This window comes from Rutidosis leptorrhynchoides, chromosome 6 (genome assembly GCF_046630445.1).
Source record: "Rutidosis leptorrhynchoides isolate AG116_Rl617_1_P2 chromosome 6, CSIRO_AGI_Rlap_v1, whole genome shotgun sequence".
NCBI lineage: Eukaryota > Viridiplantae > Streptophyta > Magnoliopsida > Asterales > Asteraceae > Rutidosis > Rutidosis leptorrhynchoides.
In genome coordinates this window covers 159,026,804-159,098,892 of record NC_092338.1, presented here as the reverse complement: position 1 = coordinate 159,098,892, position 72,089 = coordinate 159,026,804, and the positions used below count along the sequence as shown (strand labels likewise).

At 34.3% G+C, this 72,089-nt stretch overlaps 1 protein-coding gene and 1 non-coding gene across 6 annotated transcripts; both read left to right on the top strand.

Moving 5' to 3' along the window:
- Window positions 1-9,769: 9,769 nt before the first annotated feature.
- Window positions 9,770-9,876, top strand: LOC139856349 (small nucleolar RNA R71). Its single transcript, XR_011761836.1, has one exon. It is a non-coding gene; the product is annotated as a small nucleolar RNA R71 (small nucleolar RNA).
- A 30,548-nt stretch (window positions 9,877-40,424) lies between these two features.
- Window positions 40,425-49,417, top strand: LOC139852688 (uncharacterized). Of its 5 annotated transcripts, none has more exons than XM_071842016.1 (10): window positions 40,425-40,660; window positions 42,545-42,781; window positions 43,883-44,014; window positions 45,153-45,356; window positions 45,451-45,632; window positions 45,766-45,868; window positions 45,953-46,045; window positions 46,750-46,995; window positions 47,717-47,980; window positions 48,728-49,417. In XM_071842016.1, exons 1-10 carry the CDS (start codon window positions 40,532-40,534, stop codon window positions 49,235-49,237), a joined length of 2,100 nt encoding a protein of 699 aa, XP_071698117.1. In that variant the 5' UTR covers window positions 40,425-40,531; the 3' UTR covers window positions 49,238-49,417. The 5 variants fall into 5 exon arrangements, with proteins under 5 accessions (XP_071698117.1, XP_071698118.1, XP_071698115.1 ...); XM_071842017.1 differs by having other exon boundaries at window positions 40,426-40,660; window positions 45,303-45,356; window positions 48,683-49,417; XM_071842014.1 differs by having other exon boundaries at window positions 40,426-40,660; window positions 48,686-49,417.
- The last annotated feature ends 22,672 nt before the right edge of the window (window positions 49,418-72,089 follow it).

Below are 72,089 nucleotides of genomic sequence, written 5' to 3'. Positions count from 1 at the left end.
AGATGTTGTTCTAGTCACTACTAAACTAGAAGAACGGGTGTTTAGTACTTCGAGGTTAACGGAACGCACTTGATTCGGTGCACATATTATTATAACTCAGGGGTACACACTCTTGTTAAGGCTAGTTACCAGGTGCCCACTGCTTGGAATGCTTTTCATACACTTGCGAGTGTATTATGTTTTTAAATATGAAATCTTGTGGTCCATAGTTATTACGCTGCTAGCATTAAACCTATATATCTCACCAACTTTATGTTGACTTTTTAAAGCATGTTATTCTCAGGTACGAATTAAGTCTTCCGCTGTGCATTTGCTCACTTTAAAGATATTACTTGGAGTCGATCACCGCAATGGAACCAAATGTCGATGACTTCGTCCAGGGGGATAAGGACAGGTTACTACAGATTAGTTGTATTGTATGTTTCATTACCTTCAAAACGGCATATCATATGTGTGAATTGCATTCCCGAATCTTAAAATGCGTTTTGTAAACTTGAAACGATGGTTTTGAACATTTAATGACCACTTGACGAGATTTCGGCTATTGTAAATGATGTTTTTGCTTGATGAAAAGTGTTTAGTTGTTTTCCTTGTCAAAATACCTTTCTGATGATATAAGATACATGCTTTGGTGTTTGCGGGTCATAAATGGTGATTGGTTGAAGTTAGGTTCGTGCATAAAACTTAAAAACTGCCAGAATTCTCTGCACAGGTAATGGCGCGGCGCGCCATATACCCGCGCGGCGCGCCAAAGTGGTCTGTCCAACTTTGTCGATTTTTGAATAATGTTTGCTATGCTACGCACCTTCGATTCACATGTAACTTGTTCTAACATGCTCATATATGATTAAAAACCTCAGAAAAATAGTTCGGGACCCGACCCGAACGTGTTGACTTTTCGTTGACTTTGACCGACCGAAGTTTGACTTTTTGTCAAACTTAACCAAATGATTGTGCAATCTTCCTAACTTGTTTCTATACTTGTATCTTGCATGAACCTTGACAAATTGATTCACGTGCTATATTTAATCGAGTCGTAACGAGCCATAGGACTAATTGAACACATTTCACCCGACCTTGTGTCGTAACCGGTTAATTGACACAACTTATTTGTTTAGGTCAAGGCTAAGCAACTATCATGCACACATTTACTTTGTGAAGTACTTTTATACTCGTGCACTCGAGGTGAGATCATAGTCCCATCTTTCAAACAACTTTTATGCTTTAAACTATGGGATGAGAAACATATACGTATCATACTTTTATACATTGAACACAAGTACGAAAACGAACATTCCACGTACGGGTTTGAACAAAAAGCCTCAATTCAATTATCATTAGTTACACTTGCAGGGTGTAAACGTGAACTTATATTATGTGATCACATGGGCTTGACGAGCCTCATTCGGACGGTTCGCTACCGTTAGCAGATGAACTATATTTTCGGGTCTAGTGTATGTTCTAACACTACGCAAAGGGTGCAAAACAGTTAAGTTTGATAATTGGGTGCCCGGGATACAAACAACAACTTTGGAATGCAAATGATTTTGATAATCATCTTATACTAAATCTTGTGGTTCAAATACAACGTTTACTAAAACACCTATGATTTCACCAACGTTTTTTGTTGACAGTTTTCTATATGTTTCTCAGGTTCATACTTGACTATTTGATACATGCTTCCGCGTACACTCATACTTGCTTGGAGTCAAGCATGCATGCATACACTCTGATTTCTTGCTTGGGGTCAAGCATACATACATACATATGCTAGTGATAGCACCTTTGGATTCAAACATATTGTTTACATACTTACGCTATTTATAGCAACCGCGAGTTTAAACTAATTATGTCGCAAGTTACCTCATTTATAATTTATACTTTTGCAAACTTAAAATTGTTGTCGAACGGTTTTGCAAACTAAACTTTGCAAGCATGATACGTTTCAAAAGAATGCGACATAATTTTGGTCAAATGAGTCTCATATAGGGACTACGACCACGTTTCGGGACCTCAGTTAGCGACACCGTCAATGACGATTTTGGTCGGGTCGCCACATAGTACTCATCAGCTCAACACACCATTCCTTATATACAGGTCTACGAATGGTGAATAGACGTTCCCAATCGGGAAAAGAAGAACTGGCATACCTTTGGATCAAATGGAGTCTAACTCGGTTAGCTAGTTGGACCCTTTCCAAAGGATCCCAATCGATTACTCTTGGCACCTCTACATTTTTCGGTAGCAGTTTGAATTTGTTACTTTGATATGATGGGTAATCTCTCCAGCTTCTTTCGAATCTCAGATTAGGATGCAACGTGTGTTCAGGAATTGTTGGGTATTCTACCGGTGGATGCATCGGAAATACTGTAAAGGCATCAACAAATTGTAGCGGATCATAATAAGGTACGTGTTGATCAGGCTGTTGTTGTGGTTCCTGTTGTGGTTCTTGTTCATGTTCATGTTCATATTGCATTTTAGGTTCAGGTTCTGGTTGTGGTTGTCTAGATGATGATGTTGCACCATCAGTATCTGTAAATCTCTGCAAAACACATTAAACACAAAATTTGTGCATCCAAATATGCATTAGTGTTAGCAAAATAACAAATTGAAATAATTACAATAACATGTTAAATCAAAATTAAACTTATACACATTTTCACAATTTTTACAATTCTACACTTTTTCAAATAAGCCTTTATGAAAATGTATACAAAGTTCATAAGCATTTAACTCAAATAACATGTCAAAATAGTCATTACTAACAATTAAACAAGTCTCAAATGGCAATTATATCAAATTAATCAAGTTCATGAATTTTATACCTAAAAAGTCCACTTTAATTCTCAAAAATCATGTTTAGGATCAAAGTTTGGATCATTTAGCTACCTAAACATGTTAAACTACTTAATTTAGCAATAATTCATGACAAAAATCGGCCATAACCTGTTTATATCAAAAAGCCCCAAATTGCTCAAGAACACAAACCCTAGATTTCTAAAAATTTTGAAGTTTTTGGCTTCAAATCATGTTAAATAGTATCAATCTAGGTTATACATGCATAAAATACTAACAATTTAACTCTAATTACACTAGAAACTAACAAAATCAAATTAGGAAAAATATAGGTCAAGAACACTAAAAATTAAATTTAAAGAGGTTTAGGGATGTAATTGTTACCTTTCTTGATAAACTTCTGAACAATTTCATGTTTAGAGCGGATTGTAGCAAGAAATTTGGTGAATTTTGGTGAAAAAATGATGAAATTTGAGAGGTTTTGGGGTGTTTTCGCGTATGTGTGTGTGTGGAGTGTGAAGACAGACCAGTCGACTGCTTTTGATCCTGGCCTGAATTTTCTATCCATGCGATCGCATGGATATTCAAGGCAAACCCCATGCGATCGCATGGGGTCCGGGTACAGTAACTTTTGCTCCTTTTTTTATTTTTATTTTTATAAAAACCTTATAACTTCTAAAACATAAATTAATAAAATTTTAAAAATTTATTTCTTTTTAGGAGTGAGGGTGTTTCGGATCGTTGTCCTAGTCCGTCCCTCGACAAAATTTTAAAATTTGTCAATTTAAAGCGCGGCTTTAAAAGTAAAGATTTTTGAATTTTTTTTTAATGTTTTTGGCATACTTTAATTCAACAAGATTAAAAATAATGATAATAAAAATTCTCGTCCCTCCCTTGGATAGAGTAATTTCGGTTCAACGACCTAGTTTTTCAACTCACGACGAATTTTAAAAATCAAATTTTTAACTTAGCGAAATAAAGTACATTTTTGTTTTTAAATTCACACCAAACTTAAATTTAAATTGCATAAAATTAAAAATTCATATTATGAAAATTATAAATTCACACCAAACTTTTATTATATTTTTATTTTTATACATACAAACTTATATTAAAAATATTAATTTTTCAAATATTTACAAACTTAAATATATTGATTTTAAAAAGTTCACAATATTAATTTAATATTTATATATTAATTTTAAAAACAAAGTAAAAATAAAATTAAAAATCTTTTTGGTCTTTTATCCCACTTTAATCAATCAAATATTATCAAAAATATACGCCCCTCTTTTTGGTAAAGTAATTTCGGTTCCATAACCAAGTTTAACTCATGACAAATTTTTGAAATATTTTGGGTTGAATTGTTAAAGATATTTATACCTTAAGAATAAACGGTAAATTTCGCAGTGATGTAATAAATTTTTGTATGATATCAATAATTTCGATCGCAAAACCTAATTTTATTGAATACCAATTTAATACTTTATAGCGAACGATTTAGCATTTATTATCAAAAGGTTCAAAGCAATAAAAATAAAAATAAAAACTGTACATACTTACCTGTGATATGGAATTCTCAGTGACCTGTTTTAGCCCACTCATAAGATAGTCGGACTAATTGGTTTTCCATAGCTACATAGGCGTAACCTCGAGCATTCAACGTTTTTTTGTCGAAACATATGAACGGTCCATCTATGCATAAAGTAACGAATTCGGTATTGGAATATGTCTAATTCGTCGAGCATTTTCCTTCGTGTGACCATTTTTCGCATTTGTGACATCTTTCAAGGTGTCGTGCTTTTCTTTTCGCTGCGGATTTCGATTTTTCTTTTCCAAAATGTAACTTATTATTTTCGTTCCTGGATTCTTTTCTTACTCCGTTCAATTTACCTCTGATTAATGATACTAATTCACTTGGAAGGGTGTCATTATTACGTTTAGTGATCAAAGCGTGTAGCATTAGACCATGGTTTAGTTCACAGGAAGTCTTCATCTCGTAAAACCTAAAAATAAAAATAAAAATTCAGAATGGGGGGAGAAGACTAGTTCTTTAGGGTCTGCTAGGGAAAGACCATTCGGATTCCATTCTCGGAAACTACACGAAAACAGAACATCTAACTCTAACATAAATACTTATTATCCTTTAAAGACTTGATTCTCCCCACACTTAGTTAGCTGTGGTGTTGAAATTGTGATTAAATTCGTTGTCAACTTCCATCGGACTATCTATGTAATGTTTAACTCTGTAACCATTAACTTTAAATTCAATCCCATTTGAATTTATTAATTCTATTGTTCCGTACGGGAAAACTCGTTTGACTATGAATGGTCCAGACCATCTTGATTTCAATTTTCCAGGAAATAGCCTGAATCGTGAATTGAAAAGAAGAACTCTGTCTCCTTCTTTAAATTCTTTTGAACTTTTGATTCTTTTATCATGCCATTTCTTCGTTCTTTCCTTATATATTAACGAATTTTCGTATGCTTCATGTCTCAATTCTTCTAATTCATTTAGTTGACTTAATCGTAGACGTCCGGCTTCATGTAAATCCAGATTACATGTCTTCAAAGCCCAAAATGCTTTGTGTTCAATTTCTACTGGAAGATGACATAATTTTCCGTAAATGAGTCTAAAAGGTGTGGTTCCAATTGGAGTTTTGTAGGCTGTTCTAAAAGCCCAGAGTGCATCCTCCAATTTCATTGACCATTCCTTCGGATTTGATCCTACGGTTTTCTCTAGAATACGTTTTAATGCTCGGTTGGTATTTTCAACTTGTCCACTTGTTTGTGGATGATATGCGGTGGAGATTTTATGAGTTACTCCATATCTTTTAAGAACTTTCTCAAGTTGATTGTTACAAAAATGAACACCCCGATCACTTATTAAAGCTTTTGGTGTTCCGAACCTAGCAAAAAGACGTTTTAAAAAGTTGACTACAACTCGTGCATCGTTAGTTGGGAGAGCATGTGCTTCCGCCCATTTAGATACATAATCAATGGCAACGAGAATGTAAAGATTATTATGTGATTTTGGAAATGGACCCATAAAGTCAATACCCCAAATGTCAAATACTTCACATACTTGAATGACATTTTGTGGCATTTCATCACGTTGACTTATTTTTCCAGCCCTTTGACAAGCATCACAGGATTTGCAAAGAAGGTGTGAGTCTTTGAAAATTGTAGGCCAATAGAATCCAGCATCATAAACTTTTCTTGCTGTGAGTTGAGGCCCATAATGCCCTCTTGTTGGTCCTGTGTGACAATGGTTTAAGATTTGACTAGCTTCATCTCCGAATACACATCGGCGTATTATTCCATCGGGATAACTTTTAAACAAATGTGGATCTTCCCAGAAATAGTGTTTTATATCACTAAAGAATTTCTTTCGTTTTTGGTACGATAATCCTTTTTCAAGGAATCCACATACTAAGTAGTTTGCATAGTCTGCAAACCATGGAATTTCATTATAATCTATCTTCAATAGATATTCATCAGGAAAGTTGTCTTGTAGGCCGATTCATTTAGAACTTCTAATTCGGGATTTTCAAGACGAGAAAGATGATCGGCGGCGAGATTTTCTGCTCCCTTTTTATCTCGGATTTCAATATCAAACTCTTGTAAGAGTAAGATCCAACGAATTAATCGTGGTTTGGCATCTTGTTTCGAAAATAGGTATCTAAGAGCAGAATGGTCGGTATAGACCACCGTTTTAGCTAGAACGAGATATGAACGAAATTTGTCAAAAGCAAGGACAATAGCAGGGAGTTCTTTTTCAGTAGTTGTATAGTTCATTTGTGCTCCTTTTAACGTCTTACTAGCATAATAAATAGGTTGAAATCGTTTTTCAATCCTTTGTCCTAAAACGGCTCCCATTGGAAAATCACTTGCATCGCACATAAGTTCGAATGGTAGATTCCAATTTGGTGTTATCATGATCGGCGTATTAGTGAGTTTTTCTTTAAAAATATTAAAAGATTTGATGCATTCATCTGAAAAGATGAATGGAGCATCCTTTTCTAGGAGTTTATTCATAGGAGTGGCAATTTTAGAAAAATCTTTTATGAAACGTCGGTAAAAACCGGCATGTCCTAGAAAACTCCTAACTCCTTTTAAATACCTTTTAACATTGGTGGGATGTAGAAGTTTAGCAATTACATCTACTTTAGCTCTATCCACTTCAATTCCTTCCTTTGAAATTTTATGACCAAGAACGATGCCTTCTTTAACCATGAAATGGCATTTCTCCCAATTAAGTACTAGATTTGATTGTTCGCATCTAATAAGCATTCGTTCAAGATTAATTAGACATGTTTCAAAAGTATCACCGAAGACTGAAAAGTCATCTATGAAAACTTCCATGCATTCTTCTATCATGTCGTGAAAAATCGCCATCATGCACCTTTGAAAGGTTGCAGGGGCGTTGAAAAGTCCAAATGGCATGCGTTTGTAAGCAAAAGTACCATAAGGGCACGTGAACGTGGTTTTCTCTTGGTCCTCGGGTGCTATTGGAATTTGAAAGTATCCGGAAAAACCATCAAGAAAACAATAGTAACTGTTTCCGACTAATCTTTCCAACATTTGATCAATGAAAGGTAAGGGAAAGTGATCTTTTCTGGTGGCGTCATTTAATTTTCTATAATCAATACAAACACGCCATCCTGTTACAGTCCTAGTAGGAATAAGCTCATTTTTTTAATTTGTGATGACAGTCATGCCACCCTTCTTAGGTACGCATTGAACTGGGCTTACTCATGGACTATCAGAGATTGGATAAATTAAACCTGCATCAAGCAGTTTAATAATTTCTTTCTTAACAACATCTTGCATATTAGGATTTAGTCTTCGTTGACGTTGCACATACGTTTTATGACCTTCTTCCATAAGGATTTTATGTGTGCAATACGAAGGACTTATTCCTTTAATATCATGAATTTTCCATGCAATAGCTGGTTTATGAGCTTTTAGCACAGAAATGAGTTGAGATTTTTCATTTTCAGTAAGAGAAGATGATATTATTACAGGTAATTCAGATTCAGCATGTAAATAAGCATATTCCAAATGGTTTGAAAGTGGCTTTAACTCTAATGTCGGTGGTTCTTCTATCGATGATTTATATCGATATCTGTCTTCTTCTTTTAGCATTTGAATTTCTTCTGTTGTTGGTTCATATCCATTAGCCATAAGTGTAGCTAACATTTCAGTTTCATCAATTGGTTCAGTTCCTTCTCCTAAAGAACATTCTCATGTTCCTTGTAATTCTGGAAATTCTTCTAACAATTCTGCATGTGAATCTATAGTTTGAATATAATAACATGTATCATCTGCAGATTGCGGTTGTTGCATGGCTCTATCAACAGAAAAGGTAACACTCTCGTCCTCTATACTTAGGGTCAGCTTCTTACCAAACACGTCTATTATTGCTTTGGCCGTGTTTAAGAATGGTCTTCCTATTATAAGAGGTACTCGAGAATCTTCTTCCATGTCCAGAATAACAAAATCGACTGGAAATACTAAAGTACCAACTTTAACTAGCATGTCCTCCATTATCCCTCTAGGATATTTTACTGATATATCTGCTAGTTGTATACTTATTCGTGTTGGTTTCAATTCTCCAAGGTCTAGTTTAGCGTATAGTGAATACGGCATTAGATTTATACTAGCACCTAAGTCTGCCAATGCTTCTATTGAACTAAGACTACCCAGAAAACATGGAATCGTGAAACTTCCTGGATCTGATAATTTTTCTGGTATCTTATTCAACATCACTGCAGAACAATTAGCATTCATAGTAACAGCCGAGAGTTCTTCCATTTTCTTTCTATTAGTGATTAGATCTTTCAGAAATTTAGCATATCTTGGCATTCCTGAAATCACATCAATGAAAGGAAGATTGACATTTATTTGTTTAAACATATCCAAGAATTTGGATTGCTCGGCTTCAAGTCTCTCTTTTCTCATTTTACTCGGGTAAGGAAGTGGTAGTTGGTATGGTTTAACATAAGGTTTAGCCTTAACTGTGTTATCTTCATTAACCTTTTCAACTACCGGTTCTTTTTCCTTATCTTGATCATACTGTGGTTCTTGTGGAGTAGAAATAGCTTCATCAGAAACTACAGGCATTTCAGGTGGTTTAAGTGTAATACCACTTCTTGTGGTAATGGCTTTAGCTGTTTCATTCCGGGGGTTAGCATTTGTATCACTAGGTAGACTTCCCGATTTTCTTTCACCTATTAACCTTGCTAGGTTGCTCACTTCTTGTTCCAGATTTTGAATAGAAGCTTGTTGATTTCTAAATGCTTGAGCATTTTGTTCATTGGTTTGTTTCTGAGATGTGAAAAATTGCGTTTGAGATTCAACTAGCTTCGACATCATGTCTTCTAAATTTGGCTTTTTATCATCGGTTTGTGGTGGTTTATTTTGAAAATTAGGTCTTTGCTGGTTATAAGTATTATTGGATACTTGTTGATTACTAGGACCTTGTTGGTTGTTGTATGGAACATTTCGGTTATAATTCTGGTTTTGATTGTAGATCGGTCTTGGCGGTTGATAATTATTCTGATAATTATTTCCAGGCCTTTGGTTTATGTATGAAACATTCTCTCTTTGTTCCATTGTTAGTTCAATACTAAGACAATCTTTTATCAAATGTGGTCCTCCACACTGCTCACAACTAATTCATATTGAGTGAATATCTGTAGTCATCTTTTCCATTCGTCTCTCGACAGCATCTATCTTTGCGGAAATGGAATCTAAGTCATGGCTAGAATCGGCTCTAGCTACTTTAGATGATTTAACAATATCTTTTTCTTGGTGCCACTCATGTGAGTGGAAAGCAGTGTTATCAATAATTTTGTAAGCATCAGTTGTGGTTTTCTTCATAATGGAACCACCAGCTGCTATATCTATGTCTTTTCGTGTAGTGATGTCGCATCCTTGGTAGAATATTTGTACTATTTGACAAGTGTCTAAACCATGTTGCGGACATCCTCTCAATAACTTTCCAAATCTTGTCCATGCTTCATATAGAGTTTCATTTGGTTTTTGTGTGAACGTAACAATTTCTCCTTGAAGTCTCACGGCTTTAGATACTGGAAAAAATTGTTTAAGAAAATTTTCAACTAAAACATCCCATGTATCAATCGCCCCTTCAGGTAACGATTCTAACCAATCTTTGGCTTCTCCCTTTAAAGTCCAGGGAAATAACATGAGATATATCTGTTCATCCTCAACTTCTCTTATTTTAAATAGAGTACATATCCTATTAAAGGTACGAAGATGTTTATTTGGATCTTCCTTCGGGCACCACTAAATTGGAATTGATTAGTCACCATGTGTAGGATTTGTCCTTTGATTTCATAATCTGGCGCATTAATGTCTGGTTGAGTAATTGCGTGACCTTGGCCAGTGCGTTTAGCTCTCATTCGGTCTTTCATACTTAGAGGTTCCAGATTCTCCATAATTGAATTTGTTGAATCTGAATCACTAAAGGATTCTGATTTAATGGTTGGTTCTTCAACAATCTCTGTTCGAATGATTGGTGGTTCCGAAGGAAAGATTAGTGGTTCAGGATCTCTGAATTGTCCCTGAATATCCTCCGGGTTCTCAATTGTGAGGTCGGGTTCAAAAAATGGATTATCAGAAATTTGAATTGGAGTACTTGGTCGACTTGATGACGATTCTAAAGAAAAATCAACGGCGACAATATTTGGTAGATGTCTTGATCGAGTTACAGGTGGTGAACATACAAAAGGTAGTGAACGTTTTGCTCGGTGCATTCACTGAATATCCCATTAGTTATAAAAGATAAAAATTATATAAGTTATCAAATTAATAGACTTTTCTGCTTTTGCCCACGTTTTGAATAGCCAAAAGATGCAGCAGGGAGCCAGAACCCTTTAAATCGGAAGCTCACAACTTAGCCACTAACAAATCCAACTATTACTACGAAACAGAAAATTTGGATGTCTATCAATTCAACCACTTAAAATAATTTTTCGTCGAAATTTAAAGAAATTTTAGAGAAGAAATAGAAAAAATCTAAGTCCTAAAAACTAGAGTGGCGAAAAATAAGAAAGAAAAAGAGCGCGTCGGAAAACGTCGAAAAATAAAAATAAGAAAGTAGCCCGTCGAAACTTAAAAGTCTAAAAACTAAGAATTAAAAGTTGCGTCTAAAAATATTAAAGCTTAAAAGAAAAACTATATCCCAAATGGCAATAACTTAAAAAGGTACAAAAATATAAGAACGGCGTCGCAAAATTCTAAAGCACTTAAATCTTAGTCTAAAGAAAAAGCACTTAAGGGATTTTACGGCAAAGCCTAGAAATCTAGAAATAAAAATAACTACGGCAAAAACTATGACTTAAAACTAAATACGAGCAAAAAATACAAATATTACGCTAAAACAAATAAAAAGATACAAAATATAAAATAATCTTAAAGTTGCAAAAAGTACAATTTTTATAAAAATATTATTTTTATATTATTTATTTTATAAAACTATTAACTTTATAATTTATTAAAACTAATTAAACTTAATAATACAAATAATAAATAAACTAAACTAAATAATATAAAAAATATAACCCTAATTAGGGTTTAAAGTAATAATAATAAATAATACTCCGTAATTAATGTAAATTTAGGTCAAACTGTGGCGTGTCAGACAGGGCCATGCGATCGCGTGGTCCTCACGTTAAAAATCCATGCGGTCGCATGGATAAGGATTTCGGGCCAGGTGGGTTGGGCTGCTACAGTTCGGGCCTGTATACTTATTTATTTTATTTTTTTTCTTTCTGTTTTCTGTTTTAATATTTATATAAAATATATATATAAATTGAATAAAAACTATATTTTTACAAACTAAAAATAGAAATATAAATATTTTATAATTTATATATTTTATCAAACTCTTAAAAATATAAATATATTGTTATTTTTTTTTATGTTTTTGAAAATTTAATATTTAAAACGTATATTTTTTTATACAAAGAACTAAATAAATCTTTTTTTTTATATATAGCGTTTCGCTTCCGGCGTTTTAGTGTCCCCGGCAGCGGCGCCAAAAATACTTGATGTGTGCGAGGTGTACTAGGAAATAGTATTATTTTTTCAACGAAATACTATTAAATACGATACAATTTTACACAAGAGATTTATTTATTTATAGAATGGATATACCTAAACCTTGCTACAACACTTATAGGTAGTGTACCTAATCGTACAGTAGTGTAGTTTTTAGTAACTCCGGTTCGTTCCACAGGGAGACTTAAACTAGTTCAACGCTATATTAGTTTTAACTTATAATTGCAAAAATACAAAAATATAAATATGTAATATTATTATTATAAAAGGAGGGTTTTTACCTTTTAATGACCGGTTTGTCGATTTTAAAACTTTAGTCGCAGTTAAAACCTAATGTAAAATATTAAAAATAAATATAACTTAATTTAAAGCGTAAAGTAAATAACGAAAATAAAATTGCGATAATTAAAAAGTACGATAATTAAAAGTGCAATTAAATACAATGACAATAAATAAAAGTGCGATAATTAAAAGTGCAATTAAATATAAAAATAAAGGAATTATGCTTATTTAAACTTCCGTAATCATGATGTTTGACGTGTTGATTTTAGTTTATTCCCATGAGTTAATTGTCCTTTGTCCTGGATTATTTAATATGTCCGTCTGGTTTTTGTCCATAACAGTCCATCAGTCATAAATATAAAGTGCGAGTGTCCTCGTCATTTTATCCTTATATCCGAAGTCAAATATTCCAACTAATTGGGGACTTAAACTGTAACAAGGTTTTAATACTTTGTTTAATAATTACACCAGGATATCGACTGCGTGTAACCCAAGGTTTTAATACTTTGTTAACAATTACGCCAAGTGTCCTTGCACATAATGTCACCCCTGTTTTAATAATTCCATAGACTATTAATCCATTCCCGTGTCCGGTTAAATGAACGATTATTCGTACATATAAATATCCCGCCCATCGTGTCCGATCAAGTGTATATGGTTATTTATAGGTACGTCCAATTGTAAATCTTTATATTAAAATTAACAAACTATCATTTAGTTAAACAAATATAAAGCTCATTAATAGCCCATAGTCTAATTTCCACAAGTGTCGTTCTTTTGTCTAAACCCCAATTATGGTACAAAGCCCAATTACCCAATTTTAAATATTTTAGTCCAACATCATGATTACTTCATCTTAAATAAGCATAATAATAACTTAGCTACGAGACATTAAATTAAAAATAACATTAACCATAACTTACAGTGATTAAAAATAGCGTAGCGTTACACGGACAGAATTTCGACTTACACCCTTACAACATTCGCTATCATACCCTTATTATTAGAATTTAAAATTAAAATTAAAATTAAAATATAATATATATATTTACGTATGAAGGAAGAAGAGAAAAAGATGGATATAATCGATCACCAAACTGCGAATTTATAGGGATGTGGCCTGTCACCTACTGCCATGCGATCGCATGGATTTTTGCCTTCCAGGCCATGCGATCGCATGGCCCCTTTTTCCAGCTCACAAGAGTTTGGCTCCTAGCTTGCCGACGATTTTTATTATAATATATAATATATAAATAATTTATATAATTATTTAAATATTATATTTTATTCTTGTGCATAGTTGACTTGTAATTTTTAGTCCGTTGTGTCGAGCGTTGAGAGTTGACTTTGGTCCCGGTTCCGGATTTTTGAATGTCCTTGCTGAAATGTCCCGTTCTTATTGATTAAAAACGTTCCATATTAATTGATTTCGTTGCGAGATTTGACCTCTATATGAGACGTTTTTCAAAGACTACATTCATTTTTAAAACAAACCATAACCTTTATTTTATAAATGAAGGTTTAAAAAGCTTTACGTAGATTATCAAATAATGATAATCTAAAATATCCTGTTTACACACGACCATTACATAATGGTTTACAATACAAATATGTTACATCGAAATCAGTTTCTTGAATGCAGTTTTTACACAATATCATACAAACATGGACTCCAAATCTCGTCCTTATTTAAGTATGCGACAGCGGAAGCTCTTAATAATCACCTGAGAATAAACATGCTTAAAACGTCAACAAAAATGTTGGTGAGTTATAGGTTTAACCTATATATATCAAATCATAATAATAGACCACAAGATTTCATATTTCAATACACATCACATACATAGAGATAAAAATCATTCATATGGTGAACACCTGGTAACCGACATTAACAAGATGCATATATAAGAATATCCCCATCATTCCGGGACACCCTTCGGATATGATATAAATTTCGAAGTACTAAAGCATCCGGTACTTTGGATGGGGTTTGTTAGGCCCAATAGATCTATCTTTAGGATTCGCGTCAATTAGGGTGTCTGTTCCCTAATTCTTAGATTACCAGACTTAATAAAAAGGGGCATATTCGATTTCGATAATTCAACCATAGAATGTAGTTTCACATACTTGTGTCTATTTTGTAAATCATTTATAAAACCTGCATGTATTCTCATCCCAAAAATATTAGATTTTAAAAGTGGGACTATAACTCACTTTCACAGATTTTTACTTCGTCGGGAAGTAAGACTTGGCCACTGGTTGATTCACGAACCTATAACGATATATACATATATATCAAAGTATGTTCAAAATATATTTACAACACTTTTAATATATTTTGATGTTTTAAGTTTATTAAGTCAGCTGTCCTCGTTAGTAACCTACAACTAGTTGTCCACAGTTAGATGTACAGAAATAAATCGATAAATATTATCTTGAATCAATCCACGACCCAGTGTATACATATCTCAGTATTGATCACAACTCAAACTATATATATTTTGGAATCAACCTCAACCCTGTATAGCTAACTCCAACATTCACATATAGAGTGTCTATGGTTGTTCCGAAATATATATAGATGTGTCGACATGATAGGTCGAAACATTGTATACTTGTCTATGGTATCTCAAGATTACATAATATACAATACAAGTTGATTAAGTTATGGTTGGAATAGATTTGTTACTAATTTTCACGTAGCTAAAATGAGAAAAATTATCCAATCTTGTTTTACCCATAACTTCTTCATTTTAAATCCGTTTTGAGTGAATCAAATTGCTATGGTTTCATATTGAACTCTATTTTATGAATCTAAACAGAAAAAGTATAGGTTTATAGTCGGAAAAATAAGTTACAAGTCATTTTTGTAAAGGTAGTCATTTCAGTCGAAAGAACGACGTCTAGATGACCATTTTAGAAAACATACTTCCACTTTGAGTTTAACCATAATTTTTGGATATAGTTTCATGTTCATAATAAAAATCATTTTCTCAGAATAACAATTTTTAAATCAAAGTTTATCATAGTTTTTAATTAACTAACCCAAAACAGCCCGCGGTGTTACTACGACGGCGTAAATCCGGTTTTACGGTATTTTTCGTGTTTCCAGGTTTTAAATCATTAAGTTAGCATATCATATAGATATAGAAGATGTGTTTAGTTGATTTTAAAAGTCAAGTTAGAAGGATTAACTTTTGTTTGCGAATAAGTTTAGAATTAACTAAACTATGTTCTAGTGATTACAAGTTTAAACCTTCGAATAAGATAGCTTTATATGTATGAATCGAATGATGTTATGAACATCATTACTACCTTAAGTTCCTTGGATAAACCTACTGGAAAAGAGAAAAATGGATCTAGCTTCAGCGGATCCTTGGATGGCTCGAAGTTCTTGAAGCAGAATCATGACACGAAAACAAGTTCAAGTAAGATCATCACTTGAAATAAGATTGTTATAGTTATAGAAATTGAACCAAAGTTTGAATATGATTATTACCTTGTATTAGAATGATAACCTACTGTAAGAAACAAAGATTTCTTGAGGTTGGATGATCACCTTACAAGATTGGAAGTGAGCTAGCAAACTTGAAAGTATTCTTGATTTTATGTAACTAGAACTTGTAGAATTTATGAAGAACACTTAGAACTTGAAGATAGAACTTGAGAGAGATCAATTATATGAATAAAATTGAAGAATGAAAGTGTTTGTAGGTGTTTTTGGTCGTTGGTGTATGGATTAGATATAAAGGATATGTAATTTTGTTTTCATGTAAATAAGTCATGAATGATTACTCATATTTTTGTAATTTTATGAGATATTTCATGCTAGTTGCCAAATGATGGTTCCCATATGTGTTAGGTGACTCACATGGGCTGCTAAGAGCTGATCATTGGAGTGTATATACCAATAGTACATACATCTAAAAGCTGTGTATTGTACGAGTACGAATACGGGTGCATACGAGTAGAATTGTTGATGAAACTGAACGAGGATGTAATTGTAAGCATTTTTGTTAAGTAGAAGTATTTTGATAAGTGTATTGAAGTCTTTAAAAAGTGTATAAATACATATTAAAACACTACATGTATATACATTTTAACTGAGTCGTTAAGTCATCGTTAGTCATTACATGTAAGTGTTGTTTTGAAACCTTTAGGTTAACGATGTTGTTAAATGTTGTTAACCCAATGTTTATAATATCAAATGAGATTTTAAATTATTATATTATCATGATATTATCATGTATGAATATCTCTTAATATGATATATATATATATACATTAAATGTCTTTACAACGATAATCGTTACATATATGTCTCGTTTAAAAATCATTAAGTTAGTAGTCTTGTTTTTACATATGTAGTTCATTGTTAATATACTTAATGATATGTTTACTTATCATAGTATCATGTTAACTATATATATATCCATATATATGTCATCATATAGTTTTTACAAGTTTTAACGTTCGTGAATCACCGGTCAACTTGGGTGGTCAATTGTCTATATGAAACATATTTCAGTTAATCAAGTCTTAACAAGTTTGATTGCTTAACATGTTGGAAACATTTAATCATGTAAATATCAATCTCAATTAATATATATATAAACATGGAAAAGTTCGGGTCACTACAGTACCTACCCGTTAAATAAATTTCGTCCTGAAATTTTAAGCTGTTGAAGGTGTTGACGAATCTTCTGGAAATAGATGCGGGTATTTCTTCTTCATCTGATCTTCACGCTCCCAGGTGAACTCGGGTCCTCTACGAGCATTCCATCGAACCTTAACAATTGGTATCTTGTTTTGCTTAAGTCTTTTAACCTCACGATCCATTATTTCAACGGGTTCTTCGATGAATTGAAGTTTTTCGTTGATTTGGATTTCACCTAACGGAATAGTGAGATCTTCTTTAGCAAAACATTTCTTCAAATTCTAGACGTGGAAAGTGTTATGTACAGCCGCGAGTTGTTGAGGTAACTCAAGTCGGTAAGCTACTGGTCCGACACGATCAATAATCTTGAATGGTCCAATATACCTTGGATTTAATTTCCCTCGTTTACCAAATCGAACAACGCCTTTCCAAGGTGCAACTTTAAGCATGACCATCTCTCCAATTTCAAATTCTATATCTTTTCTTTTAATGTCAGCGTAGCTCTTTTGTCGACTTTGGGCGGTTTTCAACCGTTGTTGAATTTGGATGATCTTCTCGGTAGTTTCTTGTATAATCTCCGGACCCGTAATCTGTCTATCCCCCACTTCACTCCAACAAATTGGAGACCAGCACTTTCTACCATAAAGTGCTTCAAATGGCGCCATCTCAATGCTTGAATGGTAGCTGTTGTTGTAGGAAAATTATGCTAACGGTAGATGTCGATCCCAATTGTTTTCGAAATCAATAGCACATGCTCGTAGCATGTCTTCAAGCGTTTGTATCGTCCTTTCGCTCTGCCCATCAGTTTGTGGATGATAGGCAGTACTCATGTCTAGACGAGTTCCTAATGCTTGCTGTAATGTCTGCCAGAATCTTGAAATAAATCTGCCATCCCTATCAACGATAATAGAGATTGGTATTCCATGTCTGGAGACGACTTCCTTCAAATACAGTCGTGCTAACTTCTCCATCTTGTCATCTTCTCTTATTGGCAGAAAGAGTGCTGATTTGGTGAGACGATCAACTATTACCCAAATAGTATCAAAACCACTTGCAGTCCTTGGCAATTTAGTGATGAAATCCATGGTAATGTTTTCCCATTTCCATTCCGGGATTTCGGGTTGTTGAAGTAGACCTGATGGTTTCTGATGCTCAGCTTTGACCTTAGAACACGTCAAACATTCTCCTACGTATTTAGCAACATCGGCTTTCATACCCGGCCACCAAAAATGTTTCTTGAGATCCTTGTACATCTTCCCCGTTCCAGGATGTATTGAGTATCTAGTTTTATGAGCTTCTCTAAGTACCATTTCTCTCATATCTCCAAATTTTGGTACCCAAATCCTTTCAGCCCTATACCGGGTTCCGTCTTCCCGAATATTAAGATGCTGCTCTGATCCTTTGGGTATTTCAACCTTTAAATTTCCTTCTTTTAAAACTCCTTGTTGTGCCTCCTTTATTTGAGTAGTAAGGTTATTATGAATCATTATATTCATAGATTTTACTCGAATGGGTTCTCTGTCCTTCCTGCTCAAGGCATCGGCTACCACATTTGCCTTCCCCGGGTGGTAACGAATCTCAAAGTCGTAATCATTCAACAATTCAATCCACCTACGCTGCCTCATATTCAGTTGTTTTTGATTAAATATGTGTTGAAGACTTTTGTGGTCGGTATATATAATACTTTTGACCCCATATAAGTAGTGCCTCCAAGTCTTTAATGCAAAAATAACCGCGCCTAATTCCAAATCATGCGTCGTATAATTTTGTTCGTGAATCTTCAGTTGTCTAGACGCATAAGCAATCACCTTCGTTCGTTGCATTAATACACAACCGAGACCTTGCTTTGATGCGTCACAATAAATCACAAAATCATCATTCCCTTCAGGCAATGACAATATAGGTGCCGTAGTTAGCTTTTTCTTCAATAACTGAAACGCTTTCTCTTGTTCATCATTCCATTCAAATTTCTTCCCTTTATGCGTTAATGCAGTCAAGGGTTTTGCTATTCTGGAAAAGTCTTGGATGAACCTTCTATAGTAACCAGCTAGTCCTAAAAACTGGCGTATGTGTTTCGGAGTTTTCGGGGTTTCCCACTTTTCAACAGTTTCTATCTTTGCCGGATCCACCTTAATACCTTCTTTGTTCACTATGTGACCGAGGAATTGAACTTCTTCCAACCAAAATGCACACTTTGAAAACTTAGCGTACAATTCTTCCTTCCTCAATACTTCTAACACCTTTCTCAAATGTTCACCGTGTTCTTGGTCATTCTTTGAGTAAATAAGTATGTCATCAATGAAAACAATGACAAACTTGTGAAGGTATGGTCCACACACTCGGTTCATAAGGTCCATGAACACAGCTGGTGCATTAGTTAAACCAAACGGCATGACCATAAACTCATAATGACCGTAACGTGTTCTGAAAGCAGTCTTTGGAATATCATCTTCTTTCACCCGCATTTGATGATACCCGGAACGTAAGTCAATCTTTGAATAAACAGACGAGCCTTGTAGTTGATCAAATAAGTCGTCGATTCTCGGTAGTGGGTAGCGGTTCTTGATGGTAAGTTTGTTCAACTCTCGGTAGTCGATACATAACCTGAATGTACCATCTTTCTTCTTGACAAACAAAACAGGAGCTCCCCACGGTGATGTGCTTGGTCGAATGAAACCACGCTCTAAAAGTTCTTGTAATTGGCTTTGCAGTTCTTTCATCTCGCTGGGTGCGAGTCTGTAAGGAGCACGAGCTATTGGTGCAGCTCCTGGTACAAGATCTATTTGAAATTCAACGGATCGATGTGGGGGTAATCCCGGTAATTCTTTCGGAAATACATCGGGAAATTCTTTTGCGACGGGAACATCATTGATGCTCTTTTCTTCAGTTTGTACTTTCTCGACGTGTGCTAGAACAGCATAGCAACCTTTTCTTATTAGTTTTTGTGCCTTCAAATTACTAATAAGATGTAGCTTCGTGTTGCCCTTTTCTCCGTACACCATTAAGGGTTTTCCTTTTTCTCGTATAATGCGAATTGCATTTTTGTAACAAACGATCTCTGCTTTCACTTCTTTCAACCAGTCCATACCGATTATCACATCAAAACTCCCTAACTCTACTGGTATCAAATCAATCTTAAATGTTTCGCTAACCAGTTTAATTTCTCGATTCCGACATATATTATCTGCTGAAATTAATTTACCATTTGCTAATTCGAGTAAAAATTTACTATCCAAAGGCGTCAATGGACAACTTAATTTAGCACAAAAATCTCTACTCATATAGCTTCTATCCGCACCCGAATCAAATAAAACGTAAGCAGATTTATTGTCAATAAGAAACGTACCCGTAACAAGCTCCGGGTCTTCCTGTGCCTCTGCCGCATTAATATTGAAAACTCTTCCGCGGCCTTGTCCATTCGTGTTCTCCTGGTTCGGGCAATTTCTAATGATGTGGCCCGGTTTTCCACATTTATAACAAACTACATTGGCATAACTTGCTCCGACACTACTTGCTCCGCCATTACTCGTTCCGACACCATTTGTTCCTTTCGTTCTATTAACCCCTGGTCCGTAGACCTCACACTTCGCTGCGCTATGACCATTTCTTTTACACTTGTTGCAAAATTTGGTGCAGAACCCCGAGTGATACTTTTCACACCTTTGGCATAGCTGCTTCTGATTGTTGTTATTGTTGCGGTTATTATTGTTGTTGGGATGATTGTTGTAGTTGCTGTTGTTGTTGTTGTTGTTGTTGTTGTTGTTGTTGTTGGGCCGTTTGTTGTAGTTGCGATTGATGTTGCGATTGCTGGGATAATTGTTGCGATTATTGTTGTAATTGCTGTTGTTGTTGTATTGGTGATTCTTATCACCGTTTTCCTCCCACTTTCTTTTGACTTGCTTCACATTGGTCTCTTCAGCAGTCTGTTCTTTAATTCTTTCTTCAATCTGGTTCACTAGTTTGTGAGCCATTCTACATGCCTGTTGTATGGAGGCGGGCTCGTGTGAACTTATATCTTCTTGGATTCTTTCCGGTAATCCTTTCACAAACGCGTCGATCTTCTCTTCCTCATCTTCTAATGCTCCCGGACACAATAGGCACAATTCTGTGAATCGTCTTTCGTACGTGGTAATATCAAATCCTTGGGTTCGTAACCCTCTAAGTTCTGTCTTGAGCTTATTGACCTCGGTTCTGGGACGGTACTTCTCGTTCATCAAGTGCTTGAATGCTGACCACGATAGTGCGTACACATCGTCTTGTCCCACTTGCTCTAGATAGGTATTCCACCATGTTAACGCAGAACCTGTGAAGGTATGCGTAGCGTACTTCACTTTGTCCTCTTCAGTACACTTACTTATGGCAAACACCGATTCGACCTTCTCGGTCCACCGTTTCAATCCGATCGGTCCTTTGGTTCCATCAAATTCTAAAGGTTTGCAGGCAGTGAATTCTTTGTAGGTGCATCCTACACGATTTCCTGTACTGCTAGATCCAAGGTTATTGTTGGTATGTAGCGCAGCCTGTACTGCGGCTATGTTTGAAGCTAGAAAAGTACGGAATTCCTCTTCATTCATATTCACGGTGTGTCGAGTAGTCGGTGCCATTTCCTTCAAAATAGTCAAATGGAACAAGTTAATCATACAGAATATTAAGAGTAGTTAATAGTATTTCGTAGCATAATATGAACTCATTTATAAAAGCTTTTTCTTCATATTAGCGTTTTATAAGTTTAAATTCGGGTAGTACCTACCCGTTAAGTTCATACTTAGTAGCTAATATACAATTCAACTACTACAATTCTATATGAAAAACTGATTATAATAATATTTCGCGTTCAAACTTTTATACAATATTTTACAAACTTACAATACCGCTTATTTTACATAAAGCATGAAATATAGCACACAATAACTTTGATACAAGATAGTTGTGAAGATAATTCTAGCTAGTACACAAGTCGTTCAGCAAAGGCAATAAAGACACGTAATTCATACGTCCAGAAACAAGTCATGCATTCTGGGTTTACTAGGACTACTTCCCATCCTTGGTCTTGTGGAACATAACCGTTATGGCCGTTGATAAGACAGCGTGTTGTAGCGTCGTCAAAGGGACGAGGGTTACGTAATGTCCAACAGTCCCGTAACAATCTAAAAACCTCATTTCTTACCCCAATTACCGACTCAGTCACTTGTGGGAACGTTTTGTTTAATAGTTGTAAGCCGATGTCCTTGTTCTCACTTTGGTGAGAAGCGAACATTACTAATCCGTAAGCATAACATGCTTCTTTATGTTGCATGTTAGCCGCTTTTTCTAAATCACGAAGTCCAATATTCGGATATAATGAGTCAAAATAATTTCTTAACCCATTGCGTAAAATAGCATTTGGGTTCCCCGCAATATATGCGTCAAAGTAAACACATCGTAACTTATGGATTTCCCAATGTGATATCCCCTATCTTTCGAACGAAAGCCTTTTATAAACCAAGGCATTCTTGAAACGTTCTTCGAATGTCTTACAAACTGATCTCGCCTTAAATAGTTGTGCCGAAGAATTCTGACCGACTCTAGACATGATTTCATCAATCATGTCTCCGGGTAGGTCTATTAAAATATTGGGTTGTCTATCCATTTTGTGTTTTTATACTGTAAAATAGACAAGAGTTAGATTCATAAAAAAAAATACTTATTAATACAAGCAATTTTTACATATATCATAAAGCATAAGCACACTATATTACATATATTACACCACACGAATACAACTATCTTATTCCGACTCGCTTGTTTCTTCTTCTTCTTCGGTTTTGGTTCGTTTTGCCAAGTTTCTAGGGATATATGATGTTCCCCTAATACGAGCCGTCGTTTTCCACATTGGTTTAGAAAAACCTGATGGTTTAGAGGTTCCCGGGTCATTGTTACAACTTAAGGACTTCGGGGGTTGACGATACATATAAAGTTCATCGGGGTTGGAATTAGATTTCTCTATTTTTATGCCCTTTCCCTTATTATTTTCTTTTGCCTTTTTAAATTCAGTTGGGGTAATTTCTATAACATCATCGGAATTCTCGTCAGAATCCGATTCATCGGAGAATTGGTAATCCTCCCAATATTTTTCTTCCTTAGCGGAAACACCATTGACCATAATTAACCTTGGTCGGTTGGTTGAGGATTTTCTTTTACTTAACCGTTTTATTATTTCCCCCACCGGTTCTATTTCTTCATCCGGTTCCGATTCTTCTTCCGGTTTCGATTCTTCTTCTGGTTCCGACTCTTCTTCCGGTTCCTCTTCGGGAACTTGTGAATCAGTCCACGAATCATTCCAATTTACATTTGACTCTTCATTATTATTAGGTGAGTCAATGGGACTTGTTCTAGAGGTAGACATCTATCACATAATATCAAACGCGTTAAGAGATTAATATATCACATAATATTCACATGTTAAAAATATATAGTTTCCAACAAAATTTGTTAAGCAATCATTTTTCAAGTAAACACGGTCGAAGTCCAGACTCACTAATGCATCCTAACAAAATCGATAAGACATACTAATGCAATATTCTGGTTCTCTAAGACCAACGCTCGGATACCAACTGAAATGTCCCGTTCTTATTGATTAAAAACGTTCCATATTAATTGATTTCGTTGCGAGGTTTTGACCTCTATATGAGACGTTTTTCAAAGACTGCATTCATTTTTAAAACAAACCATAACCTTTATTTTATAAATGAAGGTTTAAAAAGCTTTACGTAGATTATCAAATAATGATAATCTAAAATATCCTGTTTACACACGACCATTACATAATGGTTTACAATACAAATATGTTACATCGAAATCAGTTTCTTGAATGCAGTTTTTACACAATATCATACAAACATGGACTCCAAATCTCGTCCTTATTTAAGTATGCGACAGCGGAAGCTCTTAATAATCACCTGAGAATAAACATGCTTAAAACGTCAACAAAAATGTTGGTGAGTTATAGGTTTAACCTATATATATCAAATCATAATAATAGACCACAAGATTTCATATTTCAATACACATCCCATACATAGAGATAAAAATCATTCATATGGTGAACACCTGGTAACCAACATTAACAAGATGCATATATAAGAATATCCCCATCATTCCGGGACACCCTTCGGATATGATATAAATTTCGAAGTACTAAAGCATCCGGTACTTTGGATGGGGTTTGTTAGGCCCAATAGATCTATCTTTAGGATTCGCGTCAATTAGGGTGTCTGTTCCCTAATTCTTAGATTACCAGACTTAATAAAAAGGGGCATATTCGATTTCGATAATTCAACCATAGAATGTAGTTTCACATACTTGTGTCTATTTTGTAAATCATTTATAAAACCTGCATGTATTCTCATCCCAAAAATATTAGATTTTAAAAGTGGGACTATAACTCACTTTCACAGATTTTTACTTCGTTGGGAAGTAAGACTTGGCCACTGGTTGATTCACGAACCTATAACAATATATACATATATATCAAAGTATGTTCAAAATATATTTACAACACTTTTAATATATTTTGATGTTTTAAGTTTATTAAGTCAGCTGTCCTCGTTAGTAACCTACAACTAGTTGTCCACAGTTAGATGTACAGAAATAAATCGATAAATATTATCTTGAATCAATCCACGACCCAGTGTATACGTATCTCAGTATTGATCACAACTCAAACTATATATATTTTGAAATCAACCTCAACCCTGTATAGCTAACTCCAACATTCACATATAGAGTGTCTATGGTTGTTCCGAAATATATATAGATGTGTCGACATGATAGGTCGAAACATTGTATACTTGTCTATGGTATCTCAAGATTACATAATATACAATACAAGTTGATTAAGTTATGGTTGGAATAGATTTGTTACCAATTTTCACGTAGCTAAAATGAGAAAAATTATCCAATCTTGTTTTACCCATAACTTCTTCATTTTAAATCCGTTTTAAGTGAATCAAATTGCTATGGTTTTATATTGAACTCTATTTTATGAATCTAAACAGAAAAAGTATAGGTTTATTGTCGGAAAAATAAGTTACAAGTCATTTTTGTAAAGGTAGTCATTTCAGTCGAAAGAACGACGTCTAGATGACCATTTTAGAAAACATACTTCCACTTTGAGTTTAACCATAATTTTTGGATATAGTTTCATGTTCATAATAAAAATCATTTTCTCAGAATAACAACTTTTAAATTAAAGTTTATCATAGTTTTTAATTAACTAACCCAAAACAGCCCGCGGTGTTACTACGACGGCGTAAATCCGGTTTTACGGTGTTTTTTGTGTTTCCAGGTTTTAAATCATTAAGTTAGCATATCATATAGATATAGAACATGTGTTTAGTTGATTTTAAAAGTCAAGTTAGAAGGATTAACTTTTGTTTGCGAACAAGTTTAGAATTAACTAAACTATGTTCTAGTGATTACAAGTTTAAACCTTCGAATAAGATAGCTTTATATGTATGAATCGAATGATGTTATGAACATCATTACTACCTTAAGTTCCTTGGATAAACCTACTGGAAAAGAGAAAAATGGATCTAGCTTCAACGGATCCTTGGATGGCTCGAAGTTCTTGAAGCAGAATCATGACACGAAAACAAGTTCAAGTAAGATCATCACTTGAAATAAGATTGTTATAGTTATAGAAATTGAACCAAAGTTTGAATATGATTATTACCTTGTATTAGAATGATAACCTACTGTAAGAAACAAAGATTTCTTGAGGTTGGATGATCACCTTACAAGATTGGAAGTGAGCTAGCAAACTTGAAAGTATTCTTGATTTAATGTAACTAGAACTTGTAGAATTTATGAAGAACACTTAGAACTTGAAGATAGAACTTGAGAGAGATCAATTAGATGAAGAAAATTGAAGAATGAAAGTGTTTGTAGGTGTTTTTGGTCGTTGGTGTATGGATTAGATATAAAGGATATGTAATTTTGTTTTCATGTAAATAAGTCATGAATGATTACTCATATTTTTGTAATTTTATGAGATATTTCATGCTAGTTGCCAAATGATGGTTCCCACATGTGTTAGGTGACTCACATGGGCTGCTAATAGCTGATCATTGGAGTGTATATACCAATAGTACATACATCTAAAAGCTGTGTATTGTACGAGTACGAATACGGGTGCATACGAGTAGAATTGTTGATGAAACTGAACGAGGATGTAATTGTAAGCATTTTTGTTAAGTAGAAGTATTTTGATAAGTGTATTGAAGTCTTTCAAAAGTGTATAAATACATATTAAAACACTACATGTATATACATTTTAACTGAGTCGTTAAGTCATCGTTAGTCATTACATGTAAGTGTTGTTTTGAAACCTTTAGGTTAACGATCTTGTTAAATGTTGTTAACCCAATGTTTATAATATCAAATGAGATTTTAAATTATTATATTATCATGATATTATCATGTATGAATATCTCTTAATATGATATATATATGTCATAACCCGTCCTTAACCATAAGAACGTGTTAGATAACGTATGATTTCATTGCGAGGTATTGACCTCTATATGCGACATTTTTAAAAGAACAACTGCATATATTTTACATTACAAACCATAATTCTTATTTTGATACAAGCTTTAGACAAAATAAAGATGATTATCGTTTAGCGATAATCTTAGACTTACAAACTTTACATGTGATGATAACAATACGATTTCTAGCATATTTTACATTACAAATCCTCCGATATGCAGTTTTATTTTTGACACAAATATGCATACTCAAGATCTTGTTTAAATTCAACATGTTGCAGCGGAAGCTTCTAATTATCACCTGAGAATAGACATGTTTAAAACGTCAACATAAAGTTGGTGAGATATAGGTTTAATGCCGGCAGCGATATAAATATAGACCACAAGATTTCATATATAAACATTTTAATAAAAATATTCTAAGTGGTTGAGCACTTGGTAACCATACTTAACATTTAATCACGTCGCATATTCCCTTTATTATGAAATCTTACTACACCGTACCAAGTGTAGTCACAAAACGAAGTACTGTGCAACCGTTGAATACTGGTCGTCCAGTCCGGTTGGGGTTGTCAGGCCCGATAGATCTATCAACAGGATTCGCGTTTACAATACCGCTGTAAATAACAGTTACCAAGCTACAGGGAAGTATGCCAGTGGTACAACTCAACGTAGAATATATTTTTCAGTTACTTGTGTCCATAACGTAAAACATAAAATACATGTATTCTCATCCCGAAATACTTAGAGTTTAAAAGTGGGACTATATACTCACTTTCGTCTTGAAGATATGTAATTTCGACTTGGTCTCCGATTGATATCACGAACCTATCCATATATAGTTTATCAATATATTTCTATTTTAAACAATCGTCACATATATATACTTTTTATACTTTTAATAGTTTTAATAATTTCTTAGTCCGTAGTTAGCAGTCCGATGTTAGTAATTCAATTTTAATGGTTCATTTTTAGGTGTTTAATAAACCCCCAATGAAATAAATAAAAACCCCCATCGTATATGTATTGGTCGAGATTAATCTTGACCCACGGTACCGGTGTTGTCAAATGACGTGTTGCGTACATAAAGTACCGGTGTTGTCAAATGACGTGTTGCGTACAATCATGGGATCTTATGATTAATCTTCTCGTATTGTTTACGGGTGATCCTGAACCATATAAAATTAAATTATGAGTACATATATATAAAATATCATGTTATTTTAAAAAGATGTGATTTATTTAATTTTCTCCAATTATTTTCGTAGCTAAACTAGTCTTAGATATCCAATCTCGTTTTGGTCATAGTTTCTTCGTTACAACTCCGTTTTCGTTGATTCAACTTGCCACTTCCTTGGATCGAGTCCCTCTTTAAGACTATGAACTGTAAATACCTTAGTTTGTATTCGAAATCACAGGTCATAGGTCAAACTTTAGTGAAACTTATGAAGTTAATCATTTTTGTTACAAAAATATCATTTAATGACCATTTTTCTAAAAATACTTATACTTTGAATTAAATCATGAAATTTTTATGTGTTAACATATTCATAATAAATATCATTTTTCCAGAATATAAACCTCCAATTCAAAGTTCAAGATGGTTTTTAATTATCCAACCCAAAACAGCCCCCGGTTACACTCCGACGTCGTAAATTCAGTTTTTAAGGTGTTCTTTGAAAAACCAAGTTATACCTTGTTAAATTAGCATATATTTATGATATATTACAGGTCTTGAAGTATTTTAAAAGTTAAGTTAGAAGGATCTATTTAGTTTGCAAACAAGTTTGAAAACATTCAAACTATGTTCTTGTTGTTAAAATTTTATACCACAAAATAAGATAGCTATATAAATATGAATCGAATAAAATTATGAACAAGGTTACTACCTCAAGTTACTTGGACAAGGCTACTGGAAAATATAATAAATAATCTTGGGATAAAAGATTGGTGGAGTGGGATTGAAAGGTTGGAAGTAAACTTGTATTCTTGAAAGGATTATTGAAGTGTTCTTGTATGGTTTTTCTTATGATGATTAAGGGTTGTTTTTGAAGCTAAATGATGGGGAAAATGCTTGGAGATGATCAAGTATGAAGTTAAGAGTATTTTGAGAGAGAAATGGGAGTGTAAGTATGAGAAAATGGGGTGAAGAAATGGTGTGCATGCATAAAAACGTTTTTAGGTTATAAAGGAAAAAAAAGATACCTAACTTTGTTTTCTTGCTAAATAATTCATGCTACTTGACAAATGGTTGGTTCCACATGTTTCTTAATCATTTACGGCTGCTAAGGAGCAGATTTTTATTGGTATATACCAATAGTAAATACATCTAGAAGCTGCATATGATACGGGTACATATACCCTAGATATACGTGTAGAAATCTTTGAGAAAACGGAACGAGGATTCAAATATAGCTATCTTTTGTAAATATACTTATATTGTTTTATGTATGTAAGCCCTTTAAAAGTGATAAAATACATATCTATACGATGCATGTATAAGTATTATAGGTTATAAGTATTTATGTCGAAGAACATTACATATAGTTATCGTTTTGAAAACTTAAGTTAGTAGTTTCAAAATATACTTATAACTCATTGTTATTAGTACCCAATGAGATGTTAAACATCCTTAGATCATGTTAAATATATATAAATACATATATATACATAAACGTATAATTATCGTATGTTATATATAGTTCGTGATATCATCGGTCAAATTGGACGGTCAAACGTTGTGTAAAACTCTTTTCAAAAACATAAATCTCAACAATTTAGATTGCTTATCATGTTGGTAAGGTTTAATTTATGTAAATATTAATCTTATAAGTATAAATTGATCGAAAAAGTCCGGGTCATTACATATATATATACATTAAATGTCTTTACAACGATAATCGTTACATATATGTCTCGTTTAAAAATCATTAAGTTAGTAGTCTTGTTTTTACATATGTAGTTCATTGTTAATATACTTAATGATATGTTTACTTATCATAGTATCATGTTAACTATATATATATCCATATATATGTCATCATATAGTTTTTACAAGTTTTAACGTTCGTGAATCACCGGTCAACTTGGGTGGTCAATTGTCTATATGAAACATATTTCAGTTAATCAAGTCTTAACAAGTTTGATTGCTTAACATGTTGGAAACATTTAATCATGTAAATATCAATCTCAATTAATATATATATAAACATGGAAAAGTTCGGGTCACTACACTTGCGTACAATTTAATATCTTGTATTTTGCATTTCGCGTCTTGTACTCTTGTAATTTTGAGACGTTTCTCATCAATAATTTGAACCACTTTGATTGTACTTTGTACTTTTGAGCTTTTTGGTCGTTTGCGTCTTCAATTCGTCGAATCTGTCTTTTGTCTTCACCTTTTATTATTTAAACGAATATCACTTGTAAATAGGACAATTGCAACTAAAAGCCTGTCTTTCTTGAGGGATAATGCTATGAAATATATGTTCGTTTTTAGCATTATCAGATACATATGTATTTAGTAGACGTTATCATAACGATAATCGTTATATATATCATTGCGAGTTTCTTAACTTAGTAATCTCATTTCTTATGTATATCACACATTGTTAATATACTTAGTGAGATACTTACTCATCATAATCTCATGTCAACCATATATATATGTCTATATATACCACAACATGTAGTTTTTACAAATTTGTAACGTTCGTGAATCGCCGGTCAACTTGGGTGATCAATTGTCTATATGAAACTTATTTCATTTAATCAAGTCTTAACAAGTTTGATTGCTTAACACGTTGGAAACATTTAGTCATGTAAATATCAATCTCAATTAATATATATAAACATGGAAAAGTTCAGGTCACTACAGCATGCTACTGGTTACCTGATACTACTGCATGACACTACTATCTACTATAGTTTTGTGTAATGCAATAGACTACCTAGGTTATTGTTGATGCTGTTTCTTGCTACATGTCTGCTATCCGCTGTACCGACTTGGAAAATTTATCTTTCCTAGTTCAGATGTTTTTCTGAACCCTTTTTCCACTCGTCTAACCCTAAGAACTAGTAATGTAATCCACCTGTTACTATCGTTCCACCGTTCCAGAGATCGAAACATTACTTCACGCAATCTAAGAAGAGTACCCCTCAGATTACACGCCCACTAAAGTTGATCCTCGGAGGAGGAGATATGTGAGGACTTATCGGAGTAACCGTACCTCGCCCCACCCCCGAGCTCACCCTAATTAGCCACGGACAACGTATGAACATTAGAAGGTTGTTCAGTTTCCGCAAGTTGACTCGTATCCCGTACGCTTTCATGACCGTCACGTATCTCTTTCATTCTTCACCACTACTCGACGATCTAACAACACTTCTGGACTTAGGTCCCTAACACTCTTAGGCATTGGAGAAGTCGGGAAGGCATCTCCTTTCACAAGGTCAGAGTGTCTTCTACTGATGCTCAGTCATACCCAAAGACTTGGGAGTCACCTCAAGACATATCGTATTACTACTTGCTACACGTACAACTTGACACGAGACCCAGATTGAATTTCTAGAAAGGAACCTAACGACATTATCTGAACCCGAACATTTTGAATAAAATTTCAGGACAGTTAGGCATTGATGCATGACCTACGGAACTTACGCACCCACACCGAGAAACCGTGAGATTAATTATGTAGATTTTGTTTTGAGATAGCATAGATAAAGCACCGTTAGATGAAATTGAGTAGAACTTGAAGTGATCACGTTACATTGACCATATGGAGTGATAATGGAATGAACGTACGATTTAGTACAATATAATGACACCCGGCCATCGTAATTATATTGAAGTAAATCATGCAGAAGTTCCAATGTTACTACATAAGGAATATGAAGTGATTCAAAGAAAATTTTGATAGGAACCACTTGAGTATACGCATTATGGTCTGTTAGAGGTAGGGAAAATAACCACGTAGCCCAGATACTGTACAAGGAGGGCCTTGATTGCAGAATTGATAAACCGAAAATTTGTTATAGATATAGACACCCTGGACACTTAAGGAAAAAGTTCTCAAATAGGAAAAACTTTGGACTTACTTGCGGTAGAGCAATCGTTATCTTAGCTATGGAGACTCGCATGGATCCTGATTTTAGTTAGGGTACGTCTCGTCACAACGTTTTATTGTCTCGAAGTTATTTAATACTAGAGTGATAGAAACCTTATATCTAAGAACCTTAGTGTTATGACTAATAAGCCATTAACAACCATGAGAGTTAAGTATTCTATAGGATAAGCTAATGGTAAGCTGGTAGAGATAAAGGAATAATTTAAGGTAGTACCTTAAAATTAACGGGTGGTTCATTTGAAGATGACCTCATGTCAACAAAACTTAAAAGTTTTAAAGTAGTAGTTGGAAAGGATTAGTTACATACGCACAAGCAGATGTTATTTGAGAAGATTGATAGAATTTTTCACGGTAATATAATAAGATTTGGTTGGAATGAACCTTAAGATTAACCTAACACCCATCAATTTAGGAAGCTTGATGTAATAGTTGGAATGGACTTTAGGATTAACCTAATACTCATCAAGTTAGGAAGCTTTGATGTAATAGTTGGAATGGACCAGCTTTCAAGGATGAAAGCGAAAGTTATATATAGTGAGAAGATTATTCGTATACCTCGTAAGAATGGTGAGCCATTAATAGTTTAGGGGGAGAGGAGTAGCCCGAAGCTGAACTTATTAGTTGCATGAAGGCACGAAAGGTCATGAAAAAAGGGCATTTTGCTATTTTGACACATGTGAAGAAATTGGAGACTGAGGAAAATATTGCTCAAGAACGCTTGAACATTCTCGTCTCTCGATTCGAGGTTAAAGAGACTGGACTCCGATATTTCACCGGAAGAATTTGGGTACCTAGTTATGGGGATTTACGAGGCATTATTCTAGACGAGACCCATAAGTCACGGTATTCGATTCATCCCGGAGCTGGTAAGATGTACCACGATCTCAAGGAACAATATTGGTGGCCGAACCTTAAAAAGGACATTGCTACTTATGTTGGGAAGTGTCTTGTTCCAAGGTCAAAGCCGAATACCAAAATCCATCTGGGTTATTTCAACAACCCGAAATCCCACAATGGAAATGGGAAGGAATAACAATGGATTTCATTACGAAGCTACCGAAAACGGTAGGCGGTTATGACACTATCTGGGTTATTGTTGACCGTCTCACCAAAACTGCTCACTTTCTAACCATGAAAGAAACCGATACAATGGACAAACTTGCACAATGATACATAAAGAAAATTGTATCCCGTCACCACAGCAATTCAAATTCTATTTTAAAGACTACCCAAGAATCTTATTTGATACTCATTCTTACGCGACTCTAAATCCTAACTTATTCCGAGAGATTTCTTATTTGATGATAATCACACCATCATCCTTCTTACTTCGATATTAGTCATACCAGTTCAAAATTTTCCAAAATCAATGGGTGGATAATTCTCATCCTCATACTCTCCTATTCGTATCTCACTTATAAGCAACAGCTTCACACTTAAGCATTTTTGGTCGAAGGACTTATGCCATACTAATAGCCATCAACCACATTTAAATTCAATAGTTTTCATTACCTCGTGACATTGTTGCTCAAATATCACCCGACATTTTCAAAAATCTTTTACTCGATCCTCATCAATCGTTTTTTTCCAACCTGTAACCTCTGAAATATGAAAAGTTTGTTTGCCAAAATTTTACACACACTATTTTACTGTGCGATCCTCTCGAAGTTTTATAAAAATAAATTTATTTTATTGCCAATCATACAAATTTTAGAAATCGTATATGTTATATATAATAAAGTAAATAATTACTTATTTTTGACTAGTACATATGAAATTTTACTTTCACTTTTACAAATCAATTCTTTTATTCAAAAGATATTTTACTTAGAATAGTACATGGTGTACATAACTCTAGTTTACTAAGAACTTCGTTTCTTTTCTTACATTGTCACCTTAAACGATTTCTATTTTCGTTGCTTGTTATATAAAATTTTTCGTGTTATTCGTATCCAAGTCATCCTGAAGACTTTACAACCGTCGAAATCGAGAGATTCATATGTGTTTGTATGGGATAAAGGCACTTACTGCCACGTTATGCAGAGCCTTTGGGCATCCACTAGCACTTAAACCATTCAAAATTATTGCGTTACCCCAGGGATCTTATTTGCCACACCTGTTGGAGAGATGCTCTTTCTTACATAACTTTAAATTCCTGACTTATTCCAGGGGATTCTCATTTAGTGATATTAACACCACCAGTATTTCGACTTTAATATTAGTCATAACCTGTTTGGCATTTTGTAAAGTCAAGAAGCGATTAACTTCTTATCTTCATGCTCTATCCTTCATACCTCACTTTTAGTAACGGCTTCGCACGTGAACATTTTTGGCCCAAAGACTTGTGTCCTGATAATTATCAAAACTACATTGAATTCATTAGTTTTCATTACCTAGTGACATGTCACCCGATGATTCAAAGATTTTTTACTCGATCTTTTTCAACTCATAACCTCTGAAATACGAAAAACTATATTTATAAAAATTTTTACACGTTGTTTATTTGTGCGGTCCTCACGAGATTTATGGACAAATGAAAGTAATAAAATTTTTCTATCACTTATGTGATTTATAAAATCATATATGTATGTATATAATTAAGTTAATAAATTTACCTTTACTTATTTTGGTTAGAACATACTAAGTTATACCTTCAAATTATTTAAAAATCGCTCCTTTATTGAGTTGTTTAACTTAAGTCGAATAATTTTGTGCAAAATGGTATACGTTGTACATACTTTTAAATTTACTAAGAACTTCGTTCCATTTATGTTGTCACATCGAACGTTTAAAGGGTTTTCAAAACTTCCTTGGTTGATTTTATTAAAGGTTTTCATATTAGTCTACACCATGTATGGATCACACTTCTTCTCGTCCCCCGTTTAGGGATGAAGCTTACCATTAAGATCTTTGTTAAAAACACTCGAGCCACTTTGGATGGCAGTTTTATAAAATTTGTTAGGAAATCTTTGCGCTCATAAAATGTTCCTTTTAAGGTTAGACATGGCAAAAACGCGGGCCGATAAATCAGTTTTCTGAGGTACACTCAGTGGTCACCCTATTGTAGGAAAGGCACTAGGTGGGTTTCTACTCTCAATATTTCATGGCTAATCACAACACCCTCGTAAACATCATCTATATGAATCAGTATGTTGAGGTACAAGAAATCATTTTTGAGATTCTTTTCACTTGGAGTAAACCATTCTTTATGACCAAGGGTTCACGTATCTTCTCATTCGCGCATCCCCTTAAGTATAAGGATAAATTCAGATCAACTCGCTCGTTGTACGAAGAGTTCACTCTCGTTCAAAGATCACACCTTTCGTGCGACTTTCTTTCGAAAATGTAATGTAAATTACTTTAAAAATCCATAAATCTTGTTATCCTCTTGGAAGGGACTGCTTAAAACATCTATAACACTGATGTGGTTACTCCATATACTTCTTCCTTCGTTGGTTGCAACCATATGTTGTTCTAGTCGATGTTAACCCTAACTTCAGCATGTAACTGAAAGCATATAGTTACATCATGGAATTGTGCTTTCATTCCATCCAAGGATAAGTTTACCTGCAGTATGGTAAACTGGGTGATATCTTTCATTGTTTGTTCAGACCGCCCTGAAGACACTATAAATAATTACGGCTTTCATTGCATGTAAGTCTGATTATTCACTTTCAGCTAAAATTTCAATTCATTTATTCAAATGAAACGTTTCTTAAATATCGGGTTCTTTATGCCTATGGTCACCTTCCGAAATTAAAGGGGTAGTAAAGTCCGTGGCTAACACTATCCAAACATCAAATCGCATGGTTATGATCACCATGTTTTCCATTCTATCTGTCAGCTTTGTATTGCGATATAAGCGCTCAATGTTTTAGATGAGTTTGGTAACATTCATGATGCATTTCATGCATCCAGCTTACTGAAGATGCCTGTCAGGCTAAAAACATCATTTTTCCTTTTATGGGTATATATTAAGATGACATATTTATGAAACGAAATCAATTTGTTGATCTTAAGGTCAAGAGACTTAATTAATGACATATACCTATTCTTACTTTTATACCACCAAGTACCTTTCAAGGTAAATAGCTCACTTCTGAGCCCACGAGTCTCTCGGAACTTTGATACGCTCCTTCTTCTTCAAAATTCGGTACCATTGTTAGTCACTCCTCAAAATTTTGGGACGAAATTTTCTTTAACGAGTGGGTAATGTAACGACCCGACTTTTTCGACTTATATTTTTGTGCTCTATACTTTCACGAATCTGCGTATATTTTTGGGATCTTACTTCATGATAATTACATCCGTTAATGTCTTAAAACATGTTATTAAGTGTTTAATCACTTAACTTGATCCTCGAATGCTTTGACGATCGTTAGTGTCACTTGTCGTTTAAAACGAGCTATGTACTTTGTACACTTTAAACTTTGGTCATAATTGAAATATTATGACTACGTAATACTAATTGTTATTTTCTAATGACAATTATTTGGCTTATTGGTTGCTTAATTACGCTTAGTAATTTACTAATGCACACTAGTTAGTCTTATTGGACTTTTTACCTTAATAGACTTAGACCCACCCTACTCTAGTTAATGGACCATTAAATTAGCCCAACTTTAATGGATTTATGATCCATTAAGATGTAGGACAAAAACCCATTAAGATGAGCCAACATACTAGCATTTTTATTAACCATTACTACATATGTTGCATGAGATCCCAACAATAAGCACTACCTTTAGACCACCACCATGCAAAAAGCAAAAGTTGTCCCCCTTGTCCCCCCTTGGCTGTCGGTTTTGGAGACACAAACCACCACCTCCACCACTATAAATACAAGCCTTATTCTTTCATTTCACACTTGATCTCATTCTCATTTTACACACACTTGCTCTCTAATTTTCTCTCTAGTCTTTCCCACACTAAAATTGTAAGTTCTTAAATTTTCTTCTTCTTCTCTTTTTCTTCTTAATCACGACATCATCATCATCATGAGATCAAGCTTTTTAGTTTTTTGATCTTGTTATATCTTGTAGATTCAAACTTTGATTTGAATCCTTCAAGAACATAAAAGATTCAAGCTTTCTAGCTTTGGATCTTCATTACTTTGATGTATCTAAGCTTTATAGCTTAAGATCACTTTATTTTTATTAAAAGATCAAAACTTGTGTTTATGATCTTCATAAAACTTGAAGATCTAGCTTTTTGCTTTAAAGATCTTCAATACATAAAAGATTCAAGCTTTCTAGCTTTGAAATCTCATAATTATTGTTAAGGGATCCAAGCTTTCTAGCTTAGGGTTTCATTACTTTGTTTGATCAAATTTATGTAACTTAAGGTCTTGCTTGTTTGATTGAATCAAAGTTTGTAGCTTAAAATTGTGAATAGAACTTGTTTTTGTGTTGAGACTAAGAACATGATGTAACCTTGGTTCATCATCCATCTAAAACTCTTAAGTGAATTGTATTTCTCCTTAGTCTTAACATGGTATGTTTATGGTTGAAACTTGTCCAAAGTGATGCTAAAACATCAAAGAGTTGTACACTTGAGGCTTATACACATCAAAGATGAGAACCGTGATAAGCATCAAGCACCAAGAAACCCACTGGAGCACTTGTTTTCTGTTTTTCAGGGTCTGATCAGACTCCTGGGACTTCTGGAAAGTTAATTTCCAGATAGTTCGATTCGATTAGATAAGTTTTCGTTTAAGACTCGCATAAATCCGATATACGGTTTAGGATTTATAGCCTTCCGAAAATCACTACGCATTTGTAACGACGTGCTGAAATTTCTGACCTACTCGCGCTTGAACCGTCGCCACGGTCAAACGACATCGAGTTAGGAGATGAAAATTTGACAGCGGTAAGAGGACTCACATACGGAGCCTTGGCCACTGACCACGCGTCTTTTCAGTTTGTATAGAGGTCGTAGCAGCTGTCCAAAATCAGCCCTTTGTTTCGAACTCTATTCTTGTTGAAAACTTAGCTTATCCTTTACGTATGATGATGATGATGATGATGATGATACTTAAGACTTAACTTATTTACTTTTAAACTTTTGGGGACGATTTACTGACTTAGTAACCTTTGACTTAGGTTGAGGACCTTTCGGACCGACTTACTCCTTGCCTACATTTTCTATAGACTTTTACCGCATTTTTCACGGTGAGTTATAGCTCCCTTTCTACTTTACTATTTTTGGGACTGAGAATACATGCGCTTTTTATATTTTACATACTAGACACGAGTACTTAAACTTTATATATGTGTGGGTGACATAACGGCACAAAGATTCCCCTTAGCTCGGTAACGTTTAACTATTGGTTTATGAACCGGTAGATGCGAATCTTAGATATGGATCCATAGGGTTTGACATCCCCACTCGGGCTAGTCGCGCTAGCATTTAACGGGTGTTTAATACTTCGTAAACTTACGCACTCACCAAGTGTACTTTTAGGGGGTGATACTTATTTTACTTTGTTAAGTTAGTTACCGAGTGCCCACGGATAAGCATATACTTTATCATATTGATTTGGAATACTGATTTGAAATGCTGGTCGAAGCACTGAAATCTCGTAGTCTACATTACATTATTGTTTACGATCAAACTATAGCTCACCAACATTCGTGTTGATATTTTAAAGCATGTATTTCTCAGGTGCTTAGACGTTGTTGCTTCCGCTGTTAGACTTGCTGTTATAGTCTTGGTGTTATAGACTTGCTGTTACAGACTCGCTGTGTTAGACTTCCGCTGCATTGTTTAGAGATGTCTCAATCATGGAACTTTTACTTTGCATTCACAACTTATGTTACATTTGAACAAATGCTTTGTAATGACCTTTGTGTCACGTACTTATGTAAATGCTTTCTATTCGTAGAAGCACGTTATCTTTTGTAAAACATTTGACGTTGGTAAAGACGTTATCTTTTCATGAATGCAAAACTTGTTTTAAAACAGCATATAGTGTTGTGACCTTGTAATGATCATGTTGTTGATGATCCGTACACGTTGATTTTGTACGGGGCGTCACAGAAACTATGGTATATCATCAACGATACTAATTCAAATCGATTTCACCCTACGAATCCGAATTTGATTTTGAAACGAGAAGAAGCGTTTTAGATTATTGGATTGCAACCTAAGAACCGTAATCAAGAACCCTAATTTTTTTGCCATTTCGCTACTGCTAGTAATTTGACTGTTGTTTGTGAATAATCGATTCTTATCGCGAAGTGTGCTTATGTTTGCTGGTAATTGTTTTGCCAATTCAAATTGGATTGCACCTAAGAACCCTAATTTGATGTTTGTGATTACCGTGAAGTGTCTTTTTTTTTTTTTGATAACGAGAATAGAATATTGACCCCGTATTTTTTTCATTATGGATGGCATGAGTGTATTTTTGACAGTAAGGAATAGAAAATGAGGATATAGACAATTGTTGAGTGATCACATCATCTAATAGTTATCTAATGGTTGATATTGAAAGATCTTTTTTAATCTAATGATCACTTTTTCTCCTTTTGAATTTTTTTAAAATTGATTAGCAAAAGTTGACTTTGTTATTATATATAATATAGAATATAGATTAAATAATTTTGATTTATTTTAATTAATTATTTTGAATTGAGTACGAAAATGTATAAAAGATAGGCAGAAAGAAATCAATTCTAAATTTATATTTTAATTTACACTTTTAAAATAAAATGACAACCAATATTATCTCTTATGAATGTATATGAATTGTTTAATATGCATTTTTAAGTGTTTGATGAAATGTTCAGCTGACGAGTTTCATATTCGGACTCTGTGATTCCATGAGTCATTAAACTAAATAACTTTAGCATTTACGTTCAATTAATATCTAAAACATATCATTAAATTGTTTCGTTTAAATAGACCCGTGGTTCTACGAGTCATTTTACTAGTTATTATTATTTATTTATTTATTATTATTATTATTATTATTATTATTATTATTATAATAATAATAAACTTAAAAGTATTAAAACTTACAAAAAATTAGTGGGGAGCCTAGAGACAATCTGGGCCCCCACACCTCTAGCAATAGCAAAACCTATCCTAGTAAAAATATGAGCAGCAGCACCGGCACCAATATCTTGCGCCATCGAACTCTTCTGAACCCGCTTTAGCAAAGAAACAGCATCCTTTTCTAATTCCCCAAGGGAAGAAAATGAGAAAGGAATGAAACCATAACCAATCGTCTGACAGCTAGATTCGTACTTGACCCGCTTCCGACGAGCCGCATCAACCACAGCACGTCCAGGGACAAAGTCAGAAAGCCCAGACTGTGTCAAAGGAGAAGACCCTGTCAAGTCAACACAAACATCGCGACCACAATCCCAGGAATAAAGTAACACATCTGCAGGTCTGAGGGCCCTGTCGTTCCCTCCAGACAACCCAATGTCAACCTCCTTTCTCGCTGAAATCCCAGATCGATAACAAACATCAACAAGGGAATCCCGAACAACATTATGTCGATGCTTAATACCCACCATACCAGCACAAGACACCGCGTGATCCCCGAAAATATCCCCAGTAAAAACCCTTGAACAGGCAGAGCATGCCGTCGAGATAGAGAACAATGGAACACCCAACCGGTAGCACAACACACATCGGTAAGTCTTTGCGTTCATCGTCTGACCCAACCCCAAAATAGGGACTGCCCTTAGCCAAGCAGAGGTGTGATCACCCTGCTGCGATTTTCATAAGGCCGATTGTCAGGGAGATAACGAAAAAGTGGATTCTGCAGAAGCGGTAACCTTTGTGAAATAAACATCTGCCAATTTCTTATTATTATTATTATTATTATTATTATTATTATTATTATTATTATTATTATTATTATTATTATTATTATTATTATTATTATTATTATTATAATAGAGCTGTATATCTTTTTTCGCCGAAAAAATAAAATATGTGAGTTGTATATACGCATGATTAAAGACAAGTTGCATAAAACAAGGGAATGATGAGTGCTACACTGATTACGGAATTTGGTTTATTACTGTAGTGTAACGAAAAAAATGCGAACTTATCAGATAGCAAGGGGTTCAGGGATGAAGCTAGAATATCAGGTGATGGACGCCGGGAATAAGCTGATTAATGTTTCTTCTTCTTCTTCTTCAACTCCTGACATTATCAACGTTCTTTTGGTTAGGGTTTCTTTTTCTTTAACTTATTTTTACTTGATTTTTTAAGCTAATATTATTATTAATAATAAATAATACAGTTAGGGTTTCTGATACGAAATTCGGACGGCGTTTGGTTAGGGTTTCTTCTTCTTCTTTTTTTTATTTTTAAATTAAGTCGGTGCTTAGTACGAAGATTTGGAATTTGATCTTTTAACATGAAATTAACCTACCTGTTTTACTATGGTAACCTGTGCCCAATCAACAATTGGGCAAATTGGTTTTGGTATTTACCAAATTGGATCGTTCCAAAACATTCTTAGAAGAGTAAGGAAAATTAGTTTTTGGCCAATATCATCATAAGCTTAATCATGTGCCTACCAATGAGATGTTGGCACATTTTTAAAGCAAATATGGGTAGTGACAAATTGGGTATGCACATGCCTATAGATGAATGAAGTAGGTCTGTTCATTATTATGTTCATTAATAATCATTACTCACAAAGCGACAGTAAATTGCTATTCTATAACATTGTCTATTAACAATTTTAGACTAAGTTAGTTTTGATTAATTGTGATAGGAAATAGAGAATGTTCTAATTAGGGTGCAACAATCATCCGAAGCGATGATTAAAGCACTGTATCCAATCAATCAGGCATTGATTGCTAATGGACTGATGAGACATCCTGACATGAATGTTAATATTTCAGTCGTATGTTCCAAATATAAAAAATAAATTATAAATTTTGTTTTGTTTTATGTTCAGATCTGGTAAAAACTTTCTAAAACATTGTAAATACATAGTCCGACTAGGGTTTTCCCTTGCCTAGAGATGTAAAATGAAGAAAATATGTATGTATATATATATATATATATATATGTATATATATATACATATACATATACATATACATATACATATACATATACATATACATATATATGTATATACATGTACATATATATGTATATACATGTAGGGGCAGCATTAAGAGGGAAGTAACCATTTCGGGGGAAGGGGGAAGCCAATTTTTTTTTTTTTTCATTTTTTTCGATTTATATTTTCAGGCATCAAGATCACACGAAAATATGAACATTTAAAAAAGACACTTCATGATGAATGTTATTATTTAGGCGGGAAAACGATCAACAAAAATAACATTCAAGATAATATTGATCGTGAAGAATGTTAATCTTAGAAAGTTTTTTTTTTTCATGTTTTGTGAAGTACTTTTTGTCAAAATTTAGCCCAATTTAGAGTTTAGGGTTTAGTGTTTTGGGTTTAGTCCCAAAACCCAAAACCCTAAACCCTAAACCGTTCGTGTTAAAAACTCAATCTAAATCCTAAATCTGAACCCTAAATCTAAACCTTAAACCCTAAATTTCTAAACCCTAATATCTAAACCCTAATGTCTAAACCCTCTAAATACGCTCGAAAAACACGATAATTCTTATATATTATTTCTTCGAGCGTTTTCCCGCCAAAATAAAAACATTTATCACAGAGTGTCTTTTTTAAATGTTCATATTTTCATCCAATCTATAATGTTCGTGAACAAAGTTTTTTAAAAAAAAAGAAATTTTTTTTTTTTTGCTTCCCCCGCTTCCCCCCCAATTGGTTACTTCCCCATTGATCCTACCACTATATATATATATATATATATATATATATATATATATATATATATATATATATACTCAAAAGAGACACCTCTTGACGGAGTGCTAAATATATATGAGTAGATTCGGGGTATTTTTGTCATTCTACAACTCTAAATGTGGCAAAAGCTTAAAAGTTGGGCGCATTTTTGCTCATTTTATATTTTGCTGTCTAGTTTGTGGTTCAGCCAAAACTAAATTATGTTGGTCATTATTGTCGTATTTGTAACAATCAAATTTTTTAACAGGAGGCGAAAGAAACCATTCCTTGTACAAGTGATACAAGTAAGTTGATGAACGATAAAATTGATACAGTTAAACTGAAGTCTCTAGAGGAGAACAATAATATGGAGCAGACACTAAGAGATTGTCAAGATTTAACAAGAGATACAGTTATTCACTCGGATGATGAAAAGAATGATGTTTCACTCACCTCAAATTGTGTAAAAGAAGTGAATGGAAAACCCAAGAGAAATGACCAACAGGTAAACGACATTTGCATCTTGCAACTATTCTGGTATGGCTATGGTTTTGTGTTTCTCGTTTACGGTTTTGCCCATATATGCACACTCTCAGACGGAGTAGGCTATAATGGGTCAAAAGGGGTGTTTTCAGGACGGGTTTATTTAACCTGCAAATACTTATATCTTGTTTATTTCTAGAGTAGTAAAGTTATATGACTTAACTTTTAAAAATGATTCCGAAAAAATATAGTGTTTGAAGTAAATGATTTACTCTCTTTTTTTTTAACGGCGATTTTTTGGCATCAGTAGATCATTTATTTCAACGACCCTCATCATTTGCACGTAACACACACGTTCGGGCGGAAACCCGAACCCGAACCCGATCGATGGTACCCGGGAACACATCCATTCGGGCAATGGTTCCGGGTAGAGGTCCGTGAACGAATCCGGTAAAACCTCCCTATAGGGTCGATATATACCACCATTATTGATGTTCAATTGTTTTAAAGAAAATCATGTCATCCCTAAGGATCGAACCCATGACCTCTTCCTATCCCATGACTCAAAGTACATGGGGTGAACTGAAAGTAAATGATTTACTTAATAATGCATTTCGAGAGACTTTTGACTTGTTTGACTCATTCAACCAGTTTCCAACATGTCATAGGCAAATCACAACCGAAATTAATTACTTTAGTCATTAGCCTTGAATATGAACAAATCTCCACTTAATTATGGTAACCTTCTTATGAAATCAAACATCAACTATTGTAGTTTGGTTGGTACTAAAATTTTTTTATGTTGCGGTTTATATAGAATTAATTGTTACAACATTGCATATACTAGTTTGGTTATTATGAAAACATAAAAATAAAATAAAAAAACTAACTTTTTAACCCAACCTATATATATATATATATATATATATATATATATATATATATATATATATATGTATATATATATATATATATATATATATATATATATATTAATATCGGAATTTGGTTTTATTGAATTTTACCCAGCAAACCACTTTGTCTAATACTTTATTAATATCTCAGCTTTATTGATTGATATATTGATTTAAAAGAATGAATAAAATTTTCCATCTCATTGTAGAGTTGTAGTGCAACAAAAAAAATGCGGACTAAACGGGCAGCAAGGGGTTCAGGGATCAAGCTGGTGGTGGACGCCGGGAATAAGCTGATTAATGTTTCTTCTTCAACTCCTGACATTCTGAACGTTCTTTCGGTTAGTTTTTTTTTTCTTTTTCTTTTCTTTCTTTTTTTTTTTTTTACTTGATCAATAGAAATTTAATAATTAAAGCCTATAAATTAATAAAAATAATCATGCTAGGGTTTCTAGGTACAAAATTCTGATAGTGTTTGGGATAGTTTATTTACTGATTCTTTTTAAGGAGAAGCCTCTCTGTTTATTTGCTATAAAGTTCGCAAAAATGTGAGGGTTTTACCTTGTTTAATTTAAGTCGGTGCATAAAAGAGGGTAAACAAAGTTATTCTAAATAAAAAAAAAGTAAACAGGGAGCTGCTTACTAGATATGAATTTTCCTTTTTTTTTTTTTTTTTTTCACTATTGTAATGGATTTGATTGAGAATATTTTTTCAGCATTACCTAATCCAAAGACTCTTTTCTAAGTTATTCCAAAGACTCTTTTCTAAGTTATGCTGCTTTTATGTGCTTATTTATCAGTCTTGGGAGAAAAAAGATATAACACCAGATATTCTATTAGATTTATGTCAAAATATGCGTTCTTTATTTAATAAGTTTTGCTTATTTTGTTGCCCCAAAATAACCACTTTGTTTACATGAGCACTTGAACATTTTAAGATAATTTTAGTAACAGTAAGGTACATGAATCGTCCAAGTTTTCTGATGAGAATTACCAAGTTTGTCCTTCGTTGATAGTTTATTAGTAAGTGAACTTTGTTGCAAATTTGCATTACAAGTGGTACTATCGATGCAAAACTAGTGATGATTTTGTTAGTATTCACCAAACCCAATGGAAAATTTGTGTAGTTTACTCGATTAGTTCATGTCTACGGTAATCTGTTATCTGTATACACGGTTCTCATTCTACTCCAATCAACAATTGGGCAAATTGGTTTTGGTATTTACCAAATTGGATCGTTCCAAAACATTCTTAGAAGAGAAAGGAAAATTAGTTTTTGGCCAATATTATAAGCTTAATCATGAGATGTTGGCACATTTATAAAGCAAATTGGGTATGCACATGCCTATAGATGAATGAAGTAGGTCTGTTTATTATTATGTTCATTAATCATTACTCACAAAGTGACAGTAAATTGCTATTCTTTAACATTGTCTATTAAAATTTTTAGACTAAGTTGGTTTTGTATAATTGTGATAGGAAATAGAGAAAGTTCTAAGTTGGGTGCAACAATCATCTGAAGAGATGATTAAAGCACTGCATCCAATCATTCAGCCATTGAGTGCTAATGGACTGGTCAGACATCCTGACATGAATGTCAATATTTCTGTTGTATGTTGTATCTGCCAGGTTATAAGGATTATGGGCCCTGATGCCCCCCCGTACGACCACCAACAAATGAAGGTATGAGACATCTTAATAATAAGCATTTTATTTAACTAGTTGAGAAAAAGTATATAGTTTAAAGTAGTTACTGTTCTGTTGTTGTTGGGGACAGGAGTTTTTTGAAGTTGTTGTGACGTTGTTTGAGAAACAATCTTGTGCATCTGGTAGTAACTATGGCAAGTTGAATAGAGTTCTCAGAATATTTAGCAAAACCAGATTGCCGGTAATGATGTTGGACTTACAATTGGAGGAACTAGTAGGTCGTCTTTTTAAACAATTTCTAACTTTTCCCAGGTAAGAACTCTATTTCTTTGTGTTAAATAATTGAAATATATAAGAATAAAATGATACCAGACTTCAACTTCATCTCATTTAGAGAGAAAATGCTAATCTTATATGAATTTGTTCTTTTTTTTGACATTTTAAGCGCCAACAACTTGTTAAAAATGGAGAAAATAATGACAATGATTATAGAGGAAAGTGGCGAAGCGCTCGCTCTTGAAGCTCTTATTAATACCATTCTCGAAAAGGTTAATGAGTTGATTAATTGTGTTTCGGATCTTCACTCATGAAGGTTCTTTATTCATCACTAATTACATCCTATACTATTACAGACTGTTTCACCTATTTGTTGGCAATTAGGGCAGAAAGTTCTCAAGAACTGTGATGCTAAACTTAGATCACATCGCACAAATATGGCACAAGATGTAAGCATTGCTTTCTATGATTATTTCAATATGGTTGCACGTCTTTATATAACTCCATTATATCAGTTAAGGTGTGTGATGCTCGTGTATGTACTTCTATAGATACAAAACTTTTTAGTAACAGACATTTGTTAGAATTTTAATGGGATTCTTTTTATTAGTTAATGGATAATGCATGCATACACACATGCGACCCAATTATGTATAAGTTTAATTTCATAATAAGTTAGAGGGCGAGTAATCCAACTCCATACTCTACTGTTTCCAGTCCGTCCCTGGCTACCACAAGATTCGAACCTGAGACCTCTTGCAAGGATATCAGACCACCACCACAAGTTAACCTTCATGACATCCAAATATAACAAACAAAATATAAATTTTGTTTTGTTTGATGTTCAGATCTTGAAAGAACTTTGCAAAACATTGTAAAATACAGAGTGCTCCTTGGCTTTTACCATGTCTAGAGATGTAAAATGAAAAAATTTACGTCTATATGTACTTAAAAGAGACACTAGACGGGGTGCTAAATATATATGAGTAGATTCGGGGTATTTTGTCTTTCTACACCTCTAAATATACCAAAAGCTTATAAGTTATGTGTTCTTTGTTCATTTTATATTTTGCCGTCTAGTTTTTGGTTCAACCAAAACTAACTAATGTTGGTCATCATTGTCATATGTGTACTAATCGATTTTTTTCAACAGGAGGCTAAAGGTACTAATCCTTGTACAAGTGATACAAACAACTTAAAGAATGATACAACTCATAAGACTAAACTGGAGCCTTTAGAGGAGACCATTAAAATGGAGCAGACACTAAGCGGTTGTCAAGATTCAATAAGAGATGGAATTACCATTAACTCGGAATTAGCCGTTTCATTCGATGATCCATTAGCGACCTCAAATTGTGTAACAGAAGTGAATGGAAAACGCAAGAGACATGACGAACAGGTAAATAACATTTGCATCTTGTAACTATTCTAGTATGGCTATGGTTTTGCGGTTCTGGTTTATAGGGTTTGCCCAGATTTGCAAGGTTAGACGGCGTAGGCTAATCGGTCAAAAGGGTGTTTTCAGGACAGGTTTATCTAACCTCCAAATATATCCTGTTTATTTCTGGACTAGAGTAATAGTATTTAGGTTTATACTCTAGTTTTTATGCTACGGTTTATATCCGGAGTAATTTACTCGCCCCGCCCGTCTTGCCAATTATAAGATTTTTATAGCTATAAGGTTTTTCCCTGTTCGGGCCTAATAGGGCGAGTAATTCAACCCCATATTCTACTGGTTGTTTCCAACCCTTCCCTGGCTACCACAAGTTTCGAACCTGGGACGTCTTGCAAGGATTTGAGGCCCCACCACAAGTTAACCTTCATGCCCCACCTAAATATAAGAAATAAAATATAAATTTTGTTTTGTTTGATTTTCAGATCTAGGGAAAACTTTCTAACAATATGTACTCAAAAGAGTCACCTCTAGACGGAGTGCTAATTATATATGAGTAGATTCGGGGTATTTTTGTCATTTTACAACCTAAATATGGCAAATGCTTAGAATTTATGTGCTCTTTGTTCATTTTATATTTTGCCGTCTAGCTTTTGGTTCAACCAAAATTCACATATGTTGGTCATCATTGGCGTATGTTTAATAACTAATTTTTTTGTTTCAACAGGAGGCTAAAGGTACTAATCACTGTACAAGTGATACAAGCAAGTTGAGGAACGATGCAACTCATAAGATTAATCTGGAGCCTTTAGAGGAGACCATTAATACCAAGCATACATTAAGCGATTGTCAAGATTCAAAAAGAGATAAAGTTTGCCTTATAGGCATGCACTCGAATGATGAAAAAAATGCTGTTTCATTTGATGATCCATCGGTGACCCCATATTTTGTAACAGAAGTTAATGGAAAACGCAAGAGAAATGACGAACAGGTAAATGACATTTCCATCTTGTAACTATTCTATTATGGGTATGTTTTCAAGATTCTGGTTTACAGGGTTTGCCCAGATTTGCACTCTTAGACGTAGTAGGCTATAATGGGTCAAAAGGGCTGTTTTTTGGACGGGTTTATCTAACCTGCAAACACTTATATCTTGTTTTTATCTACAGTAGTCGAGTTATACGAATTTCAATATTTAAATGATTAAAAAGATAATTATATTTGAAGGGCACTTTAGTGGTTGTTTACTTTCAAAAAACCATAAATTTCAAAATATATAGGTCCTGTAGCTAACTTTAGTGGTGATCTATACAATTTGAAGAGTATGTTGTATAATATATATTTATACTAGTGGGGTCATAGGACCCCACCTCTTAAGGCATGCATTCGCCACTGACCGAAATCAAGTACTTGAGTCAGTAGCCATAAATATGAACAAATCTCCACTTAATTATGGTAACCTTTTTTTGAAATCAAACATAAAATCGACTATTGTTGTTGGGTTTGCACTCGAATCTTCTTATGTTACCTGTTTTTATACCGAGTAATAAACAAATTGTTACAAAATTACATATACTATTTTGGTTATTACGAAAGTATAAAGAAACTAACTTTTTCAACCCAGCCTATTTGACCTATTACTTGCCCCGCCCCGCCCGTCTTGCCATTTCTAAGTTATTTCTATATCGTACAGCAGAAAGCGACCAAAAAGGTTTTATACAGCTTGATACGTGTCCAGGGCTACAAAATCAAGAAAAGTAATGCACCGATTCTCGAAGCTATTTTCAAGAAACACGGCGACATTGCATCTAATTGTGTAGTCAAAACAGCTTCTGTACGAGAATCGATCCTCGAGGTTATTTGTGAAGTCGTCAAACGAATTCAAACCGATGATTTTAAAACCATAATTTCTGATATGGAAGAAATAGAGATGAAAGTGTTAGATGCAGAAGCAACCAACATGAACGTTACGTGGCTTCGAACTCACCTTGAATCTTTACATAAAAAGAACACTGCCCAAAAACGGTCAAGTTTACATGGACAAATGAAGGCGAACACCAGTTTGGTTAAACGAGCTGCAAAAATGGATCTTGAAGAGAGGCGTATAGAGCTTGTGACTGCACAAGAAGAATTTAAAAAGGCTGAAAGGTGTGTTCAAGTACTTGATCTTGTAGAAACGAAGATGAATAATGATTTCTTGGAATCTGAGGCTGAAAAAGAGTCGTGGTTAAATGATTCGGTTTTATAAGTTGATTTACTTGTACTAGAATCTTTTTGTAGAAATTACTCATATACTAATTTTTTTTGAAATAATGATTCAGATTCAGATTCTTGATTCTTGATAGCTCCTGATTCTTGTTCACAGAAAATCTCAACTGGCTCATTTTGTATATATAAGTACCTGCTGACATGTGGGGGTTATTGGATTTGCTACATGAATGAATAGTTCTAATCTGTGAGGTTTATTCGTTGGGTTGACTGGTTCAGCAGTTTGACGTTTAGTTAGTTATTTTCGTTTTTGTGTTTATGTTTCTTTTTCTGATCAAAATCAGACCGCATAGTTTGTGCCCCTAACAGGACGAGACCGCATAGGTCTACACATGTAAAGTAACTAGAGGGTGAATAGTTACTTACATGGGCGTTATTATATAGGGACTGGGGGCACCCGCCCCTAGTCGATTTTTAAAGTTTAGTGAATTTTTTTTTAATTTTTCGACTTTGCCCCCGTGGATTTTTTTTAACCCCAAAACCTATATATTTTGCTCCAAAACCTTCAAATTTTACTTAAAATTATCCAAATTTTGCGCCTAAAACCTTTAATCTTTGCCAAAAAAAAACTTCAAATCTTGCCTAAAAACCTCTATTTTTTGCCCAAAACCCTCCATTTTTTGCTCAAAAATCTTCATTTTTTCCTCAAAAATCTTCATTTTTTCCCCAAACCTCCAATTTTTGGCCACAAAACCTCCATTTTTTGCCACAAAACTTTCATTTTTTGCCCAAAAAACTTCTTTTTTTTCCCCCAAAACCTCCACTGATTACTTAATACGTTTTTAAAACTTTTTCGATGATTAACAAGATTTAACCAATTTTGATCAACTTAATCAACTCAAACTGACAAAATAGCTGAAATGATCTCTGTGGTTTGTACCAAAATGCTGATTTAGTCCCTGTGATTTTTTTTTACGGACTTCATCCTCGTGGTATGTCAATGTTGCTGATTTCGTCCCTATTTCTGACGGCCGTCTAAATTAGCCGTTAAGTCAGAGTCATGTGCGAAACATGTGAGGGTATCCTCGTCCTTTCAGTTGTTTCATCATCATCTCACTTTCTACTTCATCTCAATTTTATTTCCCCTTTTTTCTTCCCAAATTAGTCATAACCTGCAACTTAATATCAACATATATTCCTTTATTTTTCTATAACCCAAGATCAAAATTAAAAATCAAAATCAAAATTCAAAAATCAAAATCAAAAAACCATATCAAAATCAGAAACTTATACATAAACATTTCACTTAGATTACAAAAAATACATTACCACAAAACCAAGATCCACAAGTTTATATAACAAGTTTTAATCTTCAAACTAAAAAACAACCTTTATATATTTCAAACTATCAAATAGGTCTAAATTTGCATAACAAGAAAAAATTGTGACTCGTAAACTCATACAACAATGATTGCCGTATATATAAATACGCACCAAACAAATACGAAACACCAGAGACGCTGCTGCTATTCTTCTATTAAATCGATTTATGGTTAACTAAATCTGATAGATAGATGTGATTAACGTTGCTGCTATTCTTCTATTTAATCGGATCTAGGCCGGAGTTTAGTTCATCAATCGAGATCTATATAATGTTTAGTGATCTCCAACGATTTTGAAGATGAAGATTTACTTTTGGATTTGATTTGATTTGGTTCCAGCACTTTTGAAGATGAAGATTTAGTTTTGGATTTGATTTGATTTGATTTGTTTGGGTATCGGTGATTTTGGTCTTTTAATATGTTGGGTGATGATATTTCCAAATTGTTTTTTTATACATCCACACATATTTGGTGGTATCTTCCCAGATTACCCTCAAATGACTTCTAACATAAAATTTATAGAGAACATCATTTAAGGGTATAGATGTAAAATTAAGTGGATCTATCAAAAACACATTTGGAAATATCACTACCCTAATATGTTAGGTTTTAATTTTAAGGATTAGAAGAGAAGATGTAGGTGATAAAAGGAGGAAGAAAATAAAAATTGACAAATTTGCCCTCACATGTTTCACACGTGACTCTGACTTAACGGCTAATTTAGACGGCCGTCAGAAATAGGGACGAAATTAGCAACATTGACATACCACGAGGATGAAGTCCGTCAAAAAAAACCATAGGGACTAAATCAGCATTTTGATACAAACCACAGGGACCATTTCAGCAATTTTGTCACTCAAACTCAATATGCATAGTGTTTATGTTTAAAGCAATAATGAAAATAATGTAAAGAACAAAAATACAAGGATTTATAGTGGTTCAGGTGGATGTTAACTAATCCACCTTAATCCACTCCTCGATACTTCTTATCGAGAGTTAGCTTCATTAAGCTTTTCTCCAAAGCCGGTAGATATCCGTTTTACAAATCTCGTACCTCGTGTAGACAACACATCTAATATGTCTATCCCTTTGAAAGATTGATTCTATCTTATATCAACTTGTGTTCGCCTTGGACAAGTACTAATTCTTAATTGAATTAATCAACCTCTTAATTCCCTTTAAGGAAGATGATCCCTAAGCTAGCTAGTGCTTCTATTGCAAAGTACAAGATTCAATCTTTTATTAATGATATTCCTAAGATAAATCAAAGGATAATATCACATTAAGTAAACTCACAAAGATAAACATTTGAAGTAAGTTTAATTCAACAATCTATGAGATCATAGAATCTCTCTTGCTAATCACAAACTGTAACGACCCGGATTTTACCGCTAATATATAGAAGATTAATATTTACATAATTAATGTTTCCAACATGTTAAGCAATCAAACTCATTAAGATTTGATTATTTGAAATGAATTTTATACAAATGTTTGGCCACCCAGTTTGTCTGACGATTCACGAACGTCATAACTCGAAATAATTATATAATGATGTATATATGGATATATATATATATATATATACTTATGATTTGATAAAATGATATTTAAGTATCTCATTACATATAATAACAATTGGTTATATACATAAAATGAGATTACTAACTTAAAGACTTCAAGATTATATACATATATATATATATATAACGATTAACGTTGTAATAACTTCTAAATTAAAATGTATGTATATGTATTGTATTAATATGTATTAATACACTTTTGAAGGACTTAAACATATATACTAACATACTTATACTCAACAAAGATAGCTATACTCATAATCTCATTCAATTCCATCAAGAATTCTATTCGTATTCATTCGGTATTTATACCCGTATCATACCCAGCTTCCATACTTAAATACTATGAGTATATACCAATATGAAATACCAATTATAGCCTCCTTAGCAGCCCTATGAGTCACAAGACAAGGATAAACATGATGGAGACTTGTGGGAACCAACATTTAACTTCTAGTTTGCATTATTATGCTATATTCCAAATTTTGATAAAGTCTCTTAACCATATGCATGAACCACGACTTTTAACGCTCTTTTTACTCATTCATATCAGCTATTTAACTTACCTTCACTCTCATAATACTCACACACAAGAACTCCAAGTATTCTCTCCATTTCTTACTCTTTAAACACTCTTTAAACACACATACTTCAAGTACTAGAAAATCTTCATTCACTTTGATCATAAACTAGCTTCAAGAACACTTTGTTAACTCGTCTACTCCTCTTTATCAAGGTAAGAATAATATATAAGCTTTGGTTCAATTCATATACTTATAACTATCTTAATTCAAGATAGAAATCTTATTCGAACTTTTGTTCATTCTATGATTCTACTCCAAGGATTACAAGCCATCAAGGATATCTTTGATCACAAGATTATCATCTTATTTTCTCAGCAACTTTGTTCATTTAATTTGAGGTAGTCACCTTATTCATAATCTTTTTCGATTCATATCCATATAGCTATCTTATTATGAGTTTATAACTTACAACAACAAGAACATAGTTTAGATTAATTCTAAACTTGTTCACAAACAAATTTAATCCTTCTAACTTGACTTTTAAAATACTTCAACACATGTATTATGACAGTATGTCAAGCTAACATAAGGATATAAAACTTTTAAACACGAAGAACACCTTAAAGCTGAACATACGCCGTCATAGATCATCGGGGGCTGTTTTGGGTTTAATTTTAAAATCCTATCATAAACTTTGAATTAAAAGATTTCCTTTTGTGAAAAATCTTATTTTATATAGATATGAAATATATCCAAAATCCATGGTTAAACTCTAAGTGGAAGTATGTTTTTCAAAAGGGTCATCAAGATGTCGTTCTTACGACGGATATGACTATCTTCTCTTATTTGACACCTAAGCTGTATTTTCAACTATAAACTTATACTTTTTATGTTAATATTAATAATGTTGAGTTCGATACGAAACCATGGCAACTCGAATCACTCAAAACGGATTTGTAACGAAGAAATTATGGGTAAAACAAAATTGGATATTTTTGCTTGTTTTTAGCTACGGTTTTGATTAATAAAAATGGAAGCTAACCTTATCCTAGCTAACTTACCTTGTATCCTACATGTATTTATACATGTCTTGTTCCCGAACTTATGGAAATACAATTTATAATAGTCGTGATTAAGTTCTACGACAATATATTATAGTCTTAATAAAGATCGTAAGACACCATATATATATATATATATATGACTTGATCACCGTGGATCCGTATACAGCGTTTTGACATATCATTTTGATTTCTTCTATATATATTATTGGAACGAACTATAAGACACCATTGGCAGTAATTTCGAGTTAGCTGTGGGTCGAAGTGGATTCCAAAATATTATATACTTTGAGTTGTGATCGAGCCTGAGACATGTATACAATGGGTCGCGGATTGCTTCAGACAATATACATATTATGTGTCTTATTATATTAAGACAATATATTATAGTGTTAGTGAATTCTAACACAATATACGCATTTATATTTATATATATATATTTATACTGTTGGACTATTGGACTACGGACGTTGGACTACTAACAATGGACAATTAAAATTATCACAAGTATCATAAGTATGGAATATTAATTATATATATATATATATATATATATATATATATATATATATCTTGACACAAGAATATTATTATTAGGTTCGTGAATTTGTCAAAAGGCCAAGTCTTATCACCATCTATTCGGAAATCATCACAAGTGAGTTATAGTCCCATTTTTACTATCTAAATTATTTTGGGATGAGAATACATGCAAATTTATAAATGTTTTACAAAATAAGCACAAGTTCATGAAACTACATTCTACGACTGTTTTGTTATACCGGATATCTGTACTTATTATTATTATGCTTGGTAACCTAAGAATTAGTGAAAAATACTAATTGACCCGAATCCTAAAGGTAGATCTACGGGCACCAACCACCCCCATTTTCGAATAGTGGAAATGCTTTAGTACTTCGAAGGGTTCTTGTCATACATTTGAATAGTGGAATGTATGATGCCAGATATCTTAAGCGCTCTATGTTAAGGTCGGTTACCAGGCGACTCATCGTATGAATGATTTTTGCAGTTGTAATGATCCTGCGCATTTAATTAAATGAAATCTTGTGGCTTATTAAATGTTATGATTATTATATAGAAATTAAACCTATGACTCACCAACATTTTTGTTGACGTTTTAAGCATGTTTATTCTCTGGTGAATATTAAAAACGCTTCCGCTGTCGTATGTCAACCCACGGTCAAGATTTGGAGTCGGCATAATTGTTTATATTGTTTAAACTTGCATTCAGAGTATTTGTTGTAATATATTTGATCATATTGTAATGGGTTGTGTAAAAACTTATTTATTTGAGGAGATTGTCTTTGATAGACAATCTAAATTATGTCATTAAGACCTTTATTCAATAATAAAGGTTATGGTTGTTTTTAAAAACGAATGCAAGATTTGAAAAACGTCTCATATAGAGGTCAAAACCTCGCAAAGAAACCAATTAATATGAAACGTTTATAATTAATATGAACGGGGCATTTCAGTTGGTATCCGAGCGTTGGTCTTAGAGAATCAGAAAATTTTTCATTAGTGTGTCTAACTGATTTTTGATGCATTAGTGAGTCTGGACTTCGACCGTATTTATTTTAAAAATGATTGCTTAATATAATTGTTGGAAACATAAGATTATTAACATATAAATATTATAAGATATATCATTCTCTTAACTGCCTGCTATTATGTGATAGATGACTTCATCCGATCATATAAGCATCTCTAGTGATTGAGATTTCATTTACTTATCAAGTGATTCGGAGGCTGAGTCAAAGCATACGACTTATGAACCAACGAAAAAGTTAACTTTTGGTGCTACCATTAAAGTGGAAAATTGTTGGGAAAATTGGGAAGATTCACAATTGCCAGTAGAGGTTCCAGAAGAGGATCCAGAAGAAGATCCCGAAGAGGAACCCGAAGAAGAGGATCCTGAAGAAGTTGTAGAAATTACCGAACCACAACGTGATTTGGAAAAATCTTTGGCTGTTATACCCGATCCCAAACCCGATGAATCTATTATGACCCAAAATGTTTGTGATCATCAACCTGAACCACCTAAGAGACCAGTTTATGAAATGATCGCTCGTATAACGACTGTTGGTTTTGCTCCCAAACAATTAGCCGAAAGAACCAATTGGGAGGAATTGGAAAAAGAACTATCCAAACGTTTGGCCGAGAAATAAACAACTTCCACATCTAAGAAAGCTCGCCGTTCTTGAACCATCGGCAGCTATCCTGTATTCCATGCATTGTATAATATGTATTATATTGTGTGTTTAAGTTTGTAAGAAAATCCGCAATGTAATTTTCCTTATGATTGTATAATAATAAGAATAAGCATGGAAGGTTTATTATTATTATTACAACTTATTATTACGTAGTAACGTAATAACTTACCATAGTTTTTCATATTAGAATTTTAGTAGTTAATTTGTGTGTTAGCTGCTAAGTAGGAACATTATTATAGTTATAAAACGCTAATATGAAGAAAAGGCTTTTATAATAATAAGTTCATATTAAGCTACGAAATACTTTTTGGCTACTTCTAAAATTCTATATGATTAACTCAGTCGGCTATTTTTTGAAGAAAATGGCTCCTCCAGCTACTAGATAACAACAATTGAACACAGAAGAACTTCAAGCTTTCGCTGCAAATATGGCTGCAGTGGTGAATGCAATGAACAACAATAACCAATCGGGTTCCAGCAGTGGAGGAAACAATGGCAACCGGGTAGGATGTTCCTACAAAGCTTTTATGGCCTGCAAACCCAATGAGTTTGAAGGAACTGAAGGACCCGTTGGACTAAAGCGGTGGACAGAGAAGGTTGAAGCCGTGTTCGCAATCAGCAACTGCGTAGAAGAGGATAAAGTTAAGTATGTCACACATACTTTCAGGGGTACTGCTTTGACATGGTGGAATACCTACATGGATTACGTAGGACAGAATACCGCCTACGCACTTCCATGGTCCGCTTTCAAGCACATGATGACGGAAGAGTACCGTCCCAGAACCGAAATCAACAAGCTCAAGGCAGAGCTTAAAGCACTGACAACCCAAGGGTTAGATGTCACTACCTACGAGCGACGTTTCAATGAACTGGCTTTAATGTGTCATGGAGCATTTGAGGACGAAGAAGCAAAAATTGAAGCATTCATAAAAGGGTCACCGGAACGAATCCAAGAGCATGTAGGTGCTAACGACCCTGCAACAATGCAGAAAGCGAGCTGTATAGCCCACAAATTGATAAGCCAAATTACAGGAAGGATAAAGAAAGAAGCGGCCGAGGAGGCCATAATGAAACAGGGAAAAAGAAAGTGGGAGGAAAGCAGTGATCAGGGTCACCAGTACAACAACAACAATCAAAAAACAACTATAACAACAATCGCAACCACCCCAACAACAACAATAATCGCAACAACAACTGTAACAATAACCGCAACAACCATCCCAATAATAATAACAACAACAACAATCCCAATCACAACAATAACAACAACAAACGACTCAACAACAATAACCCTAACAACAACAACAACAACAACAACAACAACAACGACGACGACGACAAAATGCAAAGAACTATATGCCCCAGGTGTGATATGTTTCATCCGGAATGGTTTTGTAGAGAATTATGTACCAAGTGTAATAGGAATGGCCATATTGCGGTAAAGTGTGAAGTCTACGGACCAAATAGAAACAAAGGAGTAAATAATGCCGGAACAAATAATAACGGCGTTGTTTGCTATGGATGTGGAAAATCGGGCCATACCATAAACCAGTGCAGGAATGGAAATAGGCAAGGCCGTGGGAGAGCCTTCAACATTAATGGGGAGAAAGCACAGGAAGACCCGGAGCTTGTTACGGGTACGTTTCTTATCAACAATACACCTGCTTATATTTTATTTGATTCGGGTGCCGATAGAAGTTATATGAGTAGAGAATTTTGTGCCAAATTAAATTGCCCGTTAACGCCTTTGGATAAAAAGTGTATAGTTGAAGTAGCAAACGGTAAACTAATTAAGGTTGATAAAATTTGCCGAAATCAAAAAATTAGTTTAGTTAGCGAAACGTTTGCAATTGATTTAATACCGGTGGAATTGGGAAGCTTCGATGTAATTATTGGAATGGACTGGATGTCCAAGGTGAAAGCCGAAGTTGTTTGTCATGAGAAGGCGATTCGCATTCCGAGAGAAAACGGGTTACCATTAATGGTGTACGGAGAAAAGGGTAATGCCAAATTAAATCTTATTAGTACTTTGAAGGCGCGCAAACTAATAAGAAAAGGTTGCTATGCCATACTAGCACACGTCGATAAGGTTGAAAAAGAAGAAAAGAAAATCGATGACGTTCCTGTTGCAAGAGAATTTCCTGAGGTGTTTCCGGACGAATTACCGGGACTACCTCCACACCGATCCGTTGAATTTCAAATAGATCTTGTACCAGGAGCCGCACCAATAGCTCGTGGTCCATATAGATTTGCGCCCACCGAAATGAAAGAATTACAAAGTCAGCTACAAGAATTATTAGAACGTGGTTTTATCCGACCGAGTACGTCACCATGGGGAGCTCCAATTTTGTTCGTTAAAAAGAAAGATGGTTCTTTTCGCATGTGTATCGATTACCGTAAGCTGAACAAAGTAACCATCAAAAATCGATACCCTTTACCCCGAATCGGCGACCTATTTGATCAACTCCAAGGTTCGAGCGTATACTCCAAAATCGACTTAAGATCGGGTTATCATCAACTGAGGGTTAAAGAAGCCGATATACCAAAAACAGCCTTCAGAACTCGTTATGGCCATTACGAATTCATGGTTATGTCATTCGGTCTAACCAATGCACCCGCAGTTTTCATGGATCTCATGCACCGAGTATGTAGTCCATATTTAGATAAGTTTGTTATTGTCTTTATTGATGACATTCTTATCTATTCGAAGAATAACCAAGAACACGAACAACACTTGAGACTTGTATTAGAGTTGTTAAGAAAAGAACAACTTTATACAAAATTCTCTAAGTGCGCTTTTTGGTTAAATGAAGTACAATTTCTTGGCCACGTAGTCAGTAGTAATGGAATCAAAGTTGATCCCGCCAAGATCGAAGCCATCAAAAATTGGGAAACCCCGAAAACTCCAACGTAAATACGTCAATTTTTGGGTTTAGCCGGTTATTATAGGAGATTTATTCAAGATTTCTCCCGAGTAGCCAAACCTTTAATTGCCTTGACACACAAGGGGAAAAAGTATGAATGGACTTCCGGACAAGAGGGTGCCTTCCAATTGTTGAAAAAGAAGTTGACTACGGCACCTATTTTATCGTTACCTGACGGAATGGAAGATTTTGTTATCTATTGCGACGCATCAAGAATGGGTTTTGGGTGTGTTCTTATGCAACGGAAGAAGGTGATTGCATATGCTTCTCGACAACTCAAAATTCATGAACAAAACTACACCACACATGATCTGGAATTGAGCGCCGTTGTTATTGCATTAAAGATGTGGAGACATTATCTATATGGGGTCAAGTTTATTGTATACACCGACCACAAAAGTCTCCAACATATTTTAAATCAAAAGCAACTAAATATGAGGCAGCGTAGGTGTCACGACCCTACTTTTTCCGTTATCTTTTTCCGTTAATTATTTAACGACCGTTAACTGTTAGTGTGCCACATCATTTCTATGACCTATATTATTATTTTTGTAATAATATATATATAATAATTATTATGTGTTATGTGAATATATGTATTCATATTTTAATTTATACGTTTCTACGTCTCGCGGATTTCCATCCGGCGAATCTTTTCGGTTTTTAAACCAACGGTCGAGCTTTCGGGATTTTTAAATCCTAAATATTTTAAATATGATATTTTATGATCATATTATTAATAGGTGTATTTATATTTATTTTTCGTCGCGCGTTTGTTATCTTTCCGAAATTTTAATCGCGTAAGCGTGTTTTCACGTTTCGGGATTCGTTCGGGCTTTCGGGCCATCAGGAATTGCACGTTTTTCAATAATGGACAAGTTGGCCCACTAAGGGGCCCACCCCCTTGCAAATTCGGCTGAACACTCCCAAGGGGAGGGATTGTTGGCTCTTGTTTTCCCATTTTTGCAATTTTACTTCTACTTTCATCTAAACCTAATTTAGTTTTTCTCTCCCTCTTCTCCCTTCTCCCTAGCCGTCGCCTACCACCACCATTATCATCATCTTCATTAATTTTCAAGCTTGGATCAAGAGATAGCTAGCATAAACGTGTTCCTCTCTTCGTTCTCTACGCGATTATATACTTTAATTCTCGATTTGGGTATAAACCCTAACCCTAGAACTTTTCATTTTTATTTATATTTCTGTATTTTGTGTTTATATTATTAGTATGATGTTTATTAGTTGTTGTAATGTTGTTTGGATGCGTAGAATTACTCGTTTGCATATGTTTTCGGTTTGTAAATTTTGGACAGCAGTTTGATTCGTGTTTTCTGACTTTGTAACTGATATGAATGTTAAAATAAAGTACATAAATGAGTTCCTCTCATCAATACATTAATTTTAGACTCCGGATTCATGTCGTTTCGATTCCCGGAGCCCTAGATATGCTTAATTTGATTTTTGTTAAAGATTGAAAGGTGTTCTTGGCATGAACAAGGTTGGGTCCGACTTTGTGACCATCCTTGGTGTCTTTAGGGTGTTTCATTTGGTTAGGACTGATAGTGAGACGAATTTTCATGTTCGGGTCACCTAAATCTGAGCCACGGTTCACCCGTTATGCCCGAATTACTGTTTTGAGTAAATTGATTTTCCCAAGTGTGGTCATGGCTGATATCCACGACCTAGGGACTGTTCTTGGAGTGTTCTTGAGTTCATAATTGTGTTGGGTGGTTTGAGTAGGCGGAAATGCATATGTGGCTCGCCCGAAACCGACACCCGGGGCTCAAGATACGACCCGATGAACTTTTAAACTTAAAACTTGTGGTTAATGATTAAACTTATGATAAAAATTATGGATTTCATTATTAATAAATTACTTTAGATAAAAGAAGTAATTATTATTATTTAAAACTTATGATATAAATATTTATTATATCATTTAATTATTAATTATGATTTAATTAACATTTTAACTAAACTTATGATTAATAATACTTTTATTATTAAAGGAAAATACTTATGATAAGTATTAAATTTGTTTTTGAGAAATTATTAAAAGACTTATAATAAAGATTAAATAATTATTTAATTATTATAAGACTTAATTATTATTTAATTATGATTTAATTATTAAATACTTATGATTTAATAATTTTAATTAGAAACTTATGATATGATTAATAATTCATTATTAATTAAAAATACTTATGATATAATTTAAAAATTATTATTATTAATAATACTTATATTATGATTAATATTTAATTAATTTATTTAAATACTTATGTCGTACTAATTATAACATTTCAACTTATATTAACTTTAATAATTCATTTTATTTAATTAAACTTATGTTAAGACATTATTATACACTTTTGACTTTAAATAACATTATAACCTATGTTATTATTATAACTTACACTTTTAAAATTAATGTTGACTATGTTTGACCAAGGTTGACTTTTGAGTTGACTTTCGGTTGACTTTGACTTTCAGTTGACTTCTGTTGACTTTCTAAATAAGGAAACTTTCCTAACTTCAAAACTTTCTAAAAATAGAACTTTCTAAATTTGGAAACTTTCCAAAAATAGAAACTTTCCAAAAATAGAAACTTTCCAAAAATAGAAACTTTCCAAAAATAAAAACTTTCTAAAAATAGAAAGCGTGTGTCCTTATGCTGTTCCAATCAAACCGATGCTTGCTGAGTAATGTTCTATGTCTACTTGCAACATGTACAATAGCTATCATACTAAGACTTGACCTAAGTTAGTTATTTATTTCGACCTGCTTTATTTATAGGTCGGCGTTGTGATCTTTCTTGATCACTTTACTTTACTTGCTATTCGCTTGTTTGTGAGATTTCTTCAGTTGCTATTAAGGTGAGTTATAGTCCCGTTTTTATATACTTTTCAAAGTATACTTTTTGGGATGTGATTACATGCATATTTTTATTTACGGTTAGACACAAGTAACAGTTAAATTTAATTATTCATTGTGAGTTGGACAAAAATATTCCCTAGTCTGGTAACTGTAATCATTGGTTTCTACCGGTGAACGCGAATCCTACGGATAGATCTATCGGGTTTGACAACCCCATTTCGAGCTAGTCGCGCTAGCAATTTATAATCGGAATGTTTAGTACTTCGTAATTTGTTGTAGATACACTGTCCAAGTGTATATTTTTATTGTGTTTGGCAAGGGTAAATAAAGGGTTAAGTGGTTACCAGGTGGCTCATTGATAATGGAATAATGTTTAATGTTTTCTAACATTTTTAAATCTTGTGGTCTAAAGTTTACTTATTTATTTAAACCTATAATTCACTCAACCTTTGTGTTGACAGTTTACTTGCATGTTTTCACAGGTACTTGAGTTATTTGATGCTTCCACTGTCGTTAGAAGAGTCTGCATGCATTTGGGCAGATTTTATGAAACTATTTATGAAACTTAAGTTTGCATTCTATTTTGGATAATTTAAATTGTGGGTTTGTTGGCAATGTTTTGTGTCAACTTTTGGTTCATTACTATGGTTGGTTGATTTTAAACTACTTAATTGGGTTTGTTTCCTTTTTGGGCAACATTTTGAAATAAAAGAATGCAACTTTGTTTATTTAATTCATTTAAGTCCGATCAAGCTATGGGACCAACTGACGGATCCGTTAAGTATTTTGACGGGGTCGTCACATGTGGTATCAGAGCTCTGGTTGTAGGGAACTAGGCGGTCTTAATGTGGTCAACCCGTGGTTATTAGGGTGCATTAGAGTCTAGTCTACAGCCCGACCTTTTTGCTATAGCATTATTATGCATTTCATTTCGTATAAGTTATATTATTAGCTTTCATATCTTTTTAGTATGTGGTTTGCGGTTTTGCTGTTTGCAGATGTCGACTTCGAGCGATAACTCTGTTGCTGCTCCTGCTCCACCGTCTCCTGCTAGACGTCGTGCTAATCAACCAGAGATCGATGATCCTGTTCATTACTATTTTTCTACCATTACTCATATGAACCGGGCTTATAATGAGGTGACACGTATTAATGCCCTTAGTGATTGTTTGCGCACTTTGCCACATAATGAAGTTATGGACGAGATCCGTGCCGACATGGGTAACTTTATCACTTTCAAGCATAGGGTTGAGGATGCGAACCGTAAGCGTGATCGAGAAGTTAATGCTAAGTTCGTGGCTCTCGAGAGCACTGTTCGTGTGTTGAAGGAAGAGTTGGATGTTGTGAAAGGAAAGTTGCGTAAGTATGAGGCTCCTGCCGAGACTCATGCTGGGCCAGCTTATCACACCCGCTCTAAGCGAATGTGATGTGATTATTCATATTGATTATCTATTTCATCAGACTTAATGTCCTTTTTATACATACATTTTGGGTTATGTACGGCGTTTTGCCGAGGATTTTATTAAGATTTTGTTATGGGATATATTTTTCATTATGTATGGATGGTTATTTTTATGACATCTATTATCATTATCATGTTTTATTTCTGATGTTGTGGCTCTTGGCATGTTATATTATGCGTAATATATGTTCATGTATGTTAGGTGCTATGTATGTTGTATGATGTTATCATAAAATATGTATGCATGTGATGGTTATTTCTATAACAATCATAACTGTCATGTTATTACTCATAGTGTTAGTTGACTAATATCTTAATGGTTAGTCTTTTCGTGTTTTGATCTATTCCTTTATGACACTAGTATTATTCTTGGTACTAACGGATGTGTTATTCTATTTTGAAGATCATGCCTCCAAGGGAGTCCACTGAAGCGCGTATGCAACGCCTGATCAATGAAGGAATTGCTGCTGCTATGGCAGCAAATGCTAATGTTAACGCCAATGTGAACAACAACGTGGGATGCTCCCACAAAACTTTTATGGCTGGTCGACCCCAAGAATTCAGTGGTACGGAAGGACCAATAGGGCTTACTCGTTGGTTCGAGAAAATCGAATCTATTTTCAGGGTCAGTCGGGTCCGTGAAGAGGAAAAAGTTAGTTTCGCTAGTTGCACTCTCAAGGATAGTGCATTGACATGGTAGAACAATCTGGTTAGTAGTTTGGGAAGCGATGTAGCTTATGGTTTGGCCTAGAATGATTTTAAGGAAAGATTGATCACCCGCTATAGACCTCGGGGTGAGCTTAAGAAGCTAGAGGTTGAGCTCAAGAATTTGAAAATTCATGGCACCGAGTTAGATGCCTATGAACGAAGGTTTTTCGAGTTAACTTTGCTGTGTCCTAGGGTTTATGCGGATGAGGACCGCAAAATTGAGGCTTACATTGATGGTTTGTCCGAGAAGATTGAACACGGGGTTGAGTCCAGTGAACCCCAGACTATTGAGGCAGCTATGTCTATGGCCCACAAACTTAATGACAAGGTGTTGAGAAGAATCAAGACTACAGTTGTTGAAAGTAGTGAGGAGGTTGTCAAGAAGGCTGATAATGGGAAACGAAAGTGGGATAACAACCGCAATCAAAACCAGGGTCAGCAGAAGAAACAGGATACCTCAGGTGCTAATAACAGAAATCAGCGTGTGTGTCCTCGTTGCTATAAAGCTCATAATGGTTACTGCACAGTTACTTGTAAGAGGTGCTCTAAGCAAGGGCACATTGCTAAAGATTGTACAGTGCTTTTGCCGGGGTCTGCTACTCCCGCGACTGGTGGTAATAATAATAATGTTGGTAATAGAGGTGGTAACGGTAACGATAATGGGAAATCGAATAATGGAGGTAATCCAAGGGTTTGTTATGAGTGTGGGAAGCCGGAGCATTTCCGAGATGCTTGTTCCAACAAGAAGACTGCAGAGACTGCACGCGGCCGAGCGTTCAACATTAATGCTAAGGATGCGGAGGAAGATCCTAAGCTTGTTACTGGTACGTTCTCAGTCAACGATTTATCAGTTTATGTGTTGTTTGATTCAGGGGCTGATTTAAGTTTCGTGTCGAGTAAATTAAGTCCGAGAATCAAAACGCCGTTAACTCTCTTAGACAATACTTATGTTGTTGAAGTAGCTAATGGTAAGGAACTTACTGCTAAGACTGTACATCGTAAGTGTAACATTAATCTGGGTGGTAGGGATTTCGAGATAGATTTGATACCGATTGAACTTGGTAGTTTTGATATTGTTATTGATATGGATTGGCTGTCTGCGAACCGTGCTGAGATCGTGTGTTATGATAAGGCTATTCGTATTACTGATGTGATTGGAGAGCCACTGATGGTCTTTGGAGATAAGAAATGCACACAGTTAAACCTTATTAGCTGTATGAAAGTTTGTAAACATCTCCGCAAAGGCTGTCATGCTATCCTTGCTCATGTTGTTGATCCTAGTAAGGAAGTAAAGAACGTTGATGACGTTCATATTGTTATGGATTTTCCCGAGGTGTTTCCCGATGACTTACCTGGCCTTCCGCCGCAACGCGCGGTAGAATTTCAGATTGATCTTATTCCCGGCGCTGCTCCTGTAGCACGTGCTCCTTATCGTCTTGCGCCTTCTGAACTTCAAGAATTGTCAAGTCAACTCCGTGAGTTGTTAGACAAAGGTTTTATTCGTCCTAGTTCGTCCCCTTGGGGAGATCCTGTTCTGTTTGTTAAGAAGAAGGATGGTTCTTTTCATTTATGCATTGATTATCGTGAACTGAATAAGCTCACTGTTAAAAATCGTTATCCTCTTCCGAGAATTGATGATCTGTTCGATCAGCTTCAGGGTTCTTCTGTTTATTCAAAAATTGATCTTCGTTCTGGCTATCATCAGTTGCGTGTTAAAGAATCTGATGTTTCAAAAACTGCTTTTTGCACCCGTTACGGTCACTTTGAATTTCTTGTTATGCCGTTCGGATTGACAAATGCACCTGCTATGTTCATGGACCTCATGAACCGTGTGTGTAGACCCTATCTGGACAAGTTCGTTATTGTTTTCATCGACGACATCCTTATCTATTCTAAGAGTGATGAAGAGCACGAAGAACACTTGAGATTAGTGCTTGATTTGTTAAAGAAAGAAGAGTTGTACGCTAAGTTCTCTAAGTGTGCTTTTTGGTTAAGAGAAGTTCAGTTCCTTGGTCATATTGTTAGTAAACAGGGAATACAAGTTGATCCTGCTAAAATTGAGGCGATTGAAAAGTGGAAAACCCCGAAAACTCCTACTCAGATTCGTCAGTTCCTAGGATTAGCAGGTTACTATAGAAGGTTCATACAAGATTTCTCTCGTATCGCGAAACCTCTGACTGCTTTAACGCATAAAGGGAAGAAGTACGAGTGGAAGGATGAACAAGAGACTGCTTTTCAGATTTTAAAGAAGAAGTTGACTACCGCTCCGATATTGTCACTACCTGAGGGTAATGATGATTTTGTTGTTTATTGTGACGCTTCGCGTCAAGGCTTTGGTTGTGTTTTGATGCAACGAAAGAAAGTTATTGCGTACGCATCACGTCAGTTGAAGATTCACGAGCAGAACTATACAACTCATGATTTAGAGTTGGGGGCCATTGTTTTTGCACTTAAGATTTGGAGACATTATTTGTATGGGGTCAAGAGTACTGTGTACACAGATCACAAAAGTCTTCAACATATCCTCGATCAGAAACAGTTGAACATGAGACAACGAAGATGGATTGAGACGTTGAATGATTACGATTGTGAACTTTTGTATCATCCGGGTAAGGCCAATGTGGTGGCGGATGCGTTGAGTCGTAAAGAAAGGGCTGAACCTCGCAGGTTTAGGGCCTTGAATATGACAATTAGAACAAACCTCGCAAGGCAGATTCTTGAGGCACAACAAGAAGCCTTAAAGGAAGAGAATTTTGTGAAAGAGAACGTAAGAGGTATGGCTAAGAAATTTGAGATTCGAGCAGATGGTACTAGGTACTTTGTAGGACGTCTTTGGGTTCCGAAGTTTGGTGAACTGCGGCAACTTGTTTTGGATGAGGCTCATAAGTCTAGGTACTCTATTCATCCTGGTTCAGGAAAGATGTATCATGATCTTAAGGAGCTGTATTGGTGGCCAAATTTGAAAGGTGATGTGGCTACGTATGTGGCTAAGTGTTTGACCTGTGCTAAGGTTAAAGCTGAACATCAAAAACCGTCTGGACTGTTGGTACAACCCGAGATTCCCGAGTGGAAGTGGGAAGGAATTACAATGGATTTTATTACTAAGTTACCGAGAGTTGCGGGTGGCTATGACACTATCTGGGTGATTGTAGATCAACTCACTAAGTCGGCTCACTTTTTGCCAATCAGGGAAACATATTCAATGGAGAAGCTCACTCGTTTGTACTTGAAGGAGATTGTTTCTAGGCATGGTGTTCCTGTATCCATTATTTCGGACCGAGACAGTCGTTTTGTATCGAGGTTTTGGCGATCTTTACAGGAAGCCTTGGGAACTAGATTAGATATGAGCACCGCTTATCATCCTCAAAAGGATGGTCAAAGTAAGAGGACCATTCAGACATTAGAAGATATGTTGCGAGCTTGTGTGATTGATTTTGGGAATGGGTGGGATAAGTATTTGCCGTTAGCTGAGTTTTCTTATAACAACAGTTATCACGCAAGTATTAAAGCCGCACCGTTTGAAGCTTTGTACGGTAGGAAATGTAGGTCTCCTATTTGTTGGAATGAGGTTGGGGATGCTCAACTTACAGGTCCAGAGATTATATTCACGAGACTACTGAGAAGATTGTTCAAATTAAAGAAAGGTTGAGAACTGCTAGAAGTCGGCAAAAGAGTTATGCTGACAAAGGAAGGAAAGATGTTGAATTTCAAGTTGGTGATCGTGTTATGATAAAAGTTTCGCCTTGGAAGGGTGTTATTCGTTTTGGTAAAAGAGGGAAGTTAAGTCCTCGTTTCGTGGGACCGTTTGAGATCATTGAAAGAGTTGGACCGGTGGCTTATCGTTTGAAGTTACCACAAGAACTTAGTGCTGTTCACGATGTTTTCCATATTTCGAACTTAAAGAAGTGTTTGGCTGAATTTGATCAGACTATTCCTTTGGAGGAACTTCAAGTTGACAAGCAATTGCATTTTATTGAGGAGCCAGTTGAGATCATGGACCGAGAGGTTAAGACTCTTAAACAAAGCAGAATTCCTATTGTTCGGGTCCGATGGAACGCTAGACGCGGTCCCGAGTTCACTTGGGAGCGTGAAGACCAAATGAAGCAGAAGTACCCGCATTTGTTCTCAGATGTCGAGTCAACCCCTGCGCCTGCTTAAATTTCGGGACGAAATTTCCGTAACGGGTTGGTACTGTCACGACCCTACTTTTTCTGTTATCTTTTTCCGTTAATTATTTAACGACCGTTAACTGTTAGTGTGCCACGTCATTTCTATGACCTATATTATTATTTTTGTAATAATATATATATAATAATTATTATGTGTTATGTGAATATATGTATTCATATTTTAATTTATACGTTTCTACGTCTCGCGGATTTCCATCCGGCGAATCTTTTCGGTTTTTAAACCAACGGTCGAGCTTTCGGGATTTTTAAATCCTAAATATTTTAAATATGATATTTTATGATCATATTATTAATAGGTGTATTTATATTTATTTTTCGTCGCGCGTTTGTTATCTTTCCGAAATTTTAATCGCGTAAGCGTGTTTTCGCGTTTCGGGATTCGTTCGGGCTTTCGGGCCATCAGGAATTGCATGTTTTTCAATAATGGACAAGTTGGCCCACTAAGGGGCCCACCCCTTGCAAATTCGGCCGAACACTCCCAAGGGGAGGGAGTGTTGGCTCTTGTTTTCCCATTTTTGCAATTTTACTTCTACTTTCATCTAAACCTAATTTAGTTTTTCTCTCCCTCTTCTCCCTTCTCCCTAGCCGTCGCCTACCACCACCATTATCATCATCTTCGTTAATTTTCAAGCTTGGATCAAGATATAGCTAGCATAAACGTGTTCCTCTCTTCGTTCTCTACGCGATTATATACTTTGATTCTCAATTTGGGTATAAACCCTAACCCTAGAACTTTTCATTTTTATTTATATTTCTATATTTTGTGTTTATATTATTAGTATGATGTTTATTAGTTGTTGTAATGTTGTTTGGATGCGTAGAATTACTCGTTTGCATATGTTTTCGGTTTGTAAATTTTGGACAGCAGTTTGATTCGTGTTTTCTGACTTTGTAACTGATATGAATGTTAAAATAAAGTACATAAATGAGTTCCTCTCATCAAGACATTAATTTTAGACTCCGGATTCATGTCGTTTCGATTCCCGGAGCCCTAAATATGCTTAATTTGATTTTTGTTAAAGATTGAAAGGTGTTCTTGGCATGAACAAGGTTGGGTCCGACTTTGTGACCATCCTTGGTGTCTTTAGGGTGTTTCATTTGGTTAGGACTGATGGTGAGACGAATTTTCATGTTCGGGTCACCTAAATCTGAGCCACGGTTCACCCGTTGTGCCCGAATTACTGTTTTGAGTAAATTGATTTTCCCAAGTGTGGTCATGGCTGATATCCACGACCTAGGGACTGTTCTTGGAGTGTTCTTGAGTTCATAATTGTGTTGGGTGGTTTGAGTAGGCGGAAATGCATATGTGGCTCGCCCGAAACCGACACCCGGGGCTCAAGATACGACCCGATGAACTTTTAAACTTAAAACTTGTGGTTAATGATTAAACTTATGATAAAAATTATGGATTTCATTATTAATAAATTACTTTAGATAAAAGAAGTAATTATTATTATTTAAAACTTATGATATAAATATTTATTATATCATTTAATTATTAATTATGATTTAATTAACATTTTAATTAAACTTATGATTAATAATACTTTTATTATTAAAGAAAAATACTTATGATAAGTATTAAATTTGTTTTTGAGAAATTATTAAAAGACTTATAATAAAGATTAAATAATTATTTAATTATTATAAGACTTAATTATTATTTAATTATGATTTAATTATTAAATACTTATGATTTAATAATTTTAATTAGAAACTTATGATATGATTAATAATTCATTATTAATTAAAAATACTTATGATATAATTTAAAAATTATTATTATTAATAATACTTATATTATGATTAATATTTAATTAATTTATTTAAATACTTATGTCGTACTAATTATAACATTTCAACTTATATTAACTTTAATAATTCATTTTATTTAATTAAACTTATGTTAAGACATTATTATACACTTTTGACTTTAAATAACATTATAACCTATGTTATTATTATAACTTACACTTTTAAAATTAATGTTGACTATGTTTGACCAAGGTTGACTTTTGAGTTGACTTTCGGTTGACTTTGACTTTCAGTTGACTTCTGTTGACTTTCTAAATAAGGAAACTTTCCTAACTTCAAAACTTTCTAAAAATAGAACTTTCTAAATTTGGAAACTTTCCAAAAATAGAAACTTTCCAAAAATAGAAACTTTCCAAAAATAGAAACTTTTCAAAAATAAAAACTTTCTAAAAATAGAAAGCGTGTGTCCTTATGCTGTTCCAATCAAACCGATGCTTGCTGAGTAATGTTCTATGTCTACTTACAATATGTACAATAGCTATCATACTAAGACTTGACCTAAGTTAGTTATTTATTTCGACCTGCTTTATTTATAGGTCGGCGTTGTGATCTTTCTTGATCACTTTACTTTACTTGCTGTTCGCTTGTTTGTGAGATTTCTTCAGTTGCTATTAAGGTGAGTTATAGTCCCGTTTTTATATACTTTTCAAAGTATACTTTTTGGGATGTGATTACATGCATATTTTTATTTACGGTTAGACACAAGTAACAGTTAAATTTAATTATTCATTGTGAGTTGGACAAAAATATTCCCTAGTCTGGTAACTGTAATCATTGGTTTCTACCGGTGAATGCTGAAATGTCCCGTTCTTATTGATTAAAAACGTTCCATATTAATTGATTTCGTTGCGAGGTTTTGACCTCTATATGAGACGTTTTTCAAAGACTGCATTCATTTTAAAACAAACCATAACCTTTATTTCATCAATAAAAGTTTAAAAAGCTTTACGTAGATTATCAAATAATGATAATCTAAAATATCCTGTTTACACACGACCACTACATAATGGTTTACAATACAAATATGTTACAACAAAATAAGTTTCTTGAATGCAGTTTTTACACAATATCATACAAGCATGGACTCCAAATCTCGTCCTTATTTAAGTATGCGACAGCGGAAGCTCTTAATAATCACCTGAGAATAAACATGCTTAAAACGTCAACAAAAATGTTGGTGAGTTATAGGTTTAACCTATATATATCAAATCATAATAATAGACCACAAGATTTCATATTTCAATACACATCCCATACATAGAGATAAAAATCATTCATATGGTGAACACCTGGTAACCGACATTAACAAGATGCATATATAAGAATATCCCCATCATTCCGGGACACCCTTCGGATATGATATAAATTTCGAAGTACTAAAGCATCCGGTTCTTTGGATGGGGTTTGTTAGGCCCAATAGATCTATCTTTAGGATTCGCGTCAATTAGGGTGTCTGTTCCCTAATTCTTAGATTACCAGACTTAATAAAAAGGGGCATATTCGATTTCGATAATTCAACCATAGAATGTAGTTTCACGTACTTGTGTCTACTTTGTAAATCATTTATAAAACCTGCATGTATTCTCATCCCAAAAATATTAGATTTTAAAAGTGGGACTATAACTCACTTTCACAGATTTTTACTTCGTCGGGAAGTAAGACTTGGCCACTGTTGATTCACGAACCTATAACAATATATACATATATATTAAAGTATGTTCAAAATATATTTACAACACTTTTAATATATTTTGATGTTTTAAGTTTATTAAGTCAGCTGTCCTCGTTAGTAACCTATAACTAGTTGTCCACAGTTAGATGTACAGAAATAAATCGATAAATATTATCTTGAATCAATCCACGACCCAGTGTATACGTATCTCAGTATTGATCACAACTCAAACTATATATATTTTGGAATCAACCTCAACCCTGTATAGCTAACTCCAACATTCACATATAGAGTGTCTATGGTTGTTCCGAAATATATATAGATGTGTCGACATGATAGGTCGAAACATTGTATACGTGTCTATGGTATCTCAAGATTACATAATATACAATACAAGTTGATTAAGTTATGGTTGGAATAGATTTGTTACCAATTTTCACGTAGCTAAAATGAGAAAAAT

Coding starts and splice junctions, on each gene's coding strand:
- LOC139852688 (XM_071842013.1), top strand. CDS start 40,532: ATGCGAACTTATCAGATAGCAAGGGGTTCAGGGATGAAGCTAGAATAT. Junction 40,661..42,544: donor ACATTATCAACGTTCTTTTG/GTTAGGGTTTCT, acceptor ATTTTTTAACAG/GAGGCGAAAGAAACCATTCC. Junction 45,357..45,450: donor ACGACCACCAACAAATGAAG/GTATGAGACATC, acceptor TGTTGGGGACAG/GAGTTTTTTGAAGTTGTTGT.